The following is a 70,080-nucleotide window of genomic DNA, read 5'->3' on the forward strand; positions in this document are numbered from 1 at the left end:
ATAAATTTTTTTAATTTTAAATGACCTCGCCCACCAGGTCATTGCCGCCCGAGTCACTGCGCGAAGCCGCCAACAATCACAGCTAGCGACAACACACCCCGGCGAGCGGAGCCACCACGAAGACAGGCGACAGCCGATTCCTCACTTGCTCTAATTTATAGATTCGAGATATTATTTTCTAATTATATATGCATATGCATGTTACTTGGAAAATATTATATAAGGCAATTTCACAAACACAATCATGCTACTTTCTTAAAAAGATGACCAATTACAAAATTTCAAATTCATAACCTCTAGTACACATGATAAAAAGCAAAACTTCAACAAAATTTATTCTTTATAAAATTTAAAAGACCCTGGAAAATCAATTAATTAATTGACCCTCCTGCAATTCTTCCTAATTTCACCGCGGGATCCAGTGAGTGGGCTGATATCTCCCATCTTGATCATGCCGGCGACAAAATCAGAGCTGAAGGTGCTCGGGTTGTTACTGTACGTGCGGACTTGTGAATCTGTGGACCCACCATTGAACAGCTGTTGATCAGAGTGAAGCAATCCCTTTCTGTTGACCAGGTTCCTGAAGTAATTGTTGTCAAAACAAGTAGGAGTTTGCAGATCAAGCGGTGCCAAGTTGTTGTCGCCTGTGCCATTGGCCCTTGGGCAGTTCCCTTGCCTTGTTCGAGCAAATGAAGCATCAATGTTTGTCTCGTTGTATATGTGAGCCCTGAATGATGTGCACCTCGCCTGTCCGATTGTATGTCCACCTGAAATGTTTTACAAAAATAATTAAATAATTATATACTTTTGTAAGAAGTGTGACTCTTTTTTAATATCGAGACCAGAATTCTCTCAGGAAATTTCCTGGAGACAGGAACAAACCTGCTAAAGCAACAAGGTCCTTGTTGGAAAGTCCGAGAGCGTTGAACCTAGAGATGAGTTGATTCAAGTTTGAGGTAGGAGCAGGAATGCCGCTATTAGCAGCAGATAGGCTTGCAGTTCTAGCATCTCTCCTTCCGAGTTTTACTTGCCAGCTTGGGCCTCCAAGCTTCGGATAATTTTTAATAAAAGAAAAAAAAATGTTAATAATTATTCAGAATTGATGCTCAATTTGATGATGTATCATATGGTTTAATTAAGATTAATTAATTAATTAACTAAGAGCTTACTATAACAACTGAGTCTCGAGCAGTAATGGCTAATATATCAGCACAAGAGACCACACCGGGGCAAGCTTTCTCAACTGCGGACTTAATGTTGTCGATGACCTCGAATCCGCGGGCGGAGTTACGATTGGCATTCGCATTTTTCTCTCCAGTGAAAGATGATGTGTCGTCCAGTAGAACTGATCCATCGCATCCCTGTCATACGCAGGCAGAACACAACAATATAATGTTACCATGGAAATGTCTAATTAATTTGGTCACAACTTGTTACTGTTTGCCAGCCGAAATGAATAAATAAGTAAGCAAATAAAATCAAACTCTATATTCAAAATTAATAAATGTTGAGGCTTGAGGGCACCCGTTCGAGCCACCGTGGATCGGGAGCTTTAATATATATATATATGTAGGTTATAACTACTAAAAAAAAAAAAAATTGAAACATGTACAATATATGGATCAATTAATAATGGATTACGTTAACGAAGCAATCGTGGAAGAACAAGCGAAGGAGAGAGGCGCCCATGCGAGCCTCTTTTGAAATAGCAGATTGCACGACAGATTTCACAGTGGGGAGGAGGTTTTTGCAAGTGTTTGCGTAGAAATTTGTAGAGAGTTGAGCGTTTGTGCTGCTCCCCATGACAAGCACAAGGAGAGCCAAAGTCAGAAAGAACTTGAAAAACGAAGCCATTGATTGATAGCTAGCTAATTATCAATAGAATACAGTAGTAGTACTGTAGAATTTGAAGTTGATTTGTGTTGAAATAGAAGCTCAGAAATGTTAGCTTTATATAGAGTTTGCTCTCAAGGTATTAATGCTTAAGGCAGGTCACCTAACACGTAGACTCGTGTGCCTGCATGGCATTTGAACGTTGCAATAAGTTAAAAGGAATATTAATCTTGACCGAGTAATCAAGATTATAAAGTAATAATCACATTTAACGAAAAAGTGAGTGAGAACACGTCTTTTTGGCTTTGAAAAGTTGAGCTACAAAGACTTGCAATTGTCGCAAGTTATGTATACTCAAACTTGGCAAGCTTCTATGGTGCTGGTAGCAATTTTGTCAAGACTTGGGGGTCCCAAATAGCCACCCAAAATCTAAATCTTTATAATTTGGTGAAGATAATGGAGACATAAAGATATGAAAAGGCTGACTTTTCAACTTATTCTCTTGGGGGGGAAAAAAATAAAACGCCTTTAGATTTTTAATTGGGAATATCTGTAGAAACATTGCCATTTGTTAGTCACTCTACGCGGTTTTTACTATTTTAATTACGTGTTGCGCATGCAAGCCACAAGTCTTTTGTGTTGAAGATTAACAAACCACCCACAATCATTTTTTAGGATAACAACAAATTTAGTCAAAATTGATTATTATTATGTTGGATTCCCCTTAGGTGCAACAGTGGCACCGTGCCACTGTTGCACCTAGTCGTTGGATGCAGTTGGATGTCAGTGGATCCCATTAATCTAACTGTATCCAACGGCTAGGTGCAACTGTGGCACGGTGCCACTGTTGCACCGTAGCCTGATCCTATTATGTTTCATTTTTTTACTTTTATTTGTCAACATCGTATTTGATTAGTTTAATTTGTCAGTTTATATATATTTTATTATTAACCTAAAGATTGAAAACTAATTTATGTTCTTTAGAAGTCGTACATAGTAATTAATTAAAATTCTCTTATTACCTACAGTATCTATATCTTTTATATCTTTTATGCTTCTGGAACATTTTAGTTCTTAGTGCGTATTAATTAACAATAATCTAACCAAAAATAATTGTTTTTGCTTTAAAAACATATTGAAAGTAAAAGAAAACGTTATTAACTTTGATTTTCATTTCCACAAGATTGAATGGCTGAAAATTTTGTTTGGCTATTATTTTCGAAAACACATTTTGCATGGTTTTCTCACTTTTATAACATCAACGTTGAAAGCATCTTTTTTTGGTTTATTTTTTCTCGCTTTTTTTTAAATCTTTTTTTGCGTGAAAGTAGCATTATTAACGTCTTCATTTATGTTATTTTACTATAAAATAGCCAAAATCATAAAATTAAATTTTTTAAATTCTAGTTTAGTAATATTGTAGTTTTTAAAATAATTGATGTTAGTTGTGCTACAACAATAATCAGTTGCGATAATAACAATCAGTTAAATATTTGATAAATTTTATTCTTAAAAATTCTTAGAGCATTAAAAGCAGTCATAAATGTTTGGTAAATTTTTTTATTAAATTACTGCAATAATACAAATAAATAAAATATATATAATGTTGAATAAATTTTGTTACACATTTATAAACATATATAAATTTATTTTTATTGTGTATATATAATAATTGATAATTAAAATAAATATTTTCATCTTATTATTTTTATTTTTTATTTGTTATTTTAATATTATAGGTATTAATATTAATCTCTTTTAAATTTCTTGATTCTATTTTCAAATTAAATAAGGATAATTTTGGATTTATATATATATATTTAGAATTATAATAAGTATACAATTGATTCTGAAAAATAGATTTTGAAAAGCAATTCTTTTTTGACTTTTCAAAATCACTTTTAACCTCACAAAATAATTCTAAAGGGACCTTGTTTGTCTTTTGGTATTTTTTTTTCCCAAAGAATGATGAGTTTTTGAAGTCCATACATCATGATAAAAAATTGCACCAAATTTAAATATAAAAAGAAAACATGTCTTAATAATTTATACAAACAGAAAACATGTTTGAATAATTTAAATTTCTACTACCGACAAAATTTTTCTGTTGTTTACTTTTAAAAATTTTATTTGAAAAAAAAATGCTACCAAATACCTTTTCATTTTCGAAAATTTCATCTCAAGAACCTTATTTTCGTTCTCAATTATCATTGTCGAAAATACCAGCTTCATACTGTTATATGTTACCGAAATCATTTGACTTGGTCCCCCAAATGCACCACTCAAAGACTCTGAGGTGTTTTTTTCGGAATATGAAATATAGTAAAAGCATACTAAACTCGGACGAATCGCAGTCAATTGGCTCATTTGAATCTTCTTAATTAAGAAAAAAACTTGACTTGTTAATGAGATTAGGTAGAATATTAATCTTTTCTAGAAAAAAAAGAAATAAACAAAAAGATATGATAAGATTCCCTATACATCGCTTTATGTATGATTCAAGCAATTTCTCATATTATTATTGGAAACAAGTACAAGTCTTCCACCCCACCAATTAAGCTGCTGCACTCGTCACTTTTCAAAATTTTCTTACTCTTTTTTTCCTCCAAACATCAGCATCACCGTGGGAAGTAGGTGAATGATAAATTTTTTAGATTAATCTCGTTGAATAACCAAATTTTCTAATAGTCAGAATAATTTATAAATTTTATCTTATTTTACATATTAAAATATTAATTTATATTTTTTATATAAATTTATTTCTTCCGTAATTGTGCACTAATTATTCAGGATAAAACTCATCGTCTCGCATGGTCAAGATTATTAAGAAAATGTCAAGATTGATTTTTTAATTCATATAAGAAACTGATTTGGTTGATTAGACGAAGGAGTAACGACCTTGTTTATTATAAAACTAGGAAATAAAACCGCGTTTTGCGTAACTTTAACAAAAAAATTTAGTATTATCTTTTTTTTTTTACTTTGCACTTAATGAAATTGATAAAAAATATGAATTGATTTTTTTTAAGATGACGCAGTCTTATTAAACTAATGTTATTTATGAAAGTTAATTTTTTTTGTTAACTTTAAAAATATATATTAATGTGCATAGTTAAGTGTACACAACATTTTCATCAATAAAAATTATGTTCACACTAATTAATTATTCATTCTTCTTGATATTAACAGACTCCCACATCCTACAAATCCTAACTCTTATCATCCATGAAGCACACAATACTAAAAATTCAAATAAGTCAAAAAATAAAAACACAAGAACATTTCTAAAGAGGATGTTGGTTAAATAATAAGAAAATCCAAACATAACAAATCTTAAATAATTAATGTTTATAGAGTTTGAAGAAGCCAAAAGACACTAAACAAACGGTTGCATAATTAAATATGAGGTTATGGCATTAAAATTAGGCCCTAGTGGCATTGGTGAGGGAAGATGAAGAAACCTTCCTTATATATTAATTAGTTGATGTATTTTAAACCACTAAAGTTTAGTTGTTGGCTTAATAAAATACACGAATGCTTCAAAACTTATAATTTATTATTATTATTAATTATATATTATTGAATTTAAATAAAAAGAGGAAGAGACATGTAATCTTTTGTAATCTAATAATTATTTTCTATTTATTTTCTATTTTTGATATTTTGTAATGGAATTATTTTTTAATCTCAACCAATATATTAGATAATAGAGAATATAAAAAGATGAGAAATAATGATGCCACAATTCTTAACTACTTAATATTTATAGAGTTTGAAGAAGTCAAAAGTCACTAAACAAAAGGTTTCATAACTAAATATGGGATTATGACATTAAAATTAGACCCTAATGACATTGTTGAGGGAAGATTAAGAAACCTTTCTTCCTATATTAATTAATTGATGTATTTAAGCCACTAAAGTTTAATTATTGGCATAATAAAATAAATGAATGTTTCAAGACTTGTAATTAATTATTATTAATGGTTACATATTATTGAATTTAAATAGAAAGAGGAAGAGACACGTAATCTTTTGTAATCTAATAATTATTTTTTATTTTTAATATTTTGTAATGTAATTATTTTTTTAATCTCAACTAATTTATTAGATAATAGATAATACAAGAATGTGAGAAATGGTGATGCTACATCACCTCCTCTAGTCCCAGCTTTATATATATACTAGAAAATATAACCGCGCTTCACACAGCTTTGAAAAAAGAATTTAGTATTATTCTTTTTTTTCTTATTCTACTCTTAACGATTTATTCTATTCAATTAAGAGGCAAGACTTCAAAAAAAAAAAGAAAAAATAAAGCAAAGCTAAAACTAAAAAGAATTTTTTAATTATTTAAAATTGCATTAACTAAGTTAATACCACGAAAATAAAAGTGTCATAGATGCACCTTATCTAAACCAAAACCTTGGAAACCTAAGATTGATATATCACCGCGAGGCCACCTAGAGAAGGAGCAGAAGATGCATCATAGTAGCCTCTCAATATGTTCCCTTCTTTGGTAGTGAATCCGAGAGAGGTGAGCATTGCAGGCCAGCAATTATGGGTGATGATATCAATAGCGTGGCAATAGTCAAGGCCAATATCAGCCTGGCTATTAAGGAAGAATATGACAATCTCATTTGAGCATGACTTCAGCTTCATTAATGGGTTCCAGCACTCTGTTAGGTCTCCGCTAGCTTCAAGTCTTATTGCAAGATCGTACTATGGTTTCATATTGTTGTTGAGGCAATCATTCCTTCTGGTTGCATTTGCAATATTTGCCATGATCAGGCAAGTGAGGGCCAAAATGAAAAACACATGTTTTAGAGCCATTACTATTTTATGTTCTTTTATGTTGTGTATATGTTTATGTGGGATATCGTATTTTTTGTTACTATTTATAAATTAAGGTGAGGTAGAGGAGAAGAGTGATTAAAAATATTTAAAAATTATTACTTAATTTATGATCAAGAAGGTTTCAATTAGAGAATATAGTGAGTATTTTGATGAATTGTTACATATTGATTGTGTAATAACAGTCAAATTAATTATGAGAATATGAAAAGCCAAATCTGAAAGAAAATTTCTCTATTTATTAGATAATAGAGAATATACAAAGATGAAAAATGAAGATGTCACATCACCTTTTGTAGTCTCAACTTTATATAAATATATAGATATAGATATAGATATAGATAGATAGATTGATTGAAAAAATGGTTTGATTTTCGATTCACGCTATTGAACCAAATAATTGAACCAAAAAATTGGGACAAGTTAATACATTTAAAATGATTTACATGTACCATAATCTATTTGCAGATTACACGTCAAACATATGAATATAAGGTAAAAATAAGTAAATTAATATAAGAGATATTGAAAAAAAATTTACAAATGTAAAATAAAAGCACATTATAAGATTGATTGTCTTATGTATTGACTGATTTTGTATTCAAATTTAATAATGTTAGTTTTGCATTTATGAGTAAATTAATATAAGAGATACTGAAAAAATTTACAAATGTAAAATAAAAGCTCATTATAAGATTGATTATCTTATATATTTACTGATTTTATATTTAAATTGAATAATCTTAGTTTTGCATTTCTGTAATATATGTGATATTTTTATTAAGGATAAAACTTATTCTTAAAATTTAAATTTAAAAAACTATTATTTTAATATTTTTCAAAACTGTTATAAGATGACATAATTTTACATCTCAACGATAACCCCCAAATGATCTCTAAACTACACAATATACTCAAAATCAAATTTAATTTATACTAATATATATATATAGATAGATAGATTTGATCCACATCAAATAAATATTTCACTTAATTAACTTGCTTAATAATATTTATTTCAATTAATGAATAATTTTTTTTCTTTGCCTAATTAAAGTAAATGAATAAAATATTTCTTTACTAAAATTATGTATAAATCATGTTAATTTTTTTTTATAATTAATAATCTTATATAAATTTATTTACTTTATCTTCTATTTATTAATCTTACTTTTATTAATCTTACGTGTAATTTATAAAATTTATGTGTTTTCGTATGGATATGGTAACTCATAATTTTAACCATTGTATTAACAAACTGCCATATCACTATTGTTTCAATCATCGGATAGTGCCACGTCACTGAAGTAGTGTCGCTGTTGTCGGGAGAGTTGAAACCGTCGTACAAGCGTGAGCGAACTTTCGGTTACCGGTTAAGCCATAACCTTTAGCTATCACAACCTTTCCTTCTCCTCCTCGTTGTTCAATTCGGAGACAGAAAAAAAAATTAAACAAAATTACAAAAGAATATGGGTAATTGGATGAACAAAGAGCCTCCACCGCCGATGGTACTGGTGCCGCCACTCTTCGATTTTCCTCCTCTCGCAGCCCGTACCAGGTAAGGTTGCAGCTCAATTCTTTTGACCAATAAATTTTAGGTGACAAACAAATTTGAAAAAAAAAAAAAAGTTAACGCATTGAGTTGAGGCAGGATGTTGGAGTCGTCATATAATATGTTGTTTGCGAAGCTAGCTTTGAAGTGTCTCTTTGACGATTATTTTGAAGAAGCAAGGCATTTTAGCACCAGAATTATGTTGAAGCCTATTGATGATCCTCATGTCGATATGATTGCAACTGTAATTCCTTTTTTTTTTTTTAACACCATTGAAATATTCTTTTAATTAATTAAAAAATTATTTATTTATATTTTATGCTGCAGGTTTCTGGTCCACTTGATCATAAACCTGAGGAGAATATTGTGGGAAATGCTCTGTTTCGATGGCAAAGGTGTTCCATTTTTCTTAATTTGGCTTTGCTTTGCAAGGTTGTGTAATGAAGGCTATGAAAATGCTATTAACCTGTACATTTTAATGCTTTGATTCTATGAACAGGGAGTTGGATGATCCTCATACGTTCATGGACCTTTTCGTATCAAACTCTGACCCGTAAGGAACTGTTTAGTTTGAAGTAAAAGTGTTTAATCGATTTATTTTATTGGTTGCTTGCTTCCAGAGACGAAATTGTTTAAATGTTGCTTGTTGTGCTGTTGTTGTAGTGTTTTACGGATAAGGTCTAGTACTTACTATCCAAAATGGGGCTTTGGAGCATTTGGCACTATTCCATTACTGATGAAGAAAAGGTGCATTTTTAATCAGTCAAACAATCTTATTTGGATTCCTCATCTTGTTTGTACAAATACTTGTGACTTACAAGATGAATGCTCGCTGACAAGCTTAATGTGTTTTGCAGAATATCTTCTGAAGATTATGGTGTCATGGGATTGAGATATGGAACTGGAAATTTGTCTTTTGGGGCCATGCTTATGCCCTTTGCAAGTATGTGACCAGAATTTATGTAATTGAATCTCTGTCTCTTGAACGTTTGGCTATTGAAGTCTTGGTTCCGTAGGTTATAGTTATTGTGCAATCATTGCTGTTGTTGGGCTCTAAGGAATTTTTAGAGTAGTATATATGACTTTGCATGTACCTCTACCCTTTTGTTTAGAACAAATTCATTTTCAACAAGTTATGCATTTTTCTGTTCCATTTAAATTATATCAATTTTTTGTTGATTAATGCTCAGCTTCATTTGTATTATAGCACTACTCATAAATCAATCCTGGTATTATTATGCATGCATTGTGTAGAAGTTTGTTGTCGGCAGGTCTCTGGCAAATTTTTAAATGGTTCTCTTTTATTTGCAAGGTTTCCTTCAAAACTTATGTCCAGCTGTACAAAATTCAAATTTATTACAAAAATGGATATAAAACTAATTTACTTTCAGTCCTTCGCCCCCTGTCCCATTTCACTTTTCCCAATCAAATGCAAATTCATTTACCCTTGTTCCTGTCTATTTTGCTTCAGCTCTTGTTGTGAGATTTTAGGGGTTTTTTTTTTTTTTTTTTTTTAATTTTACTGACAAGATGAACATTGCTTTCCTTTGCAGTGAAAGATGAGTTGCCTAAGAATGCATGGCTGGTAAGCAAGATGGGAAGGCTTACTGTGGGGGTGCAGTATGAGCCACAGTGTAAGTTCCTCACTGATTAGCTTCTTTTTGTAGAGAACTTCAAGCTTAGTCCATTACATTTGTTTGATAAATTTCTGATTCATTTCTTGAAGTTGAAGAATTGTCTCTTCAGTATTGAATAAATTTTGTTGTCCTGTGTTTGTGTCTTTCCCTGTCCTTTTCTGAAGTATACATGCTTGAAATTTCTCACTGAATGTAATGCTAAGATGTAATCATTAGGTTTTGAGTTCTTGCTGTTCATATTTTGCAAGTTATAAGTTGCTCTGTTTGTTACATTTGTTAGTTAAATTTATGATTAACTTCTTCAAGTTGAACAATTGTCTGTTCAGTCTTGAGTAAAATTCAGCTATACTCCTGTGTTTTGTATATCTGAACAAATAAGTAAAAATTTGTTAACCTTTGTTTCTTCCCCTTTCATTTCTGAAAATAAATATGTTCATACTAGAAATTTCTCATTGAGAGTAATGCTACTAGTATAATCATTAGGTTTGGAGTTCGTGCTTGAAATTTCTCAATTCATATTTCTAATTGAGTTCTCGCTACAAGTACTTCATGAAAAAATGTTTCATGCGGTATGCTTAGATGATAAGCTGGAGGGATCTCTTTAGCTGGTAGTGAAAAATTTCAATAGGACTCACTTCTATTGTTCACTTCGTTGTTAGATGGAGGCAAAGAAGATGCAAAATATAAAAACTTAATGAATTGGAGTTATGCTATTGGATATGGAGTTGGATCAGGCAGTCCATTGAGCCCTTCGTTCAATTTTGGCCTTGAACTTGCTAAAAGTTCGGTGGTTAGTCTTCTCAGTGCTTCTTAATTTATTTCTAGATCTGCATTTTCTCCCGGCAAGTTTGTTTATCATTCCTAAAAGTTTTCTGTTACTACTCATCAAATGTTTCAAAATGTTTATTTGTTACTTTTGAGTGAAAATTTATACTAAGTTTCAACTGCAGTTCATTGCCTCATTCTATCAACACGTGGTTGTCCAAAGACGGGTATGATTCCTCATGTCATCTTTTGTCTTTTGAGTCTTTATTCTCATTTCTGTATCTGCATTGACGTGATGCGTGTGTGTGTAATTTTTTTTTTTTTTTTTGGGGGCAACATATGGTTCCTTTTTTTTGCACATTGCAAGAGTAGATATCAACCTAAATTCATTTGAAATACTCGTTTTCATTGAATTATCTGCTAACATAATTTTGGAATGCTCACTTGCAATATGTTTGATTTATGTAGAAGAAGGAATAGAAATATGTCAAATCATCTACCAAGTCTCTTTTCAATGTGAAATTTGCTACATTAAAATATTATATAATTTGAGGAGAGATTTATGCACATGCACCTTATTCTAAGATACTGGGAATCAAGGATTTAGAGTAATGTACTTGAACTCATTGTATGGTTATGCAATTTGAAGCTAAATTCTCACAATTTTAATGATTTGCTTAAACTATTTGGCCTACTTCTAGGAAGCTGGTCCATGTGATGTCATGCCAGTAGAAGATAATTTCTGTTTTGTTGCAGTATAATTATGATTCTTGCTATCTTTTTCCATTAGTATCCTTGATGGTGGTTTTTTGTTGTCTAGTTTTGCAATTCGGTACTGACAAATCTTTGAACTGCTCCAAAACTAAACAGGTGAAGAATCCTCTTGAAGAAGATGAAATAGTTGGAATTACAAATTATATTGACTTTGGCTTTGAGTTGCAGACAAGGTATTTCCAGTAAATAAATAATTTATAATCAATTTCTTGACACCCGATATTAATACAATCATGTTTTAAAGGATTGATGATGCCAAAACAGCAAACAACATCCCGGAATCCTCCTTTCAGGTGGCTGCATCCTGGCAGGCCAATAAAAACTTCTTGCTGAAGGTTGTATTAATAATCTTGTGCTTGAAGTATGGATCACATCACTACCTCAGCTCCAATGAAATATCCACATTTTTTCTTTGCAGGGAAAGGTCGGACCTCTCAGCTCATCAGTAGCGATGGCATTTAAGTCATGGTGGAAACCTTCTTTCACTTTCAGCATTTCAGGTATCTCTAGCTGGTGTATAATTTCATTCTTCCATTTCAAGGTTTCCTTTTAATTGGTCATGTCAATGGGATTCATGAACCTAACCTGCAAGCAATTATGGGATTCTATCTTTACTGTATTCAACATTCCATCAGTAGTATTTTCTTACAAAACCTTTAGGTTTTCCTGTGAATTCTCAAATATTCCATGGAAACCCCCAATGCAGGCATTCCCACGGTTTTCATTCTGTCTGTGATTATGTCACTTGAGCATACTTTGTACATGATGGTTGGAGAAATAAAATTATCTAAACTCTGTTGCTGACTTAGGTTTTTATCAAGGAGCTTCTCAAAGATTTTCATTTTCTTCTTGTTGGTCTCAAATTAAGCTCAGTAGGAAATTTGTTTCTTGTTTAAACTTGTAGTCATTTTCATGTGTACCTGTTGCGACTTAGAAACTTGTTTGTGAATAATAAAAATGACAAATACGATGAAAGACATTGAATATCTGTAAACACCTATTATGTTGCAGCTACTAAAGACCGAGTTGTTGGAAAGACATCATATGGATTTGGCATACGAGTTGAAAATCTTCGAGAAGCAAGGTATATTAGTCTGTTTATTGTCATCTCTCAATCACATATATAATCTTCAGCATCTCCGGGTCAATGTTGTTTATTCTGACATGTAATGGAGCTCTGTATCTTGCAGTTATCAAAGAGCCGATCCAAATTTTGTAATGCTGACACCGAGCAAAGAGCACCTGGCAGAGGGTATGGTATGGAAAACAGGCAGGAGACCCATGCTACAATCAGATGTAAATGCCGGAAATTTTGAAGGATTACCCAAGGAATTAAGGCCATTGGGAAAAATTTTGTAAATTGCTATTCTTTATCCCTTCTCTAAGAAAGAAAATTTTGCAGCACGACACCGTTAGAGGAAATTGTCTTTTGATCTGTAGATCATTCTTCCGCTCTTAAAAATTATATGATTAATTCATTTTTAAAAAATAATTTTAAAATTAATAATATTAAATCTGTCTGTTATTTTATTTTATTTTTTCCATTGGCCAAAAAAAAAATGTGGCTATCCAATGAGATGAAAGCGTGATCATCAAAGATTGCCCAACAGGGGGCAGTATGGGGCCCAGAGAGACAACGGTAGAAGGATTATCAACCATAATCGTTAATCCCTTGGGTCGAAAGCCAGAAGATGGCTTATTCACTCATTTCTTCCAGTACGTTCTTACTCTCTCGCTCCCCAAACACGACGCTAGCTCCGCTCAATAAACACAATTTCCCTCTCAGACCATCACGGGCACGTGCCACTGCTGCTACTATCATTTGCTGCAGCAACTCTCCAACAACATCCGCCACTCGCTCAATTGTCTCAAAGCTGTTACTGTTCACTAAGCCGTCATCCTCCGCCTCTTCGGCTTTTGAATCACTCTTCGTATTCTGCGGTTCTGTGGTTCTATCTTTCACTCTCCTCTTCTCCAACGTTGATTCCGCGTCGGCTTTCGTCGTCACTCCGCAACGTAAGCTTCAAACCGACGAACTCGCTACCGTTCGTCTCTTTCAAGAGAACACTCCTTCTGTTGTTAATATCACCAATCTTGCTGCCAGGTATTATTATTATTAAATTTAACTTAATTTAAAATGTAGTTCTTTCAAGAATTTTAAGTTGAAATTTGGTTTGCTGATCAAATTATTAATAATGTTGTAGGCAGGATGCATTTACACTGGATGTGTTGGAGGTCCCACAAGGATCCGGTTCGGGTTTTGTCTGGGATTCCAAAGGTCACGTTGTCACCAATTATCATGTGATTCGTGGTGCTTCTGATATCAGGTTGGTTTTCTTTCTTTCATTTTTTTTTTATTGTTTTTTATTTCTGTGCAACTGTCATTTTCCCCTTGGTTTGGAAACATAGCGTATGTGGATTAAAGTTTCCTTAATTTACATATATCTTAGTTTCTTGTTAAAACAAATAAATTTGGTGGCCTGACATTGGATGCTGTTATGGACATTGAAGTAGTACCTCCATAATCCTTCACACTACGAGGCAAGAGGGCAAATGATGATTCTATTTAAAAATGAATTAAATCAGCTTTGTAAATGCTGGCCCTGCAAGCAGTGCTGTGATATCACACAACTTTTCTCACTAGTTATTAGCTCATTATAATAATATTGATTACATGTAGCAGGATGATTAAGAAGCCATTGCCTTGGTGTAATGGTGTAAGTCTGGATCTAAAATCTACATGTTTAAGGGCGAGGACATCCTTCTTAGATCCTGTTGGGAATAATACTTGATAATAACCTGTTTCTTTTTATTTTCTATGGCGTAGCATGACTTTGTGTTTTGTGCAAAGTGAATTTCAATGTAATTAGTTAGAGATGGCAAAAATGCTCGGCTCAGGTGTTTCAGATCAGGATTTGCCTGACTAGGGCATGTTTTCTTAATAGTCGGGCCAGGCTGCCCAAAAGCCGGATAAATACATTAAAATTAAACAATATTTTATTTTAATTAAAATAATATTTTAATGTTTATTTAACCAATTCATAACTTGTATTTAAAGTTTAAAATACTTTAAGCCCAAATTTTAAAGCTTAATCTAATAAAAAAAAATTTATAATCTATAATTATGTAATAGTGCATTTTTTTTAAAAAAAATTGCAAAATATAAGATTTGGGCTTTATGCTTGGCCCAATAAAGGACATGCTTGGACTGGACTCCGGCTTTGCCAAGCCTCGAGCCCGACATTTTGCCATCCCTATATTTAGTCTTTAAGCTGAATGACCGTGCTTCCTTGATGCATGAGTTTCTTTGTGGTAATACATGTTGAGTTAAAGTAATGTTTTGCAGTAGATTCTGGGATGTCGTTACTTTTGGCTTTCGTGATTAATTGCGCTAGTGATTTACAGGGTCACTTTTGCTGATCAATCAGCTTATGATGCGAAAATTGTTGGATTTGACCAAGACAAGGATGTTGCTGTGTTGCGTATTGATGCACCGAAAGATAAATTAAGACCTATTCCTATTGGTGTCTCTGCAGACTTGCTTGTTGGTCAGAAAGTATATGCTATTGGCAACCCCGTAAGTATGGTCTTCCATTTACTTGCTGAATATTATATACAATGGCAAAGTTGGATAACGTCTTTCTTTTTACATAAGCGTTGGAGATGATCAGTAGTGATCCCCAGATCAAACTAAGTGGCATGCAGAATTATAAAAAATATCATCAAGTTTTTATCTACTGGGAAGACAATTAGTTACCTTTGAAAATGTGGATGTTTCAATTAAGATGTTTGAGGAGTTATTTTGAAATAAAGCAGTATTTGAATGCTCTCTCTCTCTCCACTTTAAGGCCAAAATTGTTTTCAAGAAGATGGCCTAGAAGATCAGTATAGTGCTTTTTCATTTATCAGGACTATTTCGTAATGTCTGAATTCTGATAGTTTTCTAAAGGCATCGACTGTCATTGTTGTTTTCTACACAGTCTGAAGATTTGATTTCCATATAAATTTGGTTCCCACTTTTAACTTGACATAGAAGCTTTTGATTGATACTTTGCCATAATATCCTGATCATGGCATATAAGTTTCATAAGTTCTTCTTAGTTGAAAATCTCATTCCTGTGTCCATATTTTTGTTTGCAGTTTGGACTCGACCATACCCTTACAACTGGCGTGATCAGGTAACTACATGAAAGTTTATATTCTTACCTCAAGTATATTTGACGTCTTTATAATATTACTACATTTGAAATTTCGTTGTAAGTTTAGGTCAATCAGCCATGTTTTGCTGCTGGAATTATATTTTAATGCTTTTACAATTTGCTGAAATGATTTCTTTTGTTTTGTATTGTTTCGTTTCCAATTTTGCCCTTCATTATTTGTGGAGCCCCCCCCCCCCCCCCCCACAAACCAAAAAGAAAATAAATAAAGGAAAATAGTATGTAATTTATATTTCTATCAAAAAGTACAAAAAACTGAGATGGACTAGAATCCTCTGCCAGACTTACTAATTGGGCTCTATATATATTGATTGGAAGGCTTCGAAAAAGAACTGCATATGTTACTAACAAGATTAGAAGTTTATATATGTAGGTAGAGAAGAAGTTCCATACAAATTAGCAATTAAGCAATTCTCTTCTTCATATATGTACCAATAATTTTTTAGGAAGCATATAAGTCAAATTAATACCTTATGATCTGGGACGAGTTAGGTTTATTTAGTAGGATCATTTTAGCTTGATAGAGCCGGATTTTGTTCTCCACTTTCTTTTCTATATATTGGTTGTGTCACCTCATTTATCCATCATCAATCTATAATGTAACAATAAATTCAAGATATGAATGTTTATTGGCCTATGCATTAAACTATGTCATTTGCTAATGTATTCTTTATCTTCGCTGTAGTGGGCTTCGTAGGGAAATCAGTTCTGCAGCCACTGGCCGTCCAATTCAGGATGTTATACAAACTGATGCGGCCATTAATCCTGGTAATAGTGGAGGGCCACTTTTAGATAGTTCAGGAAGCCTAATTGGAATAAATACAGCTATATACTCTCCATCTGGTGCATCCTCTGGTGTTGGATTTTCGATTCCAGTTGACACTGTGAGTTATCATCGTGAACTTGGTTTTGGTTTTGTTGGAGAGAACTTTGTATCTATTCTAATTGTAAACTTGAGAAACAAACTTATATTTCTTTTAATGCCCGAGAGAAGTTTAGTGATCTATATTCTTATTTATCCAGGTAAATGGCATTGTCGATCAACTAGTTAAGTTTGGTAAGGTCACACGACCTATTTTAGGGATTAAGTTCGCACCTGATCAATCTGTGGAGCAGTTAGGTGTAAGTGGAGTGCTCGTCTTAGATGCTCCTCCAAACGGTCCTGCTGGCAAAGCAGTATGCCTAATTTCTTTCTTTTTTCCTTTTTTTATTGGCCTATTTTTTTCCTTTTTTCCTCCTGTATAAATAAACTAATATTCTATTAGATAAAATACTAGGCTAGATATTTCTTTTCACCTGATTTTCAGATTAGTTAAAGGTTTCACACAAGTACAACTGATCAATCTTTATCTATAGGGCTTGCTATCAACCAAACGCGATGCCTATGGCAGACTTATTTTGGGTGACATCATAACATCTGTGAATGGAAAAAAGGTCTCCAATGGCAGCGACTTGTACAGAATTCTTGACCAATGTAAAGTTGGAGATGAGGTATCTTGTTTTACATTTCTTTGACTTACTCATGTTACCTTTCTTCTTGGTGGAGAACTTGGGAGCAGTCTCAGATAATTTCTAGTTTTCATAAAGGGATTTTCGATTTCGATAAGAATGAGATTGGTGAGTCTAATGTGCTTTGTCAAGTGATAAAATTTAAGAAAGTGGAAAAAAAATTCTCCTAAATTTGAAGGTCTACACGTTGTTTTATTTTTTCCTTTTTTATTTTTTTATCATAGTTTTGATGGATGATTCTATATTTTATGGGATGTGAGAGGCACTGGACCATACTAACACTGGTAAAAGAAAAATTAATTCAACCTCTGATTCTATTCTTCTTGCCTCTTTACTTAACTTTCTTGTAGTTATTGTTACAAGGTATAAAGCAACCACCAGTGCTGAGTGACAATCTTAGGCTATTGTGGTCGGAAGAAAGACCTGTTAGACAGATGCTCTGTGGTTATGTCTCAGAGAACTGTTTCCCTTGAAGTTATGGTGGACAGAAGCTACTGTAATAAAGTTTTTAACTGTACTGTTATAGTCTAATATCTAAGCTGCTTCAGGAATGATATATACATTAGTATCAAGAGTGAAAGATGGGTCTTAATATTCTGTAATATTATTGCTAATTTGTTTATTCGTCCGTGTATAACACTATGAATTGTTTGATATCAGGTGATTGTTGAGGTATTGCGCGGAGATCAGAAGGAGAAGATTCCGGTAAAACTTGAACCAAAACCAGATGAGACTTAATATGCCAAAAGGTTGGGTTTGTATATTTAAGTGTAGCACATATACCATAAAAATGCCATTGTAGTTGTGCATCAATTGTTTTACCAAAACTGGTCTTTTCTTGTACATATTTCAGCAATTGTAATATCAAGATTCCACTAAATTGATAAGCTAAATTGTCATCTCATTTTTCATCCTACTTTTAGAAAAGACAAAATACAGATTACATGAAATTTTCCGATTAGAGTTCCTCATTTCTTAACAAAGACCAACTATTCAAAATTGGTAGAGGATCTTGATTGTCTTTGGCAAGTCAACATGGTCAGTCTGCCCATTGATTATTAGGTGCATATAATGATTAAATGATTCATTCATTGTTCATATAACTTTTTATATTCTCATGGCTTCACCGCCCGATATAAGTGGGTGGTGTTCAAGTGAAAGGCTGTAAATGATATTGATGAAGGGTAACACGCTGCCCAAGCTGCAATGTCGCTCAATTATTTTCTCCTCACTTAGGCCTAATTTGTATGATGGTATCCAAAGCTTGACAAATTCTACGAGCCAAGTAATTTTAGGGTTTATTTTACATGCCTAAAGCTATTAAATAGGAGTGAGTGGGATTGGAGTTCTCTCATGATTTGAGCAAGTTTTTTCTGAAGTAAAATGTAAGTTTTGATCACACGCGATTTTAAATACATACACGGTATAAAATCTTAGAAATTTTTAAGAAACCTTTCAGAACCTCAAAAGAACCTAACTCTTGAGTATTTTACTAAAGGAATTTTTTTTTTTTAATTTAACTATTTTAGTGGTTTTACTTTTCACTCAAAATTAATAATAATAACAATAACAAGAGGACTACTTTACAGCTACCGTAAGGTGTAGTCTTCTCACGCAAACAGTACCCGCCGTGAGCTCAAGTGAGATTCATGGCCAAGTTTGTGAGAGAGCTGCACCTTGCCGCAGGTGTAAGGGAGCAAGCTCCTAATGATAATAATAATATTTTATTGATAATTCAAGTGCAAATGAAAGTGATATCAAATAAAGAAATAGCCACTTTTGCACAGATTTCTGCTTGACCATTAAAAGGCAGCCGGCAGTAACTACCCAATTAAAACTTATACAGAACCATGGTGCAGAAACAAATGGTCCTATCCGATTTCGTTTAACTGGCAAGAACGGGGTGGCAACGGGGTGGCCAAAACTAGAACAGTTTTTAATGAAAGAAAATTGACACATAGAAACTTGGATGAGATAGACTCACCACTTAAATATAAGTATGTCCAGTGATGTTTTGGCAGACATGAGTTCTATTAACTTTTCCATATAAAAATTCTATGAATTCAACAGTAGAATTCATTAGTGGTCTACTTTTAGATTTGCAATGCTACCTCATGACAAAACAGCATTAGACAAGCTTACTACTACCGTATGGTCCTATAATGAATCCACTAATGGTTTTCCTTTTGAACCTACTACTCTAGCGCATGTAATAGTAGTATTATAGTGGTGATTTTTGTCTCATCTAAGTTTTTCTCCTATTAATGACACAATACAAAATTTCTAAATAATATTATTTATAGTGATGCTACATTAGTTTGAATAGAAATAATTTAGTATTACCTTAAAAAAAATAAAAAGAAAAAGAAAAGCAAACCCTTATGTAAAGAGAAATGAATATAGAAAAAGAGCAAGAAAAATAAATTAAAAAAAAAAAAGCATTGCTGGTATCAATGTTGTAATAAATTAAAGAATCATTGATGAATCCACGAACGTCAAATGTATCAAGATGTGTGCCATGCCAACTCTGGGGAGTAGTAACTCATCCAAAAATCAGAATTATTTAAAGTTTTTTTTTTTAATAATATTATATAATATAATGTTACTAATATTCCATCATCATCAGTTAGTCAGTAAGCAGAGTGTATATATAAATAAATAGAAGGTCGTCATTTCGTAGAAGTGTCGAGTGCAAAAAAGCTACGCAACAGATACTGGCAATTAATTCTCTCGCAGCAGTGACAATGACAAAAACAAAAGCAAAAGAAGGGCAAGAAGAGAAACATGATGATCAATATTACAAGAAAGGCTTATGGACGGTGGAAGAAGACAAGCTACTGGTTGATTACGTGAAGGTTCATGGCAAAGGACAATGGAATCGTATTGCCAAGATAACAGGCATTATTATTATTATTATTATTATTATTATTATAAGCTTTGTTTAATTTGTTCTTCTTTATTTATTTATTTATTTATTTTATATGTGATATTTATTAATTGGATGTAGGTTTGAAGAGATGTGGGAAGAGTTGTAGGTTAAGGTGGATGAACTACCTGAGCCCAAATGTGAACCGAGGCAACTTCACTGAGGAAGAAGATGATCTCATCATTAGACTCCATAAGCTCCTTGGAAACAGGTTCTTTAATGTCAATTTTCTGACTTTTTCTTTTTTTCTTTCATTTAACCATATTGCAGCAATAGTATATTTGCTTTTCAGGATGAACTTCCTAGACTTGATACCTGTTTAAGTTACTAGATAAAGAGGGAGTTTGATACCTTTTCTCAGTAAAGGCACAGTGTTTGATTTTTTCTGATATTCATTTTTGGATGAAATAACTATAGTGTAATTAATAGATGCTTACATACTAGTTAATCCTGGCTCCCTTCTGGATTTTGTTGCTCATTTGTCCATTCAACTTTGATTCTATTATTTCTTCATCATTTTGAATCCTAGCTCTGTGACAAATACTGAATCATGGCAGGTGCATTATTAAGTATCAAATAGTGCACTAGAAACCTTATCTGGGTGTGGCTAAGTTATACAATAATGTGACTTGCATCAATCTAAGAGTTTTCTCCAACAACTCAAAAATATTTGACAACTAAATTTAACTTGTTTAGAACAACTCTTTTGTTGATTTAAGTTACTGCTAATTTTATCTTGATGTACTTATCAGTTAATGTCCTTTAACATTTATTTCATTCATATTAGGTGGGCCTTAATTGCAAAACGAGTGCCTGGAAGAACTGACAATCAAGTGAAGAATTACTGGAATTCTCATTTAAGCAAGAAGCTGGGGATCAAAGACCAAACTCGCGGAGTTGGTGATTCTCCTAGCCTAACTCAATCTCAGAAAATACAACCGATTACTGATCAAAATGCCAATGCAATTATAGATCCTTGTGATGAAAATACTAAAAGTTATTCGATAGATAATGGAACCCAGAAAGCTGTTAACGTCTCAGGATCAGGCACACAAGAATCAAATACCACGGATGAAAGTTTTATCAACTCTTTATGGAATTCTTGTGATGATGATTTGGATTTAGGAACCTTTTTTACGATGAAGGGGTTCGTGGATGGGTACTCATTGATTTGATGTCTGCTTGTTGACATTGTTTATAACTTAATTAGCTGTTCTGAGGACCAGTTACTAGACTTCAGATCTATATCCTATCCAGTTGATGATTCAGAAGAAATAATCAATATATATATATATATATATATCATACATACATCATTTCTGAAGTTAATAGTATTTATTCTGCGTTTTTGTTGCTGATTTCAAAGCTTGAATAATGAATTGGGATTCTCACATCAGAGCATTTTAAGACCTTGTATGATGTGTCAATCAGTGATAGCTATTAATAATATGTATGGTTGAGAATGAGTTATCTTTATACAAATGAGTTCAGACAGAGAATGATTTACTTATATCTTGCGCCACGTGTATTTTTCTCAGAAGAAGCTATATAAACGTGAGTGAGTGAAACATTACACGTGCAGCTCTGGAAAGGATTAATAATGGACTCATGCAGCTCTGGCCATTCACATTCTTTCGGTAAAAGGCATTCACTTTGCTAATTTCAAGTTCAGCTGTCTTCTCTTTCAGGTTTCTGCCGTAGTGCGCACACTCTTACATGCAAAGTCAATTCATTAAAATCTAGTACTCAAACACACTAAATGCAGTGGCCACAACGAGGGCAAGCTGCAGCCAGTGCATCAAATCAATTCATGACACTGTCTTAACATTTCCATGCTCAAAATTAATATGATCAACTTTTAAACAGACTCGTAGAGTCGCAGAGCAAAGACTGGGATTAATATTGCAATATCAAACAGGCCCACATTTTCCTTCTTTAGAAATCAGACCCCATGATCAAAGAAGATCAACTAAGCCTATACTGAATATGGTATCTATAAACTTTATGACTCAGATGCTAAAGTATCAAGATCAGACGGTGATACATAACTGTGTATCTTTTAATGAACATATGGCTGATAAAAGTTAATCGCATAATGTTGGTCTTCTTTTCTTTACAAGGCATTGTTTGTATATATTTTGATCAATTGACCTGTGAGGCTATACTTATAATGCTAATGATGTTAATTTCCAGGTTTCTCCACTTCTAATATTACTTTTAATTTACTTCTAGGTTACTTCTAATACCATAATTGAATCAACTGACTAGTGAAATTATAAGCTAGAAGCATGTTAAGTAACTTTAAGACTGAATAGGAATAATTCAGTTGCAGGATTCCCCAACAGGACTCTGTCTATACAACCCACTTCATTTTTTCATAAACACAGACTGATCCAGAGAACCTCAGTTGACATTTGCAGTGATGACCTCTATGCATATCAATGGAGCTTCCAATGTAGGATCGTGGCCACATCCTTAACCTAACAGAACAAACAAAGAAGAAAAATGCAGCCATGAATAATTCCAATTGTAGTGTATTATGTCTACGAATTTCTCGGAAAAATGAAAAAGGAAATTTCACTGTCCATTTATTGTTAAAAGAAGTAGAAGCCGATGTTCATCGTAAGTTTATTGTAAATTGCAGCTCAATAAAACATACAAGAGTACACATGGGAAGAAAGGGAGATAAAAGTAGATCACATGGTAATAAAGAGAACAAAGATGAGGTCACTGATATCATATATCGGTTGATGTTCATACGGAGAGTGGAGGAGAAAGGCTAAAGTCGAGACCCCAGAGCTCGAATGATCCATTAACGAAATCATAGTAACCACCCTTGAGTGCCAGAGTTTTGTTCACCAAGCCTTCTCTCACAAATGGATACGTTAGCAGATTACTGAGGGACACATTCACCGCCTCCTGCATATTGCAGTTTACATTTTTATTTGCTTCAGAAAAAATCGAAATTTCAACAGAGCAGCAGTGTAGATGGAGAAATAAATAAGGTAGCTGCTAATAGTAAGTTAATTAATAACCTTTTCACAGTATGTGCATTGGTCTCCAAAAGGCTTGTCACCATGCTCTGTTAACACCTTAGACTTGGCAGGGATGCCAATTTTCACCCAGTCTTCAATGAAATCGCTAAATGTTTCAAGTTTCAACCGATTGGCAAAAATTATTATTTGTTAATCACTGTATTTTGATTCAAACATGTATGAATGATTAGTTTACAGATGAGGCCATACGTGGAGTTGTTTCCATCAAATGTGAAAGACATGAGTCCTTTGATGCCACCACAGGCGCTGTGCCCAATGACCACAATGTTTGAAACCTGTAGCAAAATTAATCGACACTCAGATAAATTAATAGACTCCAATATATGCTGAGATTAAAACTATATATATATTATCAATTCAATTTAATCACCTTGAGATGCAAAACTGCATACTCGACAGCAGCTCCAACTCCAGCATATTTAGTCTGTGAAAGCAGAGAATCCCCAAAAAAAAAAAAAAAAAAATTATTTCAAAATGAAATAAATTCAAGCAAAATATAAATGAAATGGGCTAAAAAATGGTGACCTGATCATAGGGTGGAACAATGTTAGCAACATTGCGAACCACGAAAGCTTCCCCAGGTTGAAAATCCAACACATGGGACGGGCAAACCCTGGAGTCTGAGCAGGCAAATACCATATACTGCAAAGATTATAAGAAAAAAGTAATTAGAAAATTATAAGCCATGTGGTAAAAAAAACGTTACGACATTTTATACCTTCGGGCTTTGGCCTTTGGCGAGCTCAGAGTACAGAGCTGGATTTTTCCTGTAGAAACAATTAGATAAATTAACGCATTAGGTCGGTCCCAGTTCGATAATGTTGTATCTTTTAAAATAATCACTATTTAACCGTACTAAAAAAATAATTATCTACGAAGAGAATTAATTAATTAAATAAATTACTCGTATTTTTCTCTCTTGAAGTGAATGAAGCCCTCTTTGATCCTCTCCACGGAATCAAATGCTTTGGTGTCAGATGGAGTCTGTAGCTGCGCAGTAATCTGCTCTACTTTTGCAGCAGCAACAGGTTTCAAGTCTTCCTTCTCCCTGGAATTACCCCAACCAACAGCATGTCAGAATCAGCATTATATCAATTTTGCTTGCCTGAATATCATCAGTCTTACGTTTTAAGCACTTCTCATAACATGTTGGAGTGGAGTGAGTTGAAAATTAACAATAAATGCTGGTACCACTCTCTCATGACCAGGGAGTCCACGTGTGCAATTTGTGAGTATGAAAATATGAATAGAATTTAGATGAAAGACAAAGGTTTAGTTAATTTACTTGAGAAGTTTCTTGAGAGCTTCAATGGCTTCCTCGTACGACTGATTTGCCATGTCTTCCCTCTGTAAATTACCCGACAAAACAAAAGTATTAGAAACGAAAAACGTATTCAAAGTTAATGATTCCTTTAATAAGTTTTAACTCAAACAAACAAGAATTAAATTAGAAAAATGTAATTAATTGGCTGCACGTACATTAATTAGAATATTTTTTTTTCTTTTTTCTTTTTTTTCAATCTTTAGCTTAGGCTTTCAAATTAGTCGATGAAGAATAGAGAAAATATTAAACGAACAACGCATTGTCCGGGACCGAGAGAGATTTGGGGTTCAGTTAAGGAGTAGGATGAGTAAGGAAACCAAGAGGTTCAATGTTATTGTTGTGCAGAGGAAATGACGAAAATGTCTTGAGTATAAATATTGTCTATCTACAATTAAAATCATATATTTCAATTATGCAATTATTATATTATTGAAATATCGACTCCAATTATATGTCATAACGGTTTTTAAGTAGTTTTATTTAATTAGCCACCATAATTTAAATCTTAAAAAAAAAGAAGTTAAAAAATTGATTTAAATTTTTTCGACCTCCTATCTTTTCGAGTTCAAATCCTGAAAGGATAAGATGCAAAGTTTAAAATTATCATATTGTTGTATGCGATTAATTGGTAGTTCAGATATGAATATATTTGCTCTTTTAAAAAACAAAAAAGATTTTAATTAATTAACGTTGCGGTGTGTGGACTGTGGATCATGTGATACGGCGAAACTATGTGGATGGTTAAATTTACTAAATATAATCAATGACACACAATTGTCACTCGAAGTCTCCAAGCATTAAACATATCAATTTTAATTCCCAGGTGGTGAGGGCACATGCATCAGCAAAAGACATGACTGAATTGGCACTAGCCATTGGCTTAATGCCACATCGATATAACCTTTCACTATCGAGACGGGTAGTGGTTGTGAAATTGAGAGATAATAATGAATGGCAAATGGCCAAACTTTGCTTCAAGTAAATGCAGTGCAACAATGTATGGCAAATCGCCAAATGGGCAAAAGAAATTGAATTTGCTTCAAGTGCATGCTCCTGCATGCGTAGCTCTAGTACTGGTGATGCATGTGTTTAGTGGCTGGAATCACTACTTGAGTTTCGAATAATTATAATAAAGAGTAAAGTTTGCTGGCGTTAAATGGACAAGATTCTCTCAACCCATGCATCGGACTGAAAAAAGATGCATGAAATGCATGAAGACATAGGAAAAATGTGAAAGAGATCATGAAGAAGATTGAATAGATAAGTATCTACCCAGTTAGGGTTGATGATAGGAGCTGGTGCAGCAAAAACGGGCTCGTTTCGGATGAGGCTAGGAGGAGAAGCAGGAGAGTTGAGCCTTGCAACGATGGAGGGACGTAATGTGGAGCTTTTGATGAGAGAGGATTGAGCTTGAGAAACAGAAGTAAGGCACCAGTTATTGATCGAAGCTGTCGACATTGTGCCAAGGGACTTTAGAATTTGACAGCTTTATAGTAACGTTTCAATAATAATAATAATAATACTACATGCACATGCATGCATATAGCAAACATCGAAATGACACACACTAGATAACATAAAAGCGAAAGCTTGGTGAATGAGAGCTTCTCTTGTTGTAGATTAGGTTTGAACGTTGGAGATGCAACGAAAATGTTGGTCCCATCATCAATTGAATTTATCACCTACACATTTTTTATGTGATCACATCATTTTGTAAGATAAAAAAAGATTTTTTTTTTAAATTAATTTTTTTTTTGTGAGTTTAGAAGCGGCGACACGTGTAAGAGAACAAGAAGATGATGTTGAAAGAATGGAGATGGGGGATATCCTCGACTGGAATCAATGGTAAAAAAATGGTGATCAATGGTGGGTGTGATGGAGAATAGAGATTAGAGATAAGGTGCTATCTCAAAGACAAGGCTATGGTGGCGCTGCCGTTCTAAAGCTTTTGGATCCCTCAATCTGTTATTATGTCAATTACCTGTAGATTTTGACAGATTTGGTCAGAATTTCTAATAATTAAAATAAACTGGGTCAGTTGGGACCTCTCCAATTGAAACAATTTTGTGAACCATTTGTTCATCCTTGCAAAAGAAATATCCATCACCAGGACATACACTGCACCAACACTGACACCTCAAATTTCAAAATAGCAACAGCCCTGCTGTTCATCTTTGTATGTTAAGAAAAGACGCACATACAAATAGTTGATAGCTGGTTCAATTGATGGGAACCCAAAATTCACTTACAAAAATTTTGATGCAAATCCTGAGTCATTGAATAAAAAATCCAAGGGCGGATGAATAGTTACTTTTAAATTTCATAATCTTTTATTAAATTGCTTGAAATTAATGACTTAAAATTTATATCAAAATTTTAAGTTGAAATACCCTTACCTTGAATAAATAAATAAATAAAAAGAACTTATCCATCGCCTAAACTAAAAAAAAAATTCGGTCGATTTAGTTTAACAGAATTTCGATACATTATATCATCTTTGAATAAAAATAGACAACTCTCATGCGGAGAGAGTTGTTGTTGAATGTTAAATTAAATTAAATTCAATATAAATTTATAGTTGAAGTTTTAATAAAATATGAATAATGGATATCCAATTTATACTAGTAGACTATTCGATCCTAAATAAACTGTATTGCTTAATTATTAGTTAATAAATCGGACCCGTAAAGAAAACATAACTTAAGTCAACACTCACAAAAAATAAAACAGGCTCCTCAAGTGAAAAATTTAAACCCATAACACAGAAATCACAACATATGCATTACGCTACAACTGCATCATATGACCAAAAAAAAAAAGGTTCATTTCTTGAGTTTGAGAACTGGAAAGTGAAAAAAATGCGTCTTTGGAATTGGTGAAATAAAAGGATGCGAATAATAAGAGTATAAGGAAGAGGGGAAATTGAGAAGAAAGGTGGTATCTACACAAACCAGAAATTTGTCAACAAAATCAGCACTGAAATCAGATAACCATCTTCCATTGGAGATATGCTTATTGGTCATCCTTTCAATTACTCGTTGGAACAATTTGTCCTCGAGAATTAAGATGGCTGAATCCTCTATTGATAAGCAATTCAGGTTCTATATATACACACACACACACACACACATTATTTCTTGTTGTTCAGATGACCGAGTTGAGAGCACTGAGAACATTATGTCAACATAGTTTTGTCATTTTTTTTCGACATGTAGTTGGTGAAGGCAGAACCAAGTGGCAAAATTTAACGTTAAATGAAATAACTCACAAAACTAATGATAGGTAACAACATGGGTGATGGGTCTGGGTTTGGTTTACCCGATTCCGTATCCGGATTTTGGACGCGGAATATGATCAACCAGCCAAGTATCGGTCGATTTCTAATTTAGACACAGATTATTACGTAATTAAGTTGAATGTCGATCGAAAACGGAGAAAAACTCATCCTGAAATTGTGAACTCGATCAATTACCTTTTGATTAAAATGAAAATTCAGACCTGTATTTATCACTGATATATAAATCTTAATTTTAATTTAGTAGAACCCACCACACAATTCTACAATAAGTGTACTTTCAAATTTAAAATTTATCCAGGGTTACTGTTGCACATTATTTTACACAGCAGCACTAGATGAAGGTTAATACTGATGGTCCATGGTGTCCTTAGCCAATTTGAGCTTGGAGTGTTTGGTGTTAACTTTGTGGTATGCGCCACCTAGTGTGATTCTGAAGGTATTGCATAATGATCGTTGCTGTATGCCTTGTAGTATTAGGATTGTGCCCCCATTCGACTTTTATTCCTTAATAATAATAATAATCCCCTTTCCTTGAATTATAACTTGTAAGACCCTTTATTATTGGACAACTGTGACCATAGCATGAAAATAAGTATTTACAACAGTAATTTAGAAACTAAACTAATTTTACCATAAATTTACATGATGAAAAGTCTATAACTTTACCAAAATTATTATTTAAGAATTATTTTCATGACAACCATAAATTATTATTTTACAGCTATAATTTTTTCACAATATTTATAACTTAGAAGCCTAATATGAGCCTCGGACGGTTAAACCAGTCAACAAATCTTTGTGACCGGTTATTGGGTCGGGTTAGGAATAGTCGCTTGGGTCAAAGAGTAAGACGCGCAAAAGGTACCGAAATAGCGACTTATCTGTTGAGGAGGAACCTAATTTTGGCATCAGCATCATTCCATTGATAGAGTCGTCGTTCATGCTTATCCCTTTACTGGTTCGATTGATGCTTTCTGTTAAATTTATACCGCCGTCATCTTAAGAATAGTGTTGTCGTTCTAGTGTCACTTATGGTTCGCGGACCATAAGTTCATAGCCGAAGCTGATCAATATTTCATTGGACAGAATAGAGCCATCGACTAACATATTTAGCATTAATCCTATTACTTACCGTCCAGCAGCAACTGTCAACATGTTAATTGTAAGCAAAGATGGCCAAACCTGTGTGGTGATTAAAAACGACTGGCGTAATGACACTTCTTCACAACATATATATGATTTACATCTCAAATATTTTTCCCATAACATAACATTGGTTACATTGCACATCATTTTTCATTTCTTAAGTGGACATAAAATCACATTGGAACATGTACCATACTGGACTTAATAAAAATATGAGAAAGATCCAAAAGAAAGAACCAAATGAGATTACCGAAGCAGCAAATGTGGGATCCCATGAAACGTGTAAATCGTCATACAAAATTTAAAGAAGAAAAAGAAAAGCCCATCCATAGGTCCTCCAAAAAGCCAATTGTTGAGGGAACATAACCCAGCAAGACAGCAGAAACACAATGAATGGCTCAGAAGTCCATACGGATGTATAACAGGTAATTGCCAAACACCAAAAAGCACGGTGTCGACTTCATCTTCAATTATTATACAGGCCAGGGAAAGACAATCGCTATAATGCAACCTAAATTATTGAGGGAATATAACAGGTATCAGGTAATTGCCAATTGTTGAGCAAACATTACCCAGCAAGATAGCAGAAACACAATGAATGGCTCTGGAGTCCATCTGGACGTATAACAGGTAATTGCCTAAGCGCATGGTGTAGAGTTCGTCATCAACTATTATACAGGCCAGGGAAAGACAATCACTATTAGGTTACAAGAAGATAATTTCTTTCCTGTTTTCTGAAACTGGCAAAAGATAATTTCTGGTCTCATTGAGACTATCTTCATGCTCATAAACATGGTGATGATTTTAGCTGTGACAAAACATGTGCTCGAAATTCACCGCTGAGCTAGCATGAAATTAAACAGCCATTTCAGGGTAACGGCATTACCAAACTACTTGGGACATAATCTGATTGGACAGACAGAGAATGCGATACAACGAGCAGCTTTTGCTAGCATAAAGCGCTCATTTTCTGTCAACGGCCTCTCGATAACCTTCACAACATTGGCATCCTGAAACATGAGAATTAAAAGATTACCAGAAATGAAATATAATGTTTGAAACAATCTGACAATTTTCCAAACAACTTATAGTTTCGCACTATCAGCGTCTTTTTGTCTATCTATTTTGTATCATTCTTCAAAGGAGGAGCAGAAACCAACCTTCATAGGCTGTTGAATAGAAGGCCTCACACTGGCAGTATCACCAACAATGATTATATTGTTGACATTGCCCTTGTCATCCCTTTCTGTCGGCGAAATTGTTGAATGCCGCCATTGCCCATTGACAATATACTTATAGTAGTATCTGAAGGCAGTATATGTAATCATATTTGAGAAAGAAATTTTGAAACTGAGACTCAGTCAACCATATAAAATTGGTTTCATCCTCAGATATTTATTTCTGTTAAAATATGCTGAAATTAAATCACATGCTTTTCAAACATAAATATATAAATGCCAAAGGCAACCAAGATGAATTGCTCCAGATTCAGTGGAAAGTGTATTATAGAAAATTTGAAACTCCATTTGGAGAATGCATAACACTTACTTTCCTTGAGTCAGTCGAATTTCAACCTCATATCTTGATCCACCCTTGTGAGTCGCTTTAATTGGATCTTTCCAGTTTCCAGTAAAATCTCCAACCAACAATACATCTTCGCCCTGTAATAAAAGTTCATTTTTAAGACAAACTATCAAAACCAATAATCTTTTAATGAAGTAAGTCTGGACACAATGGTAAAGGTCTAAATGGTTCAAACTCCTTCCTACAAGTAGCCCAAGCCCAATTTCACTTCAAGTGGGACAATCATAGTACTGTTTCTTCAAGTTCTAAAACTGATCACATATTGGAAAAAAATAAAGTGGATTTACACCTCAAAAATGTCAATTACCTCCTGTCCATTCCATACAAAGGTCACAGCATGTGTTGGTGGTCCATCATGTTTGCCATTTTCCACCATAGCTATAAGATCCCTTGTCGCCCAAGCAACTGCTGGTCTGCAGTTAGATAAGTACTTTGCCAAAGTCATAGTGTAGAAAAAGAAAATCATATAAAATAAATTACTTTATGTTCAAGATGAGCACCAATGATTTAGCACACACTTCTTTTCTTTTCAGCAGAACGGTACATTTCGCAGTTATTATCTAAAACTTGGTTCAATAGCATTTCAGGATCCATAACAAACAACATCTCTTTTTGGTGTTTATACTTTATTCATAATAGAGAAAATTTTAGGCAGATTCCGCCTGCTTGCCCTAGTAGACCTAAGTGTCAAACACTTCTAAATTCATCACACAAGTTTGTTAGGAACAAACAGATCATAGCAGAAAAAAGATATATGGGACCTATGTAATCAATTTGGAAAATATTGCGACCTAAAATGTATTTTAAGGCCAACATACAGGATCTGCGTATGATTTACACTTAATTATATAAACAGAGAGAGAAAGAGATGTCGGAGTATTAGGTTTCCCAACATTTCATTTACATTAAAACCGAGGATTCACGGAACGTCCAGTCATTATTAAAGTTCTCTTTCTTTCTTTTTTTTTTTTGTTTTTTTTAAATTACAAAGAAAGTGAACCAACAGCCTGCATTCAAGAAGAGCAAAATGGTGGTAAGAAAACAATTGTTGAAGCTACAGTCATCTCTTAGCAATCAAGTAAGTGGGTTTGTATTCATGAAATATAGGAAATTGATCAAAGATAAAGAAGAACCAGTGCCCGTGCAACCAGTTAAATGGGGTTTATATTCGTGAGATATTTGACATTGATCAAAGATAAAGAAGAACCGGTGCCTATGCAACCAGTTAAATTGGGTTTATATTCATGAGATATTTGAAATTGATGAAAAATAAAGAAGAACCAGTGCCCACGCAACCAGTCAAACATGTCCTATAAAGGAATAACTTATATGTGATCATACAAGGGTTATCACCACAAAGCTTGGAACATCTATATAATTATAAGCTCCTCAAATAGTTAGCACTAATATGCATAGCTATGAGCAGGGTTAGTAAAAAGAACCTGTCAGGTCTGCATAAATGCAATCCAGTAACAAAATTATAAGCTGCATGTAGGGAAGTATCAGTCATCCAATGAAGGTATGCAATCACACTAGCAGGGGACCGATTAAGACCAGTTGTACAAGTGACAAAAACACGATGATTCTTTTTTAACAAGCGCAATAGCAGTCCCACACAAAAAGGCAGTTTCTTCCGCATGTCAAAGGAATCTGAATCCCTGCAACAGAAAATATAAGAAAATTAATGTGCCAAAGCCAGGCAGCAGTTTTAACTACCTAAAAGAAACAGTACACTCTGTTCCATTCACGATTTCTTTCAATATTCAATGTTCTTAAGAGAGTTGATCAATTTTTGGGGTAAAAGTACATCCAATCTGAAAAAAAAGGCAAAGAGACAGATATTTGTATTTCTCAGCAACTCAAGCATAATGCCAACCAAATTTCCTAAGCAAGTATCAGAATATTGAAAGAAATAGAAAACAAAAACCAAAAAGATAGTGAAAAAATTAATTATAGAATTCACACGTACAAACAAATCTTGTGTGAGAAATGAACAATCTAAAGAATAGAACTGGCATCAATAGCTAGATTTTCTTCTCAGTCAATTAAGACATGATATAAAGCCTTTTGCTTACCTTATTGGATAGTTGATCATAAGTATATTGAATTTTTGACAAGACTCGTTGATTGACTTGTAATCAATTCCCCAATTTTCTGCTTCAGTTCCACTCTGGAAATTCAGTACCGCCGTGATTCCCTGATACAGTAATATTCTAGCAGTTAAAAAAGAAACTAATGGACTGAGAAATGACTAGGACATACTCAATGCAAGTCAAACAACCAGAAAGAAACAAATCAATAACATTCCAATTACCCAGTCAGAAATTGTCTTAACCCAATTAAAAAAAAAGGAAGGCACTAAAGGGAAGAAAGATATCGCAGTAATTCACAAATGGCAACAATATGGGAGCTAGATTTGAATATCAACATGACGGTGCAGGACATTCTTTTTTATGCTGTTGACACTGCTCATGACTTCTGGTGTTTTCTATTTAAAGGTCAACTCCTCCATCTTAAGGCTGAAATTGGAGAAAAATAATTGTGCTTGGTACATCTTTTCTCTGAAAATATAAATGGTCCTTTTGAACCATTTCCTTTGAGGTGTTGCCAAATAACCATTGAAATTTCAGATCACACTGTCAATTGTCACATTTATTATTATGCTAATGTTGTTTTGCATACTGAACATTATCATAGTTTATTTCCTATACTGTCATTATGAAATTGTACAAATATAAAGTGCACCAGACACCCGTCAGATAATCTCAAAGTAAACAACATTTAGGAAAATGTAATCTTACTCAAATTATACGAACAAGGCACTCACCGCTTTAGACAAAGTCTCAACATCTGCTTCTTTTTGTATACATGACCCCACATATATTTGCTCCGTAATCTAACAAAACGAGCACTACTGAAAGTGAGTGAGAGAGAAAGTATTCTACCCAGCATCTTAATTACCAAGGCAATAGAATATGGATTATTAAGAACTTGAGAGTCACACCTTACTGTAACGCATACCAAGAGAGTGATTATAGTATAGCTCGCCTTTAGACCGATCCAGAGCCTTAAGATATTCCTCCAATGGGAAGCTACCATGAGCCCATTCTCCATCCCCAGACTCTTCCTCAGAAAAAACACAAACAAGGTGGTTCATGGGTTGAGAAAGAACATTCTTGCGAGAAAGTAATTGAGTGTGTCCATTTTGACAATCCAAAAGCTTCCGCCCTTGAGGTGCCAGATACTTTGTGGAGAACATGGCAAACCCAGTGTTTGAACTACCTTCAGAAGACATTTCCAAATTTGATGCCAATATTGTTTTATTCCAAGTGGCAACAGCCGTACGACCTCTATTAAATAAAACATCAAGGTCGCTTAACTGATGCATTGGTTGGATAGGGAAAGGAGCAGAAGGTCTCTCAAGGACTAGGCTAAAAGCCCCTGTCTTGTCTGCCAGCATCTTCCTGAATAAACCAAAAACCGGAAAAAATAAAATGATATTGATGAACAGAACTTATTGTCAAGAGCTAAAACCTTGACAACAAAACATACAAAATAGCAACTTGCAACTGCAAAGACATTAAATTGATTGATTAAATAAATAGAGCAGGAACTCAATCTGCTTTTCAGCATCAAGTCACTTATATGCATGTAATACCATCTCTCCAGAGCTAACAGCTAGCTAAATTCTTCAAAGTCCACATGGGAAACAAACATCAATGATAATCAATTATTTTGCAGCATCCTGTCTTCTAGAATAAAAGAATAATTCAATCTACAAACTCGAATAATCTGTATTACTGCACAACCACATAGATCTAAGATCTAATAATACAATGAACAAAATTGAATCATGCAGCACTACAATATCAATGAAAATCTCAACAAGCCGCGTCTATCTATCACAAACATCAATCATTATACTGACTTAAGTCGCTAACATTAAAAAAATTACGGTTAAATTATTGACTATTGACAGCTAATAAACATAAAAAAGTTCTTACCGTGCATCACTGAAGTTCTTTATCTCAGTAAACCTTCCGCCTGATGAATCACTCGCCTTCTTCAACGTGTCACCTACCATTACGATTCTCGACCTCTCAGCGTTACTCTACAAAGTAACAAAACAATAAGTTCAATATTATTTCAAAATAAAAATTGCAAGGTTAAATATGATTCGAATATATATATATATATATAATTAACGGTGAATTACTCCTTTTCTGAGAGCGTGAACGAAGATTTTGCCATCAACAGTTAACGCAAAGCGAATGCCGAGAGGTTTCTCTAAAGTGACCATATACTCGTTCAAGTTCATCTTAAGATATGAATTACTATTACTCGACAGTGCATGAACCCTAACGATTTTCTTGCTAAATCGAACCTTGACCCTGTCCCTTCCAAAGCTGAGCTGCTTAGGTACTCCATTGATGGAGAAAAGATTTTTCTCCAAAAACGAAGACGACGACGGAAACGACGTCGTTCTGCGGCTAGAAAGTTGCGGATTCGACATTGTTCAGTAAGAGAATAATTAGCAAATGAAGTGAACATTATATGTGAGTGTGTATACGTATATATAGTAAGAGATTCGTTTAGAGCTGGGTTTTTACGAGAGTTTTGTGGATGATTGAGGAAGAGAAGAGCGCAGAGTAGAGGTAAGAATACCGTGGCCCACGTGGCTCAATGTGGGGCCCGACTTTGCATGCCGATGCTTTACACGTTCTTGCGCCTAATTGCCACGTGGAAAAATCTTATAAGTAAATAAATATCTCACACTGAACGTATGCTAATGTGCTCTGAGCTGATTACTTGACGGAGTGTACACCAATCAAAAAGTGACTCGGCAGCGCCCGTTGATTCCGGAAAAGTTAAAATAAGTATCAGTCATTCAGTCTTTCACTGGAACGATTCAGACTCTGATTGGAGTGAGGGATATTTTAAATATTAACAATATTCGCTATATTTCTATATAAATTTAGTTACTTAAGGTAACCCCTAAATTAAGAAATTTTGACGACCAAACTTTAATGTTAAATATTAAAAATTTATTTGATTGCAAAGAGATGTAGTAATTGTGGGTAAAAGATAGTATATATGAGCAGCAAATTTAATTTTAAAAATTAAAAATTTAGTTGATTGCAAAGAGTCGTAGTATTATGGTTAGATAATAGAAATGTTCCCTAAATAGTAATAGAACAGAAATTTTAACTATGTCACGATAAAATTAATTTAAATTAGTCTCAACAAATTTTTGATTCGTACATATCAGTTGACTTATAATTGTAAATATACCAGTATTAAAAGAACGCATGAAACATTAAAGAGCCCCCTAGATTATAGACCATGCCAATTAGCATTAGTCGGTTTTTTTGATCTCTGGTTACTCAAAGTGGAATTAATTAGGGAGTCTGACTATATTGGAACCGTTCTTAGTTAGAGCATCCATTCATAACCACACGATTAAATTTATAATAATTTTTTAACTATTTATCACTTTGCGTGAGTAATTAAAATTCGTGTTTCACCATAAATTAGCTCCAACATAGTCACAACCTTAATTAGTACTATTGTGCATGTAAATGTAATGCAAAAACTAATCAACTTAAAGAAAGGCATTTTAACCAAATTGCAATCGTGCAACTCAAGCTTCCTTTAAAGCAATCATGATCATGATCCTGACTTTCTGGATTTAAACCGGTTTGTGTAAACATAAAACATGTGCATGCTAGACTGCTAAAGCTGTGTTTGGAAGCAACAATTCAAACGTGATAAATGACTTCACGCTTCCTACTAATTTCCCCTTTCTCTTCACACACAGCAGATGGGCGTATTAAAATAAGCTGTTATGCAAGGGCACTTTCGGTATTAAATGTCAATATATATCTGCTTTCTAAACCTTTGTTACATAAGAAAAAACGACTTTTTTCAAAGCAAAAAGCTATAAAATGTGTTGCGTAGTAGCTTGGTAGCTAGTCACTTTTGGTTGTGACATCAAACAAATGGATGTCAACAGTGCATTGTATGATCATAAATGGAGAACGCAATGAAGTTGTGTTTTGGTTTTTTCGATTAAGTAATAATAATTATAATAATCAACATCTACTAACAGTCTAAGAAGAAAGATGATACAATAAATTATTATATGTTTGGCGTGTGTAATTAAATTTATTATAAGTATCATTTATATTTTAGTTTTTTAAAATAAATAAATATATGGTATAATAATAGTTTCTTATTGTATAGCTGACATAATTCTTCTAATGTATTTTAAAATTTCTTCCGTCTAAACATAGATAAACTCGAACAAGGGTTAAGGAAGCAAGTGCGTTTAATACACAAGGCTTTTGACTTTTGATTTCATGGGCAGTGAAATAATTGAGTTCTGATATAGACGCATGAATTTTGAGACACCTCTTTTAACTTTCTTCCCATTTTTTTCTTCAACTCTCTTTATTCTTCACATTTCACCTAAAAACCATAGTGTAGTTGAAGAGCAATTCAAATACACTGTTACATGTCTCTCTCTCTTTTTTATTATTATTACCAAACATTTGATTATTTCAGAGTAATCACATCGAATATGTTGAAAAGTTAAATTAGGAATTTAGTATCGAGATTGTACAATTAAAATATTTAGTAAATAATTGTTGTTGTGACTTGAAAGTTGAGATGATTAATTTGATCTCATAGTTATATGATGACAATCCATAATATGTTTATTAAAAATTTTATTTAAAAGTCATATTTATTACATATTATTAAATTTATTTCATAATTACACCTTTTTTTTTCTACAACAACTATGACTTTGAAGTTACAGTATATCAATATCAAATAAAACATTCATCTAATGAGGCCATTTTTTACAATGTAAATAATTGATTATTAATTGGGTGGTTTTGTTGTAAATTTTTACAAAGTGATAACGCATCCTTCTACGTTTCTTGCTGCGACATGTAGAGAAAAGCCATACCATAAGAAAATGGATTCAAATTGCAAAAAAATTAAACGAATCCAAAGTAATGTGAATCCCGCTATTATTGAATTAATATCTCATTAAATATTCGGTCAACACAAATCTGCGTGACCAAACGCATCCACGCCGTGCCATAATCTCACACTCTTCACATGATCATAACATTAATCATTATTTTGTCATTATTGACTCCCAAAAAAAAAAAATTATTTATTATTTATTTATTTTCTTTTTTTTTTTTTGGGTGGGTTGGTTTTAATGCCACTCTATTCACGATCATGCAAGCGATACAAGAATGAAAGAGATTCTTAAACCTGGATTTTGTGGTATCAAATCAATTGAACTTAAAAGTTCTTCTCTCTTATCATCCAATCTCGAAACTACAGCGTTTTGGCTTAGAAATGGAAGAATTAGAAAAGCTAGAATGACTCGAGGTTTGGATTGTAAAGTATCACCAGGACTAATGACGCAGTTAGATGGTGCAATTTATTTATTTATTATTATTATTATTATTATTTCCATATGATGCATATTTGTGTATTTGGTATGCATAATAACACTCTTATAAAAAAAATTTTTTTTTTTTTTTGGGTTTTATCTATCTCTCACATTTTATTTGGTTCCCAATCTCATGACGTTATAGAAATTGACCTGAAAGTTACTTGTCAATATATTTTCGAGAGACTGATATTTTTATATTTTCCAATTGTTTATTTCTTTTTTACCCCGCTCGGGCTTTTTAAAAATTTATAATATTCATTTGGTCTAGCCAGCCATGATGCATTAGAATGCCCAAAGTCATGATACATTAATAAAATGAGGAAAATTATCGATGATTCACACAAAGTTTCATCAAAATTAAAAAAAAAAAAATCTAACAGTTTGAATAATTTGTCCATTAATTCATTTGAGGTCTACAAAATTGATTAATTTTCTACTTTTCTGTTAATGGCATTGGAGAATCTCAAAAATAAAATAAAAATAATCATTTTCCTTTAAGCTTCAATTTAATATTATGATGTAGGACATCCTTTGACAAGTTTTAAATAAGACAAACAATATCAAGTTTGAGAATATATCGTTTTGAAACTCTAAAAAAGGTATTAATATATCTCGTCGAATCTCTCGAAAAGTCATACTTTTTTTGTCCTAAATATTCTGTTATTTAGTACCTCAATAGAAAACTCGTTAGATTTTTCTTCTTCTTTTTTTTAAATTTTAGGGAATTTGGTTTGAGAAGTCTTTTTTTATTTGGGCAAGTAAAAATACTTCATAGAAATTTATAAGTTTTTGATTGAATATTTCTATAAGCTTAAAGAAAATAAAAAAGGCTTTTTTTTATTGAGTAATATTTCTACGTACGTATTTCTATGGTCCTTGTTAATATATATATATTTATTTATTTTTGCGATAAAATCTCACAAATATTTCGAAAACAAGAAATTCTACTTTTTCCACTTGATTTAATTCGCAGGACCACTTAGGTGCAACTCTCCTGATGCGTAAGTTTACCGGATATGGATATAGCCGAATGCTTGCGCATTCTATCAACGAGGAGAAATAAAAAAGAGTTTCCATATAAAAAAAATTTCATCATCAATCTCGAAAATATATGAATAAAATGTTTTTTTTTTAATACAACTCCACAAATATTTTAATGAAAAAGAGAGAGTTTTTATTTACTATGAATCAAATTCACTCTTAACACAAAATCAATCACATTAATATTCTGATATTTACGATCTAAAATCTATCCGTTCATAAAATGATCCTCAAATCCCACTATGAACACACTCAATTCCCCGTAATCTTTTGTTTTATTATTCTAAAGCGCCTTAGCAATTAAGTCTTGCACCTTCAATCATTTTCACGTATCAAAAGAGAAAACTCTATCAAATGAAAAAAAAAAGAACAATGAAACCAATAACCATTCGACAACAAATCGTATTCAGTGATCTCCCATTAAATAAAACCAGCAACCAACAAAATGCATCGCATACAACTTAACCGCAATGAACAAATAAATAAATGATGCTTTATGAATAACTTCTTCATTCATTAATTGCATTTGTATTCATTTTGGCCAAACAAGAATATATATATATATATATATATATATATTAAATTATTACATAAACTATCTACAAAAAGTTTTACAAATTACAAAATAAAAAATCGAGATTATATATTATAAAAAAAAAATGAAAAAGTTGTGTATTTTTGGTAATTTTTTTTCTTTTTTTAAGACATAAATACAATCAAAAGGACGGTGGCAAAGTTTTGGCTAATCCATTGTAAGTAGCAAAAACTCCAAGCAAATCTTGCCGATAAGGTAAATAAGATTTCTTCTTGTCACCTTGTTTAATCGCTCTGTTCTTCACATAAAAGGCTTCGTGCGCTGACACGGCGGCTGCTTGTGCCTTTGTTTTGGCTTTTGCTTTTGATTTGCCGGATTTGACTTTTTTCTCTTTCGAAGAATCAGCGTGGCTGTTGTTGCTGCTGCTGTTTTTATTGTTGTTGTTATTATTATTCTTCGGTTTATTCAAAAACACAAACGAGTCTTTGCCGTCGCTGTTGCTTCTCCTCAGCAAATCGCGGAGTTTAAACCATTTCTTCGACGGCGTTGACGACGACGACGATCCAGTTGAGTTGCTCTTCTTGCATCGACTCGGCGACTGCAACGGCGACGCCGACGATGTTGGATTGTTATTTCTCTTTGGCGACCAAATGCAGAAAGTTACGTTCATATTCGGTTCCGGTTCCGGTTCGTCTTCGTCCGATGAAGACGACGACGACGACGACGCTTGCCTGCCAGCATCATCATCATCATCATCATCGTGATCATCAATAAACAACTTCTTCAACGCCGCCGCCGCGTGTCCCCCTTCGTTTCCTCGATCATGATCGTCGCAAACTTCGTTTAATAAAAGACTGCGATTGAACACTGGAAAAACCTGACGGATCTCGCCGTCGAGAAACAACCTGGAATCGAGATCTGCGATCGTAGAAACAAACTCGAATTCATCATCTTCATCTACATATTCTTCTTCTTCTTCTTCTTCTTCTAATAGAACTTTTGATTCGGATTTCGATTCTTCATCTCGAAACTCTTCGCTAACTTTGGCGGCGATGTTCACTATTCTTTCGGAAGCGTAGCTGTTGAAACTGGGGCAAAACGACACCGCAGCGGAGCTCATACTCAAGCTCCCGTCTTGTTGCTGTTGCATCTTGATGACTTTTTTTTTCTTTTCTTTTCTTTTCCCTTGAGAAGTTTGAGTTATGGATTTTTGTTTATGCGTGCGTATATATATACCCACACACACACACACACACACACACAAAAACAAAGAAACGTGGGAAGGTGAAAACTAAAAGAGAGTGAGATATTAGAATATTGCGTTGTCACATTTTGAGCTTCTTCGATACTTCTTTTCTTTATTTACCTTAACAGTCCACACGCTTCTCTCGCACTCGCTTCACGCGTGTCCCAATCTAATTAATTCTTCGCACGTGTCCCAGCCCCCCCCAAATAATTCGTCGCTTTCTATTTTTGCACCGTGCCTTTGGTGGGTGGTGCCGGTTACTAAAATACTAACACCAAACGCTGCTACTAATTTTGATTTTTATTGAAATTGGCGAATTGGAGTGATCGAGCATTAATTAAATGGGAAATGCAATTTGATTGATTTCTAACCAAATTAATTTGAGATTCGTCGACCTAAATCGAACTAACGAGCTTGTCCGAACGGAACAAATTTATCTATTCAATGCATATGCTTGAATGTTGATCGCTTTGGCATTAAATTAACATCACATTTCCTTTTAAATTTGTGTCGAGAGCGTTTTGAAACTCTTATTTTTAAGTTTGGGTTATAAATTAACATCTCATTCCTAAAATGAAACTTTTTTTAATTCAAAAAATATAATAGGTTTAAGGAATTAATAGTTAATTCACAACCAAAATTTTGTTAGGACTCTATTTAGAAAGTTTTAGACTTGTGTGGATTCGAACACTTAAGTACATGCATGGACTCAGGATTACGAGAGATATGTGCTTTCAAACATTTAGAAGATTAAAAAAAAAAAATCTCACACATGTACTTATGGGAAGTGGTTTACCATATAGGTCTAATTACTAAAAAAAATAAAAATTGTTTTAGATATTTGTTTTTTGTCTCTCTCGTACAACATAAAGAAAATGATAATCCGTAGATAAACCAAGCTACGTCATCGGTTGCGAAATCACAACAAATTACATATTTAAAAATATAATTTAGTAGGAAAATGACAATTATCTTCTAATAACGAACTGCGCACGCAACACGATTATGTATATTTTTTAGAATAAAATTAAAAGACGTAAGTTAAAGAGATAGCACCACATGACAGCGTCGCGCACCACAACGAGAACAACACTATAATGTCACCTGTTAGATCATTGCTTGTATAATTTTATCATTTATTTTATGTCGCGAACATGATTAATAAATTTTTAATACGATGCAAACAACGCATACACAATGCATGACCTCGTTAGAAGTCCAAGTAGGCCAAACCCTAAAGAGATTAAAAAATCAAGATTCGTTGTTTATATTTGTAATACGGTATGGGTTTCTAGAAATGATGCCAGCCTTTGTAGAGCGTAGAGTAGACTTTCTAGAAGGGTAAAAAGAATGACAGCACCGCAATCGGTTTGGGGCCGAAGCATAGAAATTGGCAAAATGCAATGCAAGCAGAGAGGAAAAATTAAAGCAACTTGCTCAAGAATCTTGGGATTCTCTTTGAAATCTTCCACAGATACAGCCGCTGGCCGCCTCAAATCATGCTACTAAAATATCATCACGTATAGGTCTAAAATTAAAGTATGCTTCAGGAGCAATTTGTTTAACTAAAGAGGGATCTCATTGGTTCCTTCAATACTTTTAAAGATTTTTCAGTTGTTACTATCAATTTAATGCACAACCAAACCGCAACATAAATGTTTGTTTTATCTTTGAGGGTATACGTGGAGGCGGAGACTTTTGTTTCTAGTAGTGTCACATGTAAACATTTATATATATATATATATGGGCCTATGGGGGACAACAAACCAAATGCCAAAGCTTAGCAACAGCATATAGGATAGGAGTATGGGTCGTTTGATTTGAATTTTTTGGTCTATTATGTCAACAATCTAGAATGTGCCAAGTTTATTTATTTTTTGCTCACTACCGAATTTCCCCAACGACCCCATTAAATTATTACTCTGATTTTGCAATTACTACCATATGCCCATGTGTACACATGCACGCGTACATAAGCCTTCTAGATTATAAATACATATACATAGACATATACATATACATATATACACAATCTGACTTTTATTGTCATTGTAAATTTTTTTGTTCTTTAAAAAATAACGCTTTTTCTTCTTGCATGAGACTAGATTACCTAGTCTGTTCTTTGATCCTAAGGATTTTTTTCAAGAAGTTTTAAAGTAAATTTATTTAGTTGGTCACTCAAATTTGAATCTTCGAGAATGCATGAGTTAATAAATCAATTCTGATTACACATGCACGCGTACATAAGCCTTCTAGGTTATAAATACATATATGTATACATATATATACACAATCTGACTTTTATTGTCATTGTAAATTTTTTTGTTCTTTGAAAAAATAACACTTTTTCTTCTTGCATGAGACTAAACTACCTAGTCTGTTCTTTGATCCTACGGATTTTTTTCGAGAAGTTTTAAAGTAAATTTATTTAATTGGTCACTCAAATTTAAATCTTCGAGAATGCATGAGTTAATAAATCAATTATGACTTATTTTTTCTACCCTTTTGTCTTTTAAAAAAAAAAAAAAAAAAAGAGCCTAGACTGGCCTTAAATGGAGCATGCTGTTTATTTTGGAAAGCAATGAATCTATTAACATAATGCATATGATTCGGCGAAATTGCTCATCTTGAGCAATAATTCCATGTGTAGCAATTTAATTAATATCACGTTCAACATCATACGCACACGGTGCTAGGGATGTGGCAAGACTTAACTCTTGAGAACGAGGGGGTCATAATGAGAAGAAACAACTTATATAGGGTAAATTTCATACAAAATAAATGTAAAATGGAGAGGGAGTTTTAATGTAAATAAATAGAACATCCAGGGGTCAAAGCACAAAAGAATCTCAATCGGAGGGAGAAAATGTAACTAGTTATTCTTAATTTCCTATTGGCATCTTGGGAGATTTTTGTTTGTTTTGTGTGTGTTGGGGGGGGGGGGGGGGGGCTCCTTAGACCTAATAGAGACCGGACTTGAATTGGATTTAAAGAATTAAGAGACTAATTTTTATGTTTTAACGATCAAATTAATATGTTTTTTTTTAATATTGCTACAAAATTCTATGCGTGTAAAGTTTCTTATCAAGCCGTGCTTTCGTATATTATTAGAATAAATAAATTTCGTGAAACTCTTAGATACCTAATTAATTAAAAGATCACCTCCTTAATTCAAGCAAAAATTCAATCCAAAGTCTAGTGTCTAGATGGTTTCTTGCCCAACTCAGTAAACAACATTATTATTATTATTATTATTATTATCCCGCAAATTATAGTCATTGCATATGTATGCATGTGTATAGTAGTATCATTGACCTAGTATGCCAATGACTTCTAAAGAAGAGTTTAAGATCCCATTAAAAAATGATTTTTAACACTAAAACGTTCAAAGAAATTTGAGCTTAAATTCAGGTCCAAGTTGCCACGAGGTGAGTTGAATTGCATGTGTACGAGCAATTTAATAATTACTAAAATATTAGTGCTTTTTTCTTTCTAGATGGCTGCGGGTGCGAAGTTTATTGTCGAGCAATTCTCGACAGCGACAAAAAGATCTGACCAACTTATGCGAGACACCTTCTCCAAAAATATGAGTTCACAAGGTGAATATAAGATGATAAAATGTAAATGTAAAGCATCATTTAGATTCATTTCGGATTTTTGGAGATTGTTTCCTTGACTTCAGATTTCCCCCCCCCAACCAGTTTCGTTGTCTTGGATCTTTCCTTCAACAGCCATTATAAAATATGATTGTATTTGTAGGTTTTCTCTCTTCAGGAGAGTTAATTAGTCAGTTATATATACTTCAACAAGTAAAAAGAGATTTGTTATGAATTATATATATATATAGAGGATACATAAACATATACTGCTACGACTATTGATATTTTGAAATATATATTACTTTATATAAATATCCTACAACTTGCTCCTTGGATGCTAGCCAAGTCATTTTCAAGCAGGTTTATTTGGTTGATAATCACTTGAGTTCAAATCTTAAGAAGGGTAGAAGATTAGAAAATTGATTTGGATTTTGCACACCACTTGGTACCCTTTTAAACAAATTTGTGTTAAAAAAAATGCAACTTAAAAGAAATATTATCTTTATACTATTTTCTAATGGAAATTTCATGTTTCACGTCTAGAAATTTCATATTTGGATCACACATGTGTTAATTTGATTTGGTCTAGAACTCGCTAACTTTGACGCTTGATACTTGACTTATTCTAGTTTTATAGAAATTAATGTGACATATTAACAAGAATTAAGACTCATTAATTCCGCAAAATGTCGACAGTTAATTAAACTTAAAAACTCATACAAAACATTAAAAATGGAAGATATTATTAAATTTAGATTTGCCATCAAAGACTATAAGAGGAGACTATTTATACTACTCGTGATTATCCTAAACTATAAAGAAAAAGAAAAAAAAGTCATAAACTATTAAAAAATAATAAGAAAATTAATGTAAGTAGTATACGGATTCCCTCATGAATTGTTAGTTCGATGATATAATTAATAAGGTGATATGAGATTATTGCAATAGCCAAAAATTGCGTGGCTTTTAGCTAAAACACCCTGAAAAAAATTGTCATATTATACAACTTTTTCCGAAAGTTGTATATTCTATAAGACGTTTCTAAAATAATCTGTTACGGACCGCCATGATGACCTACAACTATAAGCTAGTAGGTATTCAAATGATTAATATCGAATACAATTAGCAAAAATCCATTCTCACTTTCTAATTTCTATTAAAAAATATAAACCATGAAAAGTCCGTTTGTCTGGCAGCTGCCATCAATTGATGTTTATTTGATAAACGTAGATGGTGACAACAGTTCGGTTCAACAAATGGTTGCAATAAATAATTTATTGATACCCGCACAAGTCAATTTTTATTTCATGCAGCGCAGAAAATTGGAGGAGTTAATGTAACCCCGTAAAATCGACGTTAAAACAATTTGAGTTAGAATTTGACCCGTGAGGGTGGGTAATGTTGCACTTATAAAACTTCATCTTTGAATTTTTGATACAAAACAAATTAATGTGACACTGCATGTCATTTTCTAGTATCGTCTTTGATAATCATCAACCGTTAAATTTTATATAATATCGGTAATTATAATATTAAATACAAAAAGCTATCAATCCAATCCACTCCAAGCCAAAAAAAATAAAATAAAAATCTTTCTGGCTTTCAACATCAAATTCCTGTTAGCAGTTCCCCCATACAACACGAGGAAAAAAACTTGACATTAAATGACAAACTAAAATAATTGAACTCTTTATTCTCCTTACAAGTGAGACCGGATGTTATCACTAATCAACAAGCTTGAGGTGTGATTCATGTAACGATTTTATTGAGATATTAACACCATATAAAGATATTATTAGTTCACAAAAGCTCAACAAGTACTATTAACTGCAAACCAACTGGGCTGTCCAGAAAAATGCAGCATCTTCATTTAGAACTGAAAATTTAAACACGCTACCATAAGATAATTACATATTCTGATATGGAAAAAAAAATCATTTAAATGTCGAAACATCAGCTTTACATATGTAATGTAAACAATGGTATACGAGTTGTCCTTAATGCTAATCCCCCCCATCCTATGTTTAATTAAACTGATCCTGTTAACATATACAAAAACCAAGAAGCTTGTGTAAAATGGTCAGACACGTACCAGTTTCATTGGTTCCTCTGCCGCAGATTTGCCTTCAGATGTTGCATTTTGATTTCAACCTGGGCCGGCAACTCGCTAGAAACTTCAGTCTGGCTAGAAATTTCAGTCTCTGAACCTTCCAATCGTTGCCTTTGTATTAGATCATGGTACATTGGTCGAAACCGTGTCTGAAAAGCCCTGTAGAGAAAGTATGGCAGAAGTGTCGAAACCACGACCAGAAGGGTAGTGAGCCAATAGAGTATACTAGGAGCGCAGGCTTCTACAAGAACCTTGTATGCCGTCGTAGAAAATGTTGGCGGGAGAGAGCCGTAAACCACCAGAAATATGTACCACAAGGCAATGCTTCCCCAGATGAAGAAGTGCTGGATCCAAGTGAAGTAGTTGATGGAGAGAGCCATTTGGCAATTTACAGCCCACACTACGCTGGAGTACATTGCGACTCCAAGCACTTCATAATCAACTGCATGACCATCTTTTCGGAATGCTTGGTTAAAAATGGAGTTCGTGGTGAAGAAGAAGATAATTATGGCACTAAGAACTCCATTAGACATCCATCCAAGAATGCGAGGCCAGCTGAAGAGGATGTTTTGTACTCCCTCTTGATACAACAAAGGATACTGCAAAACAGACATAGTATGATCAATAAATGGCATAAAGTACCAGGTTGGAAAAAGCTATACTTCATGCTATAATACTCAGGATGCAAACTCTTGTGCAATTTCTATCCATACAAACTGATGTAAGAATGCTATAACATAGCCACATGTCCTGAGTATACGTGAGCGGAGTTTGAAAAAGACTGTTGCTAAGATATATTCCAAGTAATTTTGACCTTACAACATACAAGAGCTTTGAAGTGATAGTCTGCAATACCTTTGCACAATAGTCTACTATTTCTAGAAGCAGCAACATAGTCTAGGGTTTTCTGCTTTTTGTTTTGCTTAAGAGAAAGCAGGAAAACTGATGCTCATTCCCAAAATGTCACCAGTTTGTTCACATTTGGTACTCAAGGAAAAAGCTTACTTTAGTGTGGGGTGGGGGAAGTAACCTGAACTAAAACAAGGCACATTCACTTTTGAGAAAGAGAAACCAAGAACTGAAAGTTTCTAATACGGCAACAGAAAGTGAAACGGGTTCATGAGAAATGTTCTCTTCCCTGCATGGTTTTGATTAACACAACACAAATATAACTGAAAATATAGAACTTCTTGTAAAAGTTATATACAATGCATAGCACTACTGAAATGTCAGTATTTCATACCGAAAATGCATTAGAGTTAGAATTGTTCCAATTATTTCTCCTTTAGATAACAGCCATCTTTTTATTTTCAAACAAGTGTTATCAAAGTCGCTTCACTCTTTCAAATGTTTATACTTTTTAAGTAATAATATCATACGAAGAACAATAGTGTACCTTCAGGCAAAGTCGTGCAGAAACATCCTGATCAAAAACACCAAGAGCGATAACAGGAAGCGAAGTGAAGAAGACATTATAGCATGACATGTACCAATCGTTGTAAGCAGGACGACCGGAAAATGAAGCATACGCCTCATACCAAAATAAAGTGAACCCAAACGTTAAATTCTTGTAAAAGAAATAGCATATCTGCATCCATCCAAAAGGGGGGGAAAATTACAATAAGATGAAGCACTTAGTTTATTGTTGCCTGAAATATTATCGCACAGATGTGAGAGAGCAATGTCTATTCTGAAAAGGATTTGATTCTCTGAACATGAATAATAAAAGCAATTAACTTAAGATGACAGGCCATATAAATGCCCTCATGTTACATTGTGTTGATATCAAGGAAAAGAAGGGTGAAAATAAGTAAAAGAATATAAGATATAAATGCATATGCATACACGTCTAGTGGGCAATGCCACCCACCTTATTGAGAGAAACTTGCCCACTAGCTGTATTAGAGGACTTGAACGATGTACTGAAGTATGAGTGAAGTCTTGAAGATTATTTAATGGAGTCACGTACATGTTTAGCGCTTGAAGGGCTATAGGTTCGCATACTCCAACACATGCACTGATATTTTTTTCTCTCCCTCTCTCTCGTCATACATTACAAGATAAAATAGTGAAAGCCACTATACAGGAAACAACGATTCCTATTTCTCATATATCATTAATGGAGCTTATGCTACTTTTTTTTAGATGCTAGCCATAGAATACATTAAGGCAGTTTTACCATCATTGATATTCGCCTGTAACACCAATGTCCATGCACCAGCAACAGACGTTCTAGAAAACGAAATTGAGCTATCGCGTAATCACTCGACATGACAGCCTGCGTTGAGATATATAACCAAAACTTAGAAACCAGATATTCACAATCATTTAGTTTGAATTCCGAAAGAGAATAAACATAACGGGATTGGGGGGGAAGTCGAATATCAGAGAGGGATGGAAAATAGGGTGCGTCAATACCCAAAACAGTCCCTTTTAAAAAAACACCATGCATCCTAAGAGCAAATATATGACACAATTATTTTTTGAAAGTAGCAACAGAAAAATGATATGCTAAATGGCTTATCGACAAAGTGCAAAAGCAGGGGGAGAGGAAAGTACAATATCAGGAATAGAACCACAAAAGGAGAGTTATACCACCCAAAACCCCTTTTTAAGGGCATTGAATGTGTAAATTGCCTAGCACATTGATGATTGTGCGGAATCTCAAAATGACTCCCATCTCCTGTCTTAAAGATTGCAGTAAAATCTTAAGTTCAATCCTCACATCAAACAGGGAAACCCAAGAAAATCACTCATTATCAAGTGATTCGACCATTCTGATAAAGCAAACTAATTCAGAACATAGCATAGAGCAGAACTCATCAAACAAAGATGCAAGAAGCAGCAGTGAATGGAAGAGGTGTGCTTAAATCGGATGCTGGTCCTGCTAGTGAGATCATTAGAAGGGTTAGATGGGCAAGGCCATTGCACAAGTGCTGATCCAGCTACAGCATGTTCCATAGGGGCAATATGGTTTTAATCTTAAAACAGTTAATTTCATTTATAATGGATGAGCTACCACTTCTTCACATTAACTAGTAGAGATTTCTAAACCAATGGAATAAAACCCTTTTCCACCAAGAACATATGATGCAAATACGTATCTGTCAAGCAGAAAATTGCACAAAACTCTCGAGTCAATATGAAATGAGACAAAGAAATGCACATTTCAGAAGTTTTCATGCGTTAAAAACGTGTGCCACCAACAAGGAATCACATCAAAGACCAAGTGTGGATGAAGATCCAAGATGCTGGTAGACATGGCTCAATGACAGATATTATATTGACTATGACAAAGCACACCTCTTCCCCTCAAAGTATATACAAAGAGCTGCAGACAGACACTCTTAGCAGGGAAGGAAAAAGAAAAGGAGAGGAAAAAAAAAAAAAATAGACAGACACACAATCACATATTCACCTGCATCCCTTCAACACCACTAATGCCAACTCCAATATCAGCCTCTTGAAGCATGCCAACATCATTTGCCCCATCCCCAATTGCTAGGGTTGTTTTACCTGTTCCTTTCACCAGTCTTGTAACCTGCAAATCTCCTAAAATTCTATCAGATTATTTTGATGCCAATAACAAAAGATACTGACAATTTCAGTGACTGTTTTACCAATCCAATCAACCCCAACCATGAGACTTACAAGAGCTTTTTGTTTGGGTGAAGAACGACAGCATATAACTGAAGCACAATCAATTGCAAGATCCAAGAACATCTTCTCAAGCTTCTTGTCCAGAGCAAAGTCCAATGACTTGCCATCAATAACCAAACCAAATGTAACTTTACTTTCTTTAGCCGAATTAACTTGAGATATCCCTTCTCTTATTTGCTTGGTCACACTTTCAAGTGAAACCTAAAACAATATACATTTTCAGACTCCTACAAATAGTATTATTATGACACCAATTCTAGAAATCTGTACCTTCGTGATGTTCTCCTTATCCCCTTGCTTCTCCAAAGCCTCCATATCTGGCGAATCTAGCGTGATCACGATTTGTTTCATTTCTTGTCTCAGTAGACTACATGCATACCTGTAAAAAATATAATATCTCATATTTCGTATATGTAAATTTCAAAAGGAGAAAAAGAAAGAGAAAGTTTACCCTGGTTTCATACCCAATATTTATTGCAGTTTCCATTTTGTCACCAGTTAATACCCATACTTTAATTCCAGCCTGAGCGAGCTTGTCAATGCACTCCGGAACCTATAGAAAAAAGGAACAGAGGGAACTAAATTGAACATTTGTAATATAACTTTAAAAGGACTTCTAAATTTTAGTATCCCTTTTCCCCCCCTCCTTACAGTAAGTTTTTCAATATGAGGTAAGGAGTTCATAGTTTCTTTAAATATTATGAAGAAAAAAATTATATTAATAGTAGGTTGTTGAAGAGGTGGTGCTACGCTACATTCAAGTTTCTAGTAATAGCTACCAAATACTGACAATAATAGTTGCTACACATCCTGATGTATTTCGAAGGAATTTTCAAGTTTAATACCAACCCCTTTTTGTAGCTTGTCTTCAACGGCAGTAGCACCAAGAAGAATTAAATCCCTTTCAATCTTCTCCGCAGCTGAAGCCACTAATGCTTCTCGGTCTGAAGTTACAGAAGTTTTGGCCTTCAGAAACTCGTTTTCCCATATTCTGTACTCATCTTCACCAAGTTCCCGATATGCAATTACCAAGGTTCTTAAACCAGCCTCAGCATATCTGTTGATGTGACGTCTGGTCTCAGCCTCAAACTGCCGTCCATGTTTTGATAGCCTTTCAAACATCATACTACAAACACAGAAATCAATCAGATGGTATCTATTGAGCCAATTCAGATGGTTCCTGTGTGCACGATTCTAACCTGTCTGCACCCTTGCAGAGAAGTAGCAACTGATTCTCCGGATTCCTCACCATTACAGACATTCTTTTGCGAGAACTTGTGAACTCCAAGACATGAAGAAGCTCATATACCCTGGGGGGGGGGGGGGCGGGTGGTTGTTAGTTATATGAAATGTGAATGACGGACAAAAAATAAAAATAAAAATGCAAAATAAAAACAAAAATGCAAATATTCAAACAGACATTATGACACCTAATTACAGTTACTATATCATCCCACAGCTTTGACGCTAGTACTTTAACTGCAGCAGCCTTAAGTTTTGTAGTGAAAGCAGGACATCAGAAATAGGAAGGGAAATTTTTCCAAAGAAAAGCATCCTTCACATTAAAGAAAAAAGGAACTTCAGATGTAGCAAAATTATGTGCAACCCAATAATGCAAATTACCATTCCCAATTCTCCAAGGTAATGTTTCTTTGAACTCCATTTTTTTAAAAAAAATTTCAGGTTATGATAAAACAGAGATTTGAGCAATCATCACAATGTAACAACACAAGAGGAAATGTAAACAACTGTCCCCTGAGAGCTGTATCCCAGTTAAGAATCTGCAAGGGGTAAGCGGCAAGTCCTATGCATACCAATTAAAAAGTAAAAAGAGTACAAATTTGATATGCATATATGAGCATCAAAAATTTAAAAAGGGTCTCTAACAGCTATCTAACTCTACAGTAAATATATCTTCAAGAAAAACAACTTAACTACTCTCAATCTTAACTTGAAATCATTTTCTATCAATTTATTTATTTCTATAAGAATTTGCCAACAAAAAAAAAAAATGAAGCCATACATATAAAACAAGATCACATGCCCATGAAGTAGAAAAAATTTAAAAACAGAGGGAAAAAAAAGAAGATACAATAGGAAAACAAAAACAACACAAAGGTTCAAACAAACTGTTTAAGCTATCTATGTGCGCATAATAGACCTATACTCTTGCACAGAAACTGCAATGCAGAAACAGTTATCAGAAAACCCCAGTAAGATTTAAGCTAGTGGATTGCAAATATGCATCGCCAACTATTTTCTTAAATGAAGCTGGGGCTTAGTAAACAATAAATGACAAGGCTCCAAAAACTCACCTATTAACCTTTTGACCACTCACAGGATCTAATTCATGCAATGAGATGCTCGTTTGTGAGCTTCCAAAGAACTGAAAGCCAACCTCCCTTGCAGCAATGACAAAGGCTGCCTCATCTGGTGACTCGGCTTCGTAAGAAATTTCACCTGTTTCTTCATTTACATCAGGTATTGCAGTATGGCAAATTGCTAACACCCGAAAGAACTTCTGTATAACATCTGAGTGAGGTTCATTAACCCACTGTCCATTCATTATACGTTCATCCCTGAAGTTAAAACCCTTAACTGATTTTCCTGACTCAACAATATTACCATTCAGGCCTGGCGCATCAGTTTGAGAATCGTCAACTTCGAATGTCCTTTCACCTTTTCTCTTGGCCAATGTCCTCTCTACTTCTGTCATGACACGGCCATAAGCAACACCTGCTACTGAACATTTGACAAATTCCATGGAGTTACATGTCAAAGTACCTGTTTTGTCAGATAGTATAGTGTCAACCTGACCAAGTTCCTCATTCAAATTAGATGTTCGAGCACGTGCTGGCTTGTCTGTATCCTCATAGTACATATCCCGATCATGGTTGATGAAAACGCTTTGTAAAACCTTGACAATCTCAATGGAAATGTATAATGATATTGGTATTAAATATCCATACAACATAAGGCCTGTCAGGAAATGAAGAAATGCAGCAAGTGGTGCTCTTCTGGGGTCATAGAACACAGTTGCATCATCTGGTTGAAGATACCATCTTCTAATCTTTCCACCATCAATGTCTCTTTTAGTTTCAATTCCGAAAAACACAGATCCAGTTGACGATATCAAAATTAGAGTGCTAAAAAGGAGATACACAATCTTATCCATTTTCCTCTCAATCTTACTCCTCTTGGAAGGAGGATCTGTTGCATTCTGCATCACTTTTGTGTCATGTCCAGTAAAAACAACCACACCATAGACATAATCAGTATTTTTAAGCTTGGAATCCCTCAAAAGAATCTGCTGTGGGGAAAGCGGATATTGTTTGCCTTCATACTGTAGTGTCCCAACAAAAGAATAAAGACGTTCATTTGGGTCCTCACACTTGATAACTGCTGTGAACTTCTGAAAGGATTCTTCGTCACGTAAGTGGTTTGTCGCCTCCAAGGAGCGCTTCAGTTTCAGATTGGTCTCTCCGTCAAGGTTCATTGTTTCAACATAGCATATACCATCCTCATAGATTGATGAAAGCAGAAGAAGATCAGCAGGAAAATATTCATCTTTATGCACCTTAACAAGGTCTCCTACTCGGAGATTCTTCCATTTGGTCTCAACAAAAGTATGATCTTGACCATATACTTTGACCTTTCGATTGTTCGCTTCTATATCCTGAAACCATTTCAAAGTTCCTCAATACATCAAATATGAATAATAAGAAATGGTAGGTGAGCAGAAGAGGTGGAAGTTAAGGAAAACAGCTTCTATGACACAACCACCAACCATGTGTGAAGATTGTGGAAGAAACAAAACATGAAGGTAAAAGTTGAAGAGATCGCTTATTACTTTTAAAATCATCTGAAGTGACAGAGACATCTAAAATGACAACTGACAGACCAATGACTATTAATATATCATATGCATTTCAGGAACCTGAAGAATTTACAACCTAACCAGCACAAAAAGATAAGGCTTCTAAGGTTGCATCACTAACTGATGACGTAATTAGCAACAAAATCCTTAAAAGCAAGTGCTCAATCTCCTACTTTTGTATGTAGGCTCGATAATGATGCGGCAAGGTAATATTACAGTGGTACAGATATATCACAAAATTGGAAGGGTTCGTTAGTTCAAATGTCTAGGTAGTGGCTAAGTTAAAGCATTATTCAAAGTTTCATTTCAATTGCCCATCTTAAAGAAAAATGGTCAAGGAACTATACAACGTTAGCAATCAAGATATCTATTTTTGATAAGAAACTATGAGTATTTGTATTGCTAAATAATGGACAATCAAGATATCTATGATAACGCGAAACATGGTATATGCATTCTGTAATGTACATGACATCACCAAAGCACTAAGCCTAGTATCTCGAAGGATAATATTGCAGTAACTCGTCTAGTTGATTGAATAATGGCTCATTTCCCAAACACATTGGTAAACTGTGCACTTCCAAAATCCTCCATGATGACCAGGCCAGATGAAAGAAAAAAGTATCAGTCATAAAACCAATCCCACAGTATCAATGTTTTAACCTAGGGATTCATAACTGAAAATCTTCACTTAAGCTGATTATTCGACTAAAATCACCCAAATGAGGGTAAAGGAATAATTCTAGAGATTATTCTGATGATTTTATGTTGTAATGTGCCTTTGAACATGCATTCTATCAACCCCATTTCTATAGTCACCACAGATAGAAAGCAAAGTTATATTCAATTAACATAGTTTTTTCAAAACATGTTTCACGTATTCGGATACGGGACTAATTTCTGAATTTAAGGATGGGCATGAACCCATCGCTACAAGTGCACAAAAAACAAACTGCATTTACCATAACCGTTAGACAACAGTATTAATTACAGTCATTGTTAGAATGGAGATACACAATGACACTGAACTGACTCTGGACATAAAACTTGAGAGTCACTTCATCTGAGGCAGGTTGAGCTAATATGTCATTGTATTTTATAAGATTTATACAAAAGCAACAAAGATATATCTGATTTAAAGCATTTACTAAACATAATTCTTCAGACATTATTCAAACATGGAAGCGAACGTATATTCTATAGTCAGAAGCATTATTAGCATAATCCCCACGGCAAAAATCCTAAAACAAGCTTAAAAAATTCATATGTTACCTGCTTTCTTCGCCTCCAATCTTCTACGCCTTCCTTGGCCATAGTGGCTCCAATGACCACAATTAGAGGTGCCAGGACACTAGGTGCTGAATAGGGCGCTAACGGACTAAATGAAACAAAAGCCACTACAAGAAAATATATATTTGCAACTCTTCTAAACTGCTCAAACAAAGACTTCGGAATAAAGTTAGCCGCCGTATACTTGGTGGTGGATACATAATTCCCCCTATAATTCAGCTGCACTACTTCTGGGTTATCAGGATCATTACAATAAACTACTCTTGCGAAACCTCTTTGCCCAATTTGAGCATGATCATCACTAAATGGAGGCTTCCAACATGCAAACGAATAAATTTTGCTAAAAAGAATCTTCCTCTTCCTCTCCCCTGGCATCCTCACACACTGTATCCCCCAAAAGGTATCTTTCTTTTCTCGGGAAATGAAAATGTCAGGAAATTCTCAACCATCAAGAAACCAAACAAACTCAGAACCCACTCCTTCAACTTAATATTTAAAATGTCTCTAAATTCAGAAAACACAAAGCCACAACCCACAAGCACGCAATTGATATGGGCATATGGCTCAAATAATAATAACAAAAACAAAAACTAAAGTCTAAAAACCCTGACGATTAAGCACATGATCTTTGAATTGAATGCATATGCTTTGTTAACACCACATATGGAAAGCGTGTGGGCGCCTAAACGCCAACATTAAGCTTCATTTAATCTAACAAATATATAAAACTTATAGTTCTAATTTATCTCCCCAAAAAAAAAAAAAAATGCCTCAATTTCGCAATTAATTATAACTAATTTGTAAATTAGGCCCCAAAAAAAGATTCTCAGAACCCTAGATTTTTGTGTGTCGTTCAGGAATAATTCCTTACTTTCGTTTTGAAGCTGGAGAGAGATCTCTTGCTTGTAGTTTCAGCTGAGTTTTTTTTTGAGAGAGAGAGAGAGTGTGTGTTAAAAAGTTAGTGAAAGGGTTAGTTAGCTTTGCCGCTTCTAAAAGCAACGAGGGGAAAGTAGAACACATAAAACAATAATAGGAGCGAAGCAGGGGATTATTGCCGTACTTACTTCTCGGGATGCTGTTTCTGTATTATGTCACATCACTGCGTTACACGTGTCTTATTGTACTCCCGATAACGACAGTCACAATCGTAATGACTCTTTGTTTGATCCTGTGTCGTAGCTTAGCAATTATCGGTCCCCTAATGCTACAACTTACAAAAACCAAGTTTCTTCTTTTATGAGAAAATTTTAATTTATCTGAATTATTTTTAAATTGAATTATTTTAGAACTCGTGATAAAATTCTCTTTAAAATCCTAAACTTTTATTAAACTCTTAATTTATAAATTTAAAATAATTTATAAATTCATAATATATATTTCTCTTGAGATTTTATAAATTATTAAAGAAAACATTGGTCTAAAAAGAAAATTTCTTTTTCCAAAATACAAGTCGAATATTTTTTTTAAAATAGTATATAAATCAATACCAACGTATCACTGTTATTTATTAACAAGTGTGGCAATAAGATGTCATTTGTTTTGATCCAGTATTGTAACTTTTGTTTAACTCTTAGGTCGCGTTTGTTTTTTTGTCTGAAATCTGAATAGACATGAATTAATCTGAATTCTGAATAGATTTGAATGTCTGAATCTGAATAATATGTTTTTTTTTTGTCTGAATCTCAGAAAATAAGTATTAAGTTGTTTATTTTTTTCAACTTAAAAAGTTAAAAATATGTACTTTTATACTTGTATCCTTATTAAATTTGAATGTCAAATAAATAATATATTAAATACCACAATATTTTAATATTTATAAGTAAAACTATATTCAAGTGAATACATAATTATTTTAAAATTTTAATATATAAAATACCATAAATTTTAAATTTTATCGTATATAATATAAGAAAAAACATGGATATTTTTATGTGGGGTAAATGTCTATGGGTGAGTTTGGGATAAACATGAAAAATAAATTATAAAGCAAGGATATTTTTGACATTAGCAAGTAATTGACTTAATTTAGATTTCTCTATTAAGTAAAAAGCCAAAAAAAATAGGCTTATTTTATTAAGTCAAAATTATCTAAAAAGTCTCATTAAGTTATAAAAACAAACATCTATAATTAACTTAATTAATTAAGTTAAGTCACTTTAAGTCATTAAGTTAAAAAACAAACGTCACCTTAGTTTATAAATTTGAATAATTTTGAATTCATAATATATCTCTCTTGAGATTCTATAAATTATTTTAAAAAAATAACCTCAATCAGATAAAAAAATAATTTATTTTACATAAATACAAATCAACTAATTTTCTATTAAAAAAAATTTACAAAACAGTACTAGTGTATCACTTATTATTTATTAACAAGTAGCAATGAAATGTCATTTGTTTAATCTTATGTCGTAACTTGTTATTTCTTAGTCGATGAATATTACGAAAACCAAATTTATTTTTTTATAAAGAAACTTTTACTTATCTCTATTATCTTTAAATTAAATTATTTTTAAACTCGTGATAAAATTCTTTTCGAAATCCTAAACCTTCACTAGACTCTAATTTTATCAATTTGAATAATTTTAAGTTCATAATATATCTCTCTTGAGATTCTATAGATTATTTAAAAAAAATACCATGGTCAAATAAAAAATTTATTTTACTAAAATATGAGCCGTCTAATTTTACAAAACAGTACTAACCTGTGTCATGTGTCACTTATTAACAATTGTAACAAAATTAACATATTATTGTTGGATTTTAAATAACACTTTTTTTTTTAATTTCTTCCCAATATGATTATGCGAGCTAGATTTGAACTCCAAACTTTTAATACCACTCAAAATAATTTATTAATACAAATTATGTACATTAACTATATAAAAGTATACAAAATTTAATTAGTAATTTAGATGATATTATTAAATTCAAATCTTAACTTCTGGATTTCTCGTTCTTATCTAAAACATCTAAAGCATTAAAAAAGAGGCATGTGGGTGAAACAAACTATGAGTTGGCAAGTGTGTAAATGGAAAATCTATATTGACTGCTGTAGACCCAAGTCGTTCACTGGACCGACAGTAAAGCGAGTGAAGCACGGTGAGTGGGTCCATCAGATGATAAAGGACTACGATTCATCGCAACTATGCCACGTGCAATCAAGCTTGATTTGATGTAGAGCTTTGGCCGGCCCCACAGTGTAGAAAAAATTGGAAAGAACAAAACACCGACCGATAGTGATGCCACGCATGCAATTATCATCGAAATTCTAACCTACAATCTTTATTTCTTCTAGGCTTGCGTGGGCGCTTGACTGCTGCTTCTTTCTTTTAATGGCTTTTTTTTTTTCTTTATAATTTTTTTGGAAAAAGTAGATTTAAAGTCCTAAGATTTAAGAAAATAATAATGTAGACTTTTGATAAGATTTTCTTTTTAAATGTAGTATCTTTTATAGATAGTAATTAAAAGAGTTAATTTTATAATTTTATAATAAACATAAATATAATTTATCTAATAAGTATAATGTTTCTAATATATAAATAACTTTTAAATGAAATTTTTTATATTTATCTCAATAACATATTTTTAATTATTATAAAAATTTTAAATAAAAATTTAGATTAAATAAATTTTACAATTAATAAAATATATCTCATAAAACTTTAGGTTAAATAAATTTTACAATTAATAAAATATATCTCATATATTAATAATAATAAAATTATTTTGTATAATATTGAAAATAATTTAATTTTTTAAATATTTATTTTAATATTACATTTCTATTTATTATAAAATTTATTTTAATATATTATGAGATTTTAAAGCATTAAAATATTTTTAAATATTGAAATTATATATATATATATATATATATATATATATTGTTACATTTATTTTAATATTATATTTCTACTTATTATAAAATATTAAAGTAATTTATTTAAGTTAATAGAGCATTTATTGAAAATTTGGAGGCTTTTTATTAAAAATTTAGAGGGTTTACAAAATTATTTCGCTAAATGTTGAGGATGTAAGTGTCATTTTATCTTCTTTCTCCTTTTTGTAAATTAATACTATTTATATATTACAATTAAAAAGATGGGTCTCATGGATACGGAAATATTGTACCTCATTATATATGAACTATTGAATAATTAGAAAATTAATAAAATTTTAACAATTGAACAATGCTTCGATTGTGAGGTAGGATACTATAGTCAACAGTCATAACCTTGAAATCTGATAAAGCTCTAGACATATACAATTTATCGTAAAACTTAGAAATCAGTTAAATATTTGCCCGAAAATCAAGCTATATACAAATGTTATTTTGAGGTGTTTTTCATTGTCTTTTAATAATACATTTTTACCCCTACCTTAGAGCGATTGCAACCCTTATAAAAAAAAATATATGACATCTAAGTCTTCTCTTTCAAACCCGCTATTGATGACTTCGTCAAGAAGTTGCTTCTTGTACAGCTGAGCTGATATTGAGATAATGACAAACTAGAAAATGCTCTTCTTGCTCCTAATTTTCCGCATTCAGTGACACTAATTCAGTTTAATTCTAGTGAAATCCGCATCAATTGGTCACAATTGCAATTACGTAGAATTATAGGCAGCAAGTGGCGGACTGTGAGTAGTCACGAGTCAGTCTCCCATTAAAGTCTTTCCTGATTTTTGTCATCGTCTAAAAACTTAGTTGGTGTCACCATCTCATCAACGTCAAAGAATGTCCACATTAAATTAATTATCGGTTGGTGACCCATACTGGAAAACCATTGCTTTCTTTTTGGTGGCTTCTATCAGCTGTAGGACTTACAGCGGGTCGGGTTTGGTAAACAGGGGCGGAGCCACACGGTTTTCACGATTTAGAAAACCTGTTTTAAATTTTAGAAACAAAAAGTGTAGAACACATTTGTATGGTTTTCTACTTTTGCGGAGGGGAAAAAGAAAATGACAATGAGAGTTTTTTTTTTTTTTTTTTTTTTTTTTAAGAATCTAAACAATTGTTGAAAAAGTTTCATTTTCTTTTTATTTTTGAAAAGCAGAAAACACACAAACTCTTTTATCTAATCTCTATATATAGTGGGCAACCTTACGCAACTTTATAGAATTGGATTCAGATTGTCCAAAAAAATTTATGGGTATAAGCTCTAATTCACCCTAGATACTATGGAAATCTTTAATTTACTTTTTAAAAATATGAAAATCTTTAATTTTTATTCAGGAAAATAATGATAAATGGGAGCATATTAATTTTTTTTTATCTTCTTAACAATAAATAAAAATAAATTGTTGTTTTCATATTTTTAGTGATAAATTAAAATTTACCATTCTAAATAGAGATAAATCAAAGTTTTTCCAAACTAGGCATATAATCCTTTGCAGAAGGAAGACAAAAATGTGGGGGCATTAAATTAAGAACGTACTACTTTACTTTTCGCTTAACAGTTTCAATAAATGCCGGGCATTTACGGTAGCCTCTTAGCCAATTTCAGTTGTCGGCAGCCAATTTTTTACTTGGAATTCCCTAAGAGATTGCAATAAGGTGCATATGGGTTATATATCTATTCTGCTCTAAATTTAAATTCATAATAAAAATTAAGATTTGTATCTACTTAGATTCATTATGAATCTATATTTTTTCTCCATTCCTATATTCAAAAATAAAAAATAAAGATTTATACCTACTTCAAATACCAAAAAAAAAGGCTAAAATCTAAATCTACTCTAGATCATGTCATAAATTTTAAAACTCAACAATAAAAAAGTAATAATTTTTTAAAAGAATATTAAAAATTAAAATGTATTGATAACAGTTAAATTGTATAATTTGTCTAAAAAATCTAATAAATATTGTATCTTATGCTTTTACACTATAACAAATAAATAAGAAAGATTATAAAATATCCATCAAAAGTAATTACATGAGAAAAATAATGTAATATTTTAATGTCTTCTTTATCATCTTGATATTCACGGTACACCCATCATTATTCCGATAATATTAAATAATGACATATGAGTTAAATATGATTTATATTGAATGCTTTATTATTTTTATTATGATTATATATAAATAAATACATGAATATCATTGTTAATTTTACCTCATCCACGTAAACATCTCCTGTATATGTCAATCTAGCTTGTGTTGAAAAACATGAATTTGATTATGAGCATAAGAATTAAATAAAAGTTTAATTAATTAAACAAAAAAGTTTAGTTAATATAAAATAAAGAATTCAATTACAAAAATTTGTATCAGCATCTTGAGCCAAAATTTAAAAAAAAAAATTAGGGTCAGTTGCCCTAATTTTAATTTTCCCTTAATTACTTTTGTCTTATTATCATTTAAATTTATAAAACTAACCTTGAAATTTTAAGATTTTTAAATATATGGTAAATAACACTAATATATTATGAATAAAATTTATTATCACTTATAACTACACAATTATTATGAAATTTTTAAAATAAAATTAAATTAAAGGTAAGTCGATATGGATTTGGACGACAAAACACATAATAAACAGCACGTCGTCCGGTAGATGCGCCAATGCATGGACGGTTCTAGAATTGATGTAGACGACAAATCATCTTGTGATTAAATAGTGGACTTACATGCATGTTAAAATAAAAGATAAATGACTCGCTATCTATATATTGCGCCAACGCATAATATTTATACTTGATTTGGTTCTAAAATTAATAAGGACGTCATGTCGTCTGTGAGTTTGGTTGATGGATGTCCAATCGTTTACTGAAATAATGAATGATGCGACCGATCATACTTTTTACCCGGTTTCAACAAATTTAAGTATAATTTACAATAATCAATTAATAGTTATTAAATTGATACATTAAATTACATTAAAGCTTAGTTTTTTTTTTTTTTCAAAAAAATTTTAGTTTATTATGAATATTGAAAGCCCAACACTAGAGGGTGAAATTGAGTGGATTTTTCAAAACGCCATTACCTTCCATAACCAATTTCTTCATTTTATTGATGAAGTAAGAGGACGCAGTGTCCCAGACTTTATCATTCTTCATTCCCTCTACAAACTCTAAGTCCAAAATATTTATTCCATTGGTATCTATTAACCTCATAAAACAGTCTATCCCAACTACATTAACAGCCTTGATTACGAGCTCTGCAATCCTTCTGCATGGAAAATTTCTTAAGATGTGTTGATCTTTCGTGCTATATATGCCTGGTATTAGCAACCCGGTCGCTTCTCGCTTGCTTGATTAATTCCATTTTATCAACCCATTTATCAAATCATTGTAGTTGCCGTCCGGTGCTGCTTTTATTGCCTTGGATGCTTCACTACACAAGGCATCCCGCATAACAGGCTTATATCTAATGCTGTATTTACAGTGACAAACTTCTTCAATCACATCACATCTAGGGTTTTTACATTTTAGCCATTTCCGTAATGCTTGGACCGCGACAAGGCACAAACCTCTTCTTGTTCTTTTCTTGGCCACCACAGTTTATGCTTCAACTCAATATACCACCAACAGGCCGGCCGGATACTGCTGTTAGCCAACCTGACGCCGGAAGCAAGGCTAAAGGTTAACATTATGTGGATCTGCAGATTGATTATTTTGTTAAGCGAGAGCCGAAAGAGTTTATGAGTTTAGGTAAATTCTTCTTTATAATTCTTATAATTTGAGCTAATTACTCAGTTAGTCTCTGCATTTTATTTAAAAGTCTTATGTTGCAATATCTATATTTGTTAAAATATATCTCATCATGCTCCTTTCTTTTTTCTTTTTCTTTTTAAGTTGCATGTATTGTTAGAATTTTTAATTTTATATTAAATAAAAATACTATTTTTTTCCTTTAATTTTTTTTTTTTTTTTTGTAATCTGAACGACATGGAGAGTTTAATTAATTAAAAGAAAAGGTTAATACATTGTCAAGACAAATATAGTGAGTCTATTCCTAGAAAATGCGTAGAAATAGAATAATAAAGAGAACTTTTGTTTATTGGAGTATATATACCAAAAAAATTTAAGTTTTAATAGGAGATAAAAATAAAGATAAAATTAAGAAAGTACAATAAGAAAACGATAAAATTAAGGAGTACGATAAAATAATAATAATAATAATAATAATTTTTGTAGAACGGAAGCATGAAAGAAAAATCTCATCCTGTCAAGAATTTAGCTGCTTATATTTTCAAACATTGAAGCTATTTTATAATTTTGCAATTTTAAATTGACCTATATATTTTCAGCCTCTAAAAACTCTTTATTTTAATCAATCGTCACCTTGCGTACTGATAACTAAAAGCCCTAAAACTAATAATACCCGCGATAACCCTTTTCTTGTTCTCCTTTTTTTGCCTAAAATACAATTTTTTTTTCTGAAGTGAAAATACAAATCAATTTAGTTTAAACTTTCCATGGTAGCCACCGAATTAACCACCATCAACAGTGAAGGAAGCAGTAATTTTCTTTCACACATATTTTTGATTTGTGAAAAACTTGTGACACTTGTTTGTGAAAAACTTGTGACGCTTCTCTTTTTTTTTTATCAGGAGGAATCTCTCATTTTTTGGAGAGGTGATCCCTATTTATAGCTTATGAGTGATATGAGTCTAGGGTTTTATCTTGGTCTCTCTCCTTGATGACACGTGCCAACCACTATTACCGCACATATGGAAGTGAATTCGTTCGTAGGGAAATAAATATATTTATTTTGGACCTACCTTATTTATTTCATATCCATGTGATTTCTTATTCCTATGATTTTGGGTGTGGTTTACTCAGACCCCAAAATCTCGAAATTAAAATGAGTTTTTACTCTTAGTTATTATCGGAAGTTTATAGAGATTTCATTACATAGTTACTCTCTCTATAATAGATTGAATATAATTTATTTATTTATTTATTTTGATAAAAAAAAATTTTATTTGGACACTTAGCGCAGTTTGGTGCCTCTAGGCTATGGCACCTACAAACAGCATTCGACCACCAGCCCACCACGCCTCCGCCAGCCAACATGTGGTAAAGTTTGAGCCATAATTTTTTTTTACTAGTTTTTGATATCTCATAAATATTGACTATTTTGTTATCAAATTGTTGTCTGCATTTCCTCTTACACGTTTTATCATATTATTATTCTACATTGTAATTATTCAATATTTTTACTAGACTGAATTATTGACCCCAAAAAAAAATCGTCAAAATTCATTTAAATGAGGGATTATTTGGAAAAATAGTATGGAACGAGATACTTAACATCATAGGAACATGACAATTTTTTAGTCTAAAACAATGGAATGTTACATTGTCCCAATTATATTCATGAAACCTAACTGGGATTAAGGTGGGCAAAAAAAATGTTGTCATCGAAAAAATTGTTTGGTTAGGTACGGTTCAGTTTCAAAAAATTAGAAAAACTAGTTGGTTTATATGAAAAAAATTGAAAACCAAAAAAATTAAAAAAATTAAAGAATCTATGATTTAAAATTGAACCAAACGAAAACTGAACCACGGTTTAGATTATAACTTGAGAAAAAAAAAAATCAACCGGTTTAATTCAATTCGAAATGGAATCGAACAGTACCCGCCCCTAACTGGGATTAACAAATCTCAACTAATCCCTATCAATTACAAATCCAACCTTTTACTCATAACACCCATTTAATAAATTTTAAAAATTGAACTTTTACTCAAAACAACTTTTGTCCCAAAAATGGTCTTTTTGTTGCACTTTTTTTTTTCTTTCTACATGATAAGAAATAATGACAACTCACTCCTTTTTCTTTTTTTTCAAGTGATTATTAATTAAAATTAGTTTATATCAAATGAACAAAGTTCATATTTTTTTCATCTCATCCCCTATGAATGGTTTCAAGTAGCGTAAAGTTTGAAAAGCATTACAAAAAGAGAGCAAATAATCCAGAAATAGTTAAGCTAATAAATACTATGAGAAAGTTAATTCTGCGAGTCGTGAAATCACTTGAGCGAAATAGAAAAATGAATATGATCTCTAAAATGAAATACTTGAATTAGATTTAATTGATCGTGCTTTTAAGTTTACTGTTATGGTTTGACATAGAGCCTTTGCCAATTTGGTAAATAATTGTTGTTAATAATACTGTATAAATAATTCGCTGTAAAGAGAATCGGTTAGGTATTTTGGTAAATTTTGTTTTTAAAAGTATTTTATGAGTTGAAAAATAGTTATCAATTTTTAATAAATCTTACGGTTAATATAATGTAAGAAAACAAATGACTAAAATAAATATAAATAGAATTATAATTACTTTTCATGTAAAAAGACATGCATACAATTTATAATAACAGTAATACTAAAAAAACAAAGGAACGAAAGGAGGATGACAGAAACGGCAACGTGGGTCCAACTTTTGTTCTTTTTTCGTTTAAAAAATTAAAATAATGAAAATGAAATATAGAATTAATTAAAAGGAAACAATAAAATAAGAAAGTAACGATAAAAGGCAAAAAGCTTTATTATCGCCCAAACCCGACAAACTCAAATCTGCATTTACATTAACAAAAGAAAAATGAAATAAAACCAGCGGCTGTTATCCTGGAGATCTGCATTCAGAGATTTGAATTTGGTGTCAAAGACTAGGCCAACAACGTTGATGAAATTGTAGTCGGATAATTGGTAACTTTCTCTTTCCCATTACGAAGAGAGTGTTGGGGAACGAGTAGATCATATTTAATATAAAAAGATATTTCATTATTTTTTCCCATTTAAAAAACTTATTTTATTAACTGTTGTGGGTCCTACAAGAAAGAAAAAGGAACGCGTGCGAATGCTGCCGTTTCTATCGTCCTTCTTTCATTCCTTCGTTTTTTTTACCGTTTTTCATAATAATTTTAACTAAATAAAATTTATATTATATTGATTTTATTTCTTTTATTTCTTTTATTTTGTTGTCTTAAAACAATTGATAATTAAAAAAATAACCACAATTTTCATTATTGTATAATCAAAGTAAACAAACCAAAAAAAAGAAAAAACAAACCCAATCAAAATAAACAACAAATATTATAATAAAATTTTCACCAAATATACTTGAATTTAGTTAAAAAGTAATGAAACACAAATTGATGACCTTTGCCTCGATGCCGTAATCTGATAACTTTTGATAGAATGTAAAATACAAAGAAAAAATACGATAGATGAAAGAATGCGTGAATCATAATAAAATTCACTAAAATACTGATTTTATCTTTAATTTGAATAAGGATAGTTTTGGGTTTAGGTAATAATTATAAAGATATTTATGGAATTGTATTAAAAGATAAAACTGCTTTTTAAAATCAGATTTTAAAAAGTTGCTCTCTTCTTACTTTTCAAAATCTGCTGTAGGAAGAACAGATTTTGAATTTATTTTTTAACCAATTACTAAAATTAGCTTTTAAATTCTCAAAATCATTTTTAAGTCTCCCAAATACAATTCCAAATAAGCCCTTAGTCCATTCCACAACTTTTTCTTAAAAAAGTAAATTTATAAATAAAATTAATAATACCAATATTATTTTCATACATTACACTTTCGTCTAGCCAAACAATTTATGTTGTTTGGATATAATTGATAGTTGTGTTCAGGCAAAAAGGTTGATTAACTTTTTACAACCATTAGTGTTTTGTTGTTTTTTTTCATCCTCGAAGTAAGATAAAAACTAGTTTATTGATAAATCTTCATTTTTTTTTTCCATTTCAACAAACTAAGGTACGTTTAATCATGTTAACACCATAATCAACTCCGGTGTAGATTATTCCGATATAATCTTTCACCATGATCTGCCTATATGTTCGTAATTAGTATAATCGTTACAAACACTTTTGAGTTTAGGCACTTCATCACTTTTATTTGTTTTAGGAGATTGCCCGTTTCTTACTACTCAAATCAACATTATTCATTCCTCTACTATTTTTATAATATTCAATAATTTTCATGACACTGTAATTTTACAATATTAATCTTATTTTTAAATATATTTTTTTCATATTGATTATAAATTAAATTAAAATTAAAATATTTAAATACTAAAACTAAGAAATATAAGTTTCAATGTAAATAAAATATTAACAAAAAGATTTTTATTTATTCTTTTTAAATATTTTTTACAATAAATATTATTTTATATTTACAAGATAAAATATTAAGTAAATGATCTTTTTACCCATCTTTTCTCTTAATTTTTTTGTGCCATAGAAATTTTTGGGAATTATAAAGCTAGGTAGAAGATAAATGGTACCTATTGAGAGGGAAAATGATAATCTCTCGTGCAACTATGGCAAGAATGTGTCATTTTATGATTGGGGTGCTCGTTGATCGTGAGATAGAATCTGGTTCTCATAATTTTTTTTATATTCGTGGGCTTCTGACAAGAGACAAACCCAAATGGCAAAGTACCATTTGACCCTAAGCTCAGTCTGGGCTGCCTTCTATTTTGGGTCTCGTCATAGCCCACTAAAATTGGTAGGACAATTTTGATCTGCTTTTTCTTTTTCATCAGAGTCAAATCAAGCTAGAGATACTATTTTTTGACTTGTTTCATTATAGACAAGTTAGGAATATTACTGATAACTTGTTATGGAATATCTAGGTTTGTTACTTGTCATGAAAGTAGACCGACTATCCTCACACCAATTTTTTAATTTTTTAATTTAATTTATGTTTATGCATTGATTTCCATATATCTTATGATATAATTTTCATGTGTAATCAGAGCACACCAAAAATAAAACAAAATTATCTATGATTTAGACAAGCTAAAATGATATAGCTGAGGTTGGAAATTAAGTTTAGTTTATTGCTTTTATTATTTTTGAGTATTTACTTTTAAATATAAATTAATTTGTGGAGAATACTACCAAACTAGAACAACGTGGTATTGATTTAACATGTTATCTCTACCGAATATGTTAGTCCTCAAGCTGAATATATTTTTATTTTATAACATTTTTATTTATTTAATGCACTCACCATTTTCTTGCAAGAGCTACTATATCGTAACAATTTTGCCAAAACTAATTAGGTGATCTGTACTAATAAAGCCGGTATCACCTAGTTTAGCAATCATAAAATTTTTTAAATCGAAAACAAAAAGTGAAATTTGAACTCTGCTCAGGTAAGTGGATTAAGTATTTACAATAATAATAATAAAAAAAAGATATCTCGATCATACAATCAATAATCATGATAAAAAATACGAGTAACTAATTAAAATGAACTCTTCATAAAAAAAATAAAAAAAAAGTGAATGGCATATGGGATTATTCAATCACATAAATTGAAGAGAAAAGGCAAGGAAGAATCTATGTTGAAATTGCAAACCATTCATGCCATAATAGAAAAACCTTTAACCTTTAGCCTTTATAGTTGGGTCTTGGGCAGAATAATAGGAGCAAAATTGGTGGAGCAGCAGCAAACAGGGGAAGGGGTTCAATGTGTTCATAGCTGTCATACTCCAATTTCATAGGGCAGCAGGCATCACAGGACTAATTTAGTTAGTAGTGCTCTATGTCTCATGTGAGCCTCAGCTTTTACCCTTTTCAGGGCATCTAATCACATGATTACTGTGTAAATCTACCTCTCTTTTTCTTTCTTTTCTTTTTTTTTTATTTTTATTTTTTAAAAAAAACTTTCTCTTTATCCATCATTGTTTAAAATGATTTCTTATTTTTATTCGACTCAAAAGTTAGTTTTTACATTATTAGTTCGCCGACTACTCTCGACCGGTACGAGATATTTTTCTCAACTGTCCTCAGGATGCATGGAAGTTGATTTTCTTCCGGTTTTTTATTTATATATGACAAAATCATGTACGGTTTACATAAATATGACAACTTTTAATCAATTAAATTTGTATGACATTGTGGTGATCCCTAGTCTAAAATGCCCCTTATCATGTCCAACAAAAGCATGCACCCAGCTTATAATGCGACCAGCATTCTAAATTGTTATCAAACACTTACTAAAATCATCACATTCCCTTAACAAATTCAAACATATTCCAAAAATTTCTTCAACACAAATTTTACACGTCAAATTTGTTGCCGAATTGAGTTTGTTTATCATGTTTATCGTTTTCGTGACTTCTTTATTTTTAGACTTATGGACCTGTAGGTAAGTCTATAAATCTAGAAGTCTAGAACTGAAGTACAGAAGTCTAGAATAACTTTTAACAATTTATTTTTGTTAATATTTTTATTCTGTCATCACATAATTTTTAAGTAAATAGACATGGTACGTGTTATTGTCTTATATAACGGTAAATGGATTAATCAAAGTAATGAATACAAGTTCAATGCCTTCCTAAACTTCCTAACTCAAGTTTTCTTTAATTTTTTTAACTTAGTTACTTATAAGAGTATTTGTGTACTTTCACTTGTTATTGGGTCATAGTCTTGGCATGTAAATAATTGGGTCATTGTCTTGACATTTTTGCAAGTATTAAGTCATATCCCGTGTAATTTCCTCATTTTCTTCAATATTTAAAGTTGATTTTTATTTTAGGAGGTCCTGATGGTCTTTTAATTATAAAGTAATTGAAAAAAAAATTATGCCACCACTGAGCAATTTCAAATAAGCAATATTACCAACTTAAATTAACGGAACTCTTAAGAATTTATTTATAAATGCATGGGAACTTATGTACTTCAATTTGTAATTTACATGTGATAAATTATTGAGGATTTTGGAAGTTTTAATAAAGCTCAAATTGGAAAATAATAATTTTATGTCAAGTTGGAATGAAATAT

General features: G+C 32.5%; 8 protein-coding genes and 1 long non-coding RNA gene across 14 annotated transcripts; 4 read left to right on the forward strand and 5 right to left on the reverse strand.

Annotated features, from left to right (window-relative positions):
• Positions 1–228: 228 nt before the first annotated feature.
• On the reverse strand, positions 229–1,933 carry LOC102618017 (peroxidase P7-like). The gene is made up of 4 exons (XM_006470269.4): positions 1,642–1,933; positions 1,170–1,361; positions 883–1,048; positions 229–767 (listed from the first exon to the last, which is right to left on the reverse strand). The coding sequence occupies exons 1-4, from the start codon at positions 1,852–1,854 to the stop codon at positions 376–378; spliced, it is 963 nt and encodes a 320-aa protein (XP_006470332.2). The 5' UTR covers positions 1,855–1,933; the 3' UTR covers positions 229–375.
• Positions 1,934–7,964: 6,031 nt separating this feature from the next.
• On the forward strand, positions 7,965–12,942 carry LOC102617442 (uncharacterized). The gene is made up of 14 exons (XM_015527803.3): positions 7,965–8,242; positions 8,336–8,480; positions 8,564–8,631; positions 8,736–8,789; positions 8,900–8,983; positions 9,094–9,179; positions 9,790–9,870; positions 10,533–10,663; positions 10,824–10,865; positions 11,509–11,585; positions 11,657–11,747; positions 11,831–11,912; positions 12,424–12,496; positions 12,603–12,942. The coding sequence occupies exons 1-14, from the start codon at positions 8,154–8,156 to the stop codon at positions 12,769–12,771; spliced, it is 1,272 nt and encodes a 423-aa protein (XP_015383289.2). The 5' UTR covers positions 7,965–8,153; the 3' UTR covers positions 12,772–12,942.
• A 121-nt stretch (positions 12,943–13,063) lies between these two features.
• LOC102617734 (protease Do-like 1, chloroplastic) lies at positions 13,064–18,042 on the forward strand. The gene is made up of 8 exons (XM_006470268.4): positions 13,064–13,516; positions 13,617–13,739; positions 14,818–14,989; positions 15,553–15,590; positions 16,315–16,513; positions 16,653–16,805; positions 16,986–17,120; positions 17,799–18,042. The coding sequence occupies exons 1-8, from the start codon at positions 13,104–13,106 to the stop codon at positions 17,874–17,876; spliced, it is 1,311 nt and encodes a 436-aa protein (XP_006470331.2). The 5' UTR covers positions 13,064–13,103; the 3' UTR covers positions 17,877–18,042.
• A 1,746-nt stretch (positions 18,043–19,788) lies between these two features.
• LOC102617151 (transcription factor WER-like) lies at positions 19,789–22,221 on the forward strand. Its single transcript, XM_006470266.4, has 3 exons — positions 19,789–20,036; positions 20,146–20,275; positions 20,852–22,221. Exons 1-3 carry the CDS (start codon positions 19,883–19,885, stop codon positions 21,237–21,239), a joined length of 672 nt encoding a protein of 223 aa, XP_006470329.2. The 5' UTR covers positions 19,789–19,882; the 3' UTR covers positions 21,240–22,221.
• Positions 22,222–22,315: 94 nt separating this feature from the next.
• Positions 22,316–27,494, reverse strand: LOC102616455 (beta carbonic anhydrase 1, chloroplastic). 3 transcript variants are annotated; one of them, XM_052435013.1, is made up of 10 exons: positions 27,396–27,494; positions 24,406–24,467; positions 24,025–24,168; positions 23,839–23,887; positions 23,646–23,762; positions 23,491–23,544; positions 23,310–23,395; positions 23,100–23,205; positions 22,825–22,983; positions 22,316–22,544 (listed from the first exon to the last, which is right to left on the reverse strand). In XM_052435013.1, exons 1-10 carry the CDS (start codon positions 27,465–27,467, stop codon positions 22,503–22,505), a joined length of 891 nt encoding a protein of 296 aa, XP_052290973.1. In that variant the 5' UTR covers positions 27,468–27,494; the 3' UTR covers positions 22,316–22,502. The 3 variants fall into 3 exon arrangements, with proteins under 3 accessions (XP_052290973.1, XP_006470326.2, XP_006470328.2); XM_006470263.4 differs by lacking the exon at positions 27,396–27,494 and adding an exon at positions 25,717–25,964; XM_006470265.4 differs by lacking the exon at positions 27,396–27,494 and adding an exon at positions 24,600–24,689.
• A 1,614-nt stretch (positions 27,495–29,108) lies between these two features.
• Positions 29,109–35,095, reverse strand: LOC102615969 (phosphoglucan phosphatase LSF1, chloroplastic). 3 transcript variants are annotated; one of them, XM_006470262.3, is made up of 10 exons: positions 34,857–35,095; positions 34,477–34,583; positions 33,477–33,936; positions 33,300–33,368; positions 32,548–32,669; positions 31,915–32,130; positions 30,780–30,885; positions 30,437–30,549; positions 30,049–30,193; positions 29,109–29,898 (listed from the first exon to the last, which is right to left on the reverse strand). In XM_006470262.3, the coding sequence occupies exons 1-10, from the start codon at positions 34,983–34,985 to the stop codon at positions 29,779–29,781; spliced, it is 1,587 nt and encodes a 528-aa protein (XP_006470325.2). In that variant the 5' UTR covers positions 34,986–35,095; the 3' UTR covers positions 29,109–29,778. The 3 variants fall into 3 exon arrangements, with proteins under 3 accessions (XP_006470325.2, XP_006470324.2, XP_024950666.2); XM_006470261.3 differs by having other exon boundaries at positions 34,689–35,095; XM_025094898.2 differs by lacking the exons at positions 34,477–34,583; positions 34,857–35,095 and adding an exon at positions 34,131–34,374.
• A 4,521-nt stretch (positions 35,096–39,616) lies between these two features.
• On the reverse strand, positions 39,617–40,740 carry LOC102615666 (uncharacterized). The gene has a single exon (XM_006470260.4). It carries the CDS (start codon positions 40,673–40,675, stop codon positions 39,707–39,709), a length of 969 nt encoding a protein of 322 aa, XP_006470323.2. The 5' UTR covers positions 40,676–40,740; the 3' UTR covers positions 39,617–39,706.
• Positions 40,741–46,024: 5,284 nt separating this feature from the next.
• Positions 46,025–56,289, reverse strand: LOC102615375 (probable phospholipid-transporting ATPase 8). 2 transcript variants are annotated; one of them, XM_025094592.2, is made up of 12 exons: positions 55,290–56,289; positions 52,456–53,816; positions 51,340–51,450; positions 50,990–51,266; positions 50,605–50,693; positions 50,411–50,519; positions 50,132–50,341; positions 49,899–50,021; positions 48,660–48,758; positions 47,877–48,068; positions 46,463–47,079; positions 46,025–46,246 (listed from the first exon to the last, which is right to left on the reverse strand). In XM_025094592.2, exons 1-11 carry the CDS (start codon positions 55,680–55,682, stop codon positions 46,468–46,470), a joined length of 3,576 nt encoding a protein of 1,191 aa, XP_024950360.2. In that variant the 5' UTR covers positions 55,683–56,289; the 3' UTR covers positions 46,025–46,246; positions 46,463–46,467. The 2 variants fall into 2 exon arrangements, with proteins under 2 accessions (XP_024950360.2, XP_006470322.2); XM_006470259.4 differs by lacking the exon at positions 46,025–46,246 and having other exon boundaries at positions 46,270–47,079.
• Positions 56,290–62,052: 5,763 nt separating this feature from the next.
• Positions 62,053–69,630, forward strand: LOC127900437 (uncharacterized). Its single transcript, XR_008052592.1, has 2 exons — positions 62,053–62,963; positions 64,258–69,630. It is a non-coding gene; the product is annotated as an uncharacterized LOC127900437 (long non-coding RNA).
• Positions 69,631–70,080: the final 450 nt, after the last annotated feature.

This window comes from Citrus sinensis, chromosome 2 (genome assembly GCF_022201045.2).
Source record: "Citrus sinensis cultivar Valencia sweet orange chromosome 2, DVS_A1.0, whole genome shotgun sequence".
Classification (NCBI taxonomy): Eukaryota; Viridiplantae; Streptophyta; class Magnoliopsida; order Sapindales; family Rutaceae; genus Citrus; species Citrus sinensis.

What these genes read in the sequence shown, in the direction of transcription:
- LOC102617734 (XM_006470268.4), top strand. Translation starts at nt 13,104, where the DNA reads ATGGCTTATTCACTCATTTCTTCCAGTACGTTCTTACTCTCTCGCTCC. An exon ending in ATCACCAATCTTGCTGCCAG is followed by an intron (nt 13,517 to 13,616) that starts GTATTATTATTA and finishes ATAATGTTGTAG; the next exon opens with GCAGGATGCATTTACACTGG. An exon ending in CTTACAACTGGCGTGATCAG is followed by an intron (nt 15,591 to 16,314) that starts GTAACTACATGA and finishes TCTTCGCTGTAG; the next exon opens with TGGGCTTCGTAGGGAAATCA.
- LOC102615666 (XM_006470260.4), bottom strand. Translation starts at nt 40,675, where the DNA reads ATGCAACAGCAACAAGACGGGAGCTTGAGTATGAGCTCCGCTGCGGTG.
- LOC102615969 (XM_006470261.3), bottom strand. Translation starts at nt 34,985, where the DNA reads ATGTCGAATCCGCAACTTTCTAGCCGCAGAACGACGTCGTTTCCGTCG. An exon ending in TTGGTATGCGTTACAGTAAG is followed by an intron (nt 33,369 to 33,476) that starts GTGTGACTCTCA and finishes TCGTTTTGTTAG; the next exon opens with ATTACGGAGCAAATATATGT. An exon ending in ATTCGACTGACTCAAGGAAA is followed by an intron (nt 30,194 to 30,436) that starts GTAAGTGTTATG and finishes TACTGCCTTCAG; the next exon opens with ATACTACTATAAGTATATTG.
- LOC102617442 (XM_015527803.3), top strand. Translation starts at nt 8,154, where the DNA reads ATGGGTAATTGGATGAACAAAGAGCCTCCACCGCCGATGGTACTGGTG. An exon ending in ACGTGGTTGTCCAAAGACGG is followed by an intron (nt 10,866 to 11,508) that starts GTATGATTCCTC and finishes AAAACTAAACAG; the next exon opens with GTGAAGAATCCTCTTGAAGA. An exon ending in GAAAATCTTCGAGAAGCAAG is followed by an intron (nt 12,497 to 12,602) that starts GTATATTAGTCT and finishes TGTATCTTGCAG; the next exon opens with TTATCAAAGAGCCGATCCAA.
- LOC102617151 (XM_006470266.4), top strand. Translation starts at nt 19,883, where the DNA reads ATGACAAAAACAAAAGCAAAAGAAGGGCAAGAAGAGAAACATGATGAT. An exon ending in TCGTATTGCCAAGATAACAG is followed by an intron (nt 20,037 to 20,145) that starts GCATTATTATTA and finishes AATTGGATGTAG; the next exon opens with GTTTGAAGAGATGTGGGAAG. An exon ending in CATAAGCTCCTTGGAAACAG is followed by an intron (nt 20,276 to 20,851) that starts GTTCTTTAATGT and finishes CATTCATATTAG; the next exon opens with GTGGGCCTTAATTGCAAAAC.
- LOC102615375 (XM_025094592.2), bottom strand. Translation starts at nt 55,682, where the DNA reads ATGCCAGGGGAGAGGAAGAGGAAGATTCTTTTTAGCAAAATTTATTCG. An exon ending in AAGACAAGCTACAAAAAGGG is followed by an intron (nt 50,694 to 50,989) that starts GTTGGTATTAAA and finishes TTTTTTCTATAG; the next exon opens with GTTCCGGAGTGCATTGACAA. An exon ending in GTGGTGTTGAAGGGATGCAG is followed by an intron (nt 48,759 to 49,898) that starts GTGAATATGTGA and finishes ATCTCAACGCAG; the next exon opens with GCTGTCATGTCGAGTGATTA.
- LOC102616455 (XM_006470263.4), bottom strand. Translation starts at nt 25,902, where the DNA reads ATGTCGACAGCTTCGATCAATAACTGGTGCCTTACTTCTGTTTCTCAA. An exon ending in TTCAAGAGAGAAAAATACGA is followed by an intron (nt 23,888 to 24,024) that starts GTAATTTATTTA and finishes TTGTTTCTACAG; the next exon opens with GAAAAATCCAGCTCTGTACT. An exon ending in CCAAAGGCCAAAGCCCGAAG is followed by an intron (nt 23,763 to 23,838) that starts GTATAAAATGTC and finishes TAATCTTTGCAG; the next exon opens with TATATGGTATTTGCCTGCTC.
- LOC102618017 (XM_006470269.4), bottom strand. Translation starts at nt 1,854, where the DNA reads ATGGCTTCGTTTTTCAAGTTCTTTCTGACTTTGGCTCTCCTTGTGCTT. An exon ending in TCCACGATTGCTTCGTTAAC is followed by an intron (nt 1,362 to 1,641) that starts GTAATCCATTAT and finishes TGCGTATGACAG; the next exon opens with GGATGCGATGGATCAGTTCT. An exon ending in CTCGAGACTCAGTTGTTATA is followed by an intron (nt 1,049 to 1,169) that starts GTAAGCTCTTAG and finishes AATTATCCGAAG; the next exon opens with CTTGGAGGCCCAAGCTGGCA.